The following is a 72,089-nucleotide window of genomic DNA, read 5'->3' on the forward strand; positions in this document are numbered from 1 at the left end:
ACAATTTTTAACATTTCATAGTGACCAAGTGGCAGCCATGAATATTTCCTCATCCTTGAAAAGGACATGTGCTCACATTAAATATTTTCTTCTTAATTATATAAACACTGAAGTCAGCAACCTGAGCATAGAAGGTGTGGAATATTAACTGGGAATAACTTTGCCACCTCTAGACAGTCATGGCTGACTCATGGTCATGTTAAAATTTGAATTTGAAGAACTGTAAAGAGGAAAGACATAAAAAAAAAGATTGGAAAAACCCAGTGGTATAGACATATAATGGCATATTTTTCAGCCATAAAAAGGAATGAAATTTTAATATAAGAATGAGTCTGGAATCATGCCAGAGAGATCAAAGATGATGGATTAGAAGAGAGTTGCACTTTTTAGTTGCTCCATAGCTTGGGATTCAAGAAGCAGGAGTTCTGCTCCTCAAAAAGCTCTGTGACAAAAGGAATTCACTGAAATTTGATGCTGGAAAGTCATAGAATCATAAAAATCCAGAAATTTGGTTTCTTGTAACAGAGGACAAGAAAGTGTGCATTAGAGCCAAAGCAGTGGTGGCAGCAGCACGAGTTCCCCACAGAGTGGAGGGAAAACACAAACAGAAAGACAGAAGTGAGGCACACAAATTCAGCATGAGAAAGCCTGTTGAACACAAAAGCAGTCTGAACTTAGCCAAACTCCCAGAGCTGGTGTTTAAAAGTGCTCTGTGTTTCTCAACTGGAAGAGCTGAGGCAGGCAGCCATCTTGAAGATGTCCTGTTGCATCATGGAACAGGAACCCAGGTCATAGCAAATATTGCAATACTGTGCTGGCAAGGACCTAAAGTGTGGCCTAGGGTGTGTCCATTAGAGTGGGATTGAAACAGGCCTAGAGAAGATTGTTCCCAAGGGGACTCAGGTTAGGGATATGGAGGGGAATGTGGCTCATTTTCCCTCTGAATCTGGCTGGTTTATGTAACCAGCTGAACAGAGTTGGGAAGCTAAACAGGCAGGCATGATTACAATAGGAACTGAGCCTGGGAAGGCCATGTTCATGGGTGGTGAAGTCTGTAAGAGTTGTAGAAATTTGGTTATCTCATCCTGTGAGTGGAGTTCTCAAGAGGCCTCTGAGATTGAGACACTCAGCAGAGATAGAAATCTGCTTGGTCCTAGGAGATAGCACCTGACAAAATTTCAAAGGTCTGATCAGAGCTTAACCCCAACTGTTGGAAATTCCCACTTAGAAATTTGCATCAGCTCCACCCTAGGTGTACATCAATCTAGTCTGTCTGGACTAAACCCCTGTGGACAGTACTTCACATTCTATTCTGATTTATACTGGAGAGAAGGGAAGCTAAGAACTATTTCAAATAGCTTCAGTTCCAGGCTACTCTAGTTGGCAACCTGGTTATCTGTTTCCTTGTTTTGATTAGCCAAATTAATCAAAACAAGGAAAGAGAATATCCAAATTAATAAAATGAGACAAGAAAACTGAGATATTACCACAGATATCTCTGAAATTCAGAGGATTATTAAATAGTATTTTGGAAACACATACTCCACTAAATTAGAGAATCTAGAAAATATTGATAAATTCCTAGACACAAAGGACCTACCACAATTTCTGTATCCTACTAGGAGGATATAAAAAACCTAAACAGACCAATCTCAAGCAAAACTATTGAAGTAGTAATAGAAAAGCCCAGGACCAGATGAATTCTGAGCTGAATTGTACCAGTGTTTTAAAGAACTCATGTCAATTCTTCTTGAATGATTCCATAAAATAGAAAGATAAAGAAGACCCCCAAATTCACTCTTTGAAGCCATATCACCTGATGCCAAAAACAGGTAAAGATGTTACAAGGAAAGTACAGATTAATATCCCTATTGAACATTGATACCAAAAACCTAATTTAATACAATATTAGCAACTGTTTTCAGAAACATATTCAGAAGATACTACACCATAATCAAGTGGGTTTCACCATAGGAATGCAAGTATTGTTCAACATACGAAAATCAATAAATACAATTTATCAAATAAATAGAATTAAGGACAGAAGTAATATGATAATCTCAATAAATGTATAAAAAGACTAACTAAATGTAGTTATGCATTTATGTTAAGAAATCTGAAGAAACTAGGGATAGAAATAACAGCTCAACATTATAAAACTTGTGTATGAGAAACCCAAAGCACATATTGAGATGATTATGTGATTTTGTCCTTAATTATATACATATTTAAAAATATTTTTCTTTATAAATGCTTTTTTTCTATCTATTTATTTATATGCAGTGCTGAGGATCAAACCCAGAGCCTCACATCAGCCAGGCAAGCGTTCTACCACTGAAGCACAATTCCAGCTGCTTAATTAAGTTTTTGTGATGAATTAAATTTATTGATTTGCATAAGTTAAACCATCTTTGAATCATTGAAATAAAATCAACTTTGTCTTGATGTAAAATCTTCTTAATGTGCTGTTGAATGCAACTTATATTATTTGATTAGATTTTACATCAGTTTTCCCCAAGGACATTGGTTTGTAGATTTCCTTCCTGAATATGTCCTGTGGTTTATAAATCAGGGTGATACTAGAATGAATTTGGAAGTGTTGCACCCCTTCTATTTCATGTAATAGTTTGAGGAGTATTGGCAGTAGTACTTACTTAAAATACTGGTAGAATTTTCAGAGAATTCCTGTCATCATGGCCTTCTCTGTGTTGGAAGTCTTTATGTTACTGTTTCAATTACATTACTTGCTTTTGTTCTGTCTGCATTTTTTATATCCTCTAAGTGCAGTTTTTTTGGGGGGAGGGAGGCATATATCTACAAATATATCTATTTTTTCTACATTTTCCAATTTATTGATTTAAAGATTTTCAAAATATTGCTTAATAATCTTCTGGATTTCCAAGATGTCTAAGTGATATCCCTTGTCTTTCTTTTGGTTAGTTTGATTAAGCATTTATTAGTCTGGATTATCTTTTCAGAAAATTAACCATTCATTTCATTGATTCTTTGTATCTTCTTTATTCTGTATTGTATTAATTTTGACTCTGATGTTAATTATTTTATCAATTCTACTCATTTTATAATTTGTTTATTCTTGGTTTTCTATATCTTGTGATGCATTATTAGGTTGTTTATTTGGGACATTTATGATTATTTTATGTGGACACACATGGCTATAAACTTTCCTATTAGAATTGTCTTCATAGTGTCCCAGAGATTCTGATATGATCTATTTCTTCTTGGGCTATTCACCCCTTAGAGTTGGCAAGTGCTTGGGATATTAAACCCTTCCTTCTTTTGTGTTGCTTACCAAGTGGCTGGCAGGAGTGTTGGGAACAGAAATTGACTGAAATGGCTGTCAGCTTCATTGTTTACCAGCATGAGGTAGGATACAATGGGAAGTACTCTCTATTGGAGTTCTGTCTGGACATATTAGATTGATTACAATTGTAGGGCAGGGTTGATGCAGAGTTAGACCTAAATAGGAAGTTCCAATGACTGACATCTAGGATCTGTGGAAATTGTTGGCTGTTTTCTACTGCATAGAGATTAGATCAACACATCTCTAGGGGTGGGCACAGGTTGATTTCTGATGGTTATCTGAACCTCAGGGGCTTCCCAAAATTTCAACACATACTGTGGGCTAACCAATTGCCTTGATTGAAAGAGGAAAGGCTGTTTTGAATGACCAACAATCAAAAAAAAAAGAAAGAGGAAAGGCAGGTCTTGTACATTTTACCACCCATAAATATCCAAGTCTCCCTGAATGTAGTCAAATCCACCTGTTCAGTTCCCAACACTCTCCAGATGGTCGTGCAAGCACCAGTCATAAAGGGAAAGAGAGTTTCACTCCCCTCTGAATCCCTGACCTTAATTCCCCTGTATGCAATCATCTCTGTTTTAATCACTTTCAGGCCACATAGTATGTGCTAGCTGGCACAATGAGACAATATTTGCTATGATCTCCCAGGTTTCCCACAGCATGATCCAGCATGAGCCCCACAAGACTGCTCCCTGCTTCAGCTTTCTGCTCACAAGTTGAGAATCATGGACAACATTTCACATACTGCTCACTGTGCCACCTCTAAATCATCTAAGCTCAGACTGCCTTTCTGTTCTACAGGTGTTCCCATGCCAATTGGTCCACTGTGTTTCTCTCTTGCTCCATTTGTGTTATCCTTCCCTGCTTCAGTGCCCTGGTGCTACTGTCACAATCTAAAAAGGAACAAGAATTCTTTATTTTGTTTTATTGATTTTAAAAATTTATATGCGACAGCAGAATGAATTACAATTTTTATTACACATATAGAGCACAATTTTTCACATCTCTGGTTGTATACAAATATATTCACACCAATTTGTGTCTTCATACATGTACTTTGGATAATAATTCTTTCTTAATATACTAGACATTGGAAGTATATTTACCAAAGAGCACACACACACAAAAAAAACAGAGAAATCCTTCAAATATGCATATGTGTCAATATAAATTTAAAATCACAAATATACCTTTGAGAAATAGGAATTTTAAACCAGAAAAATTTTGCCTCTCCAATTCAAACTTTATATAACTATACTTTATTTGGAGATTCCCTAACAAACTAAAAGTGGAAATACCGTATGTGCTAGCAACCTCACTAAAATGTATAAGGAAATGAAATCAGTATATTCAAAAGATCTCTGCACTCCCATTATTGCAGCACTATTCAAAATAGCCAAAATATAGTATCAACCACAGTGCATCAACTGATTCATGGAGGGTGAAAACATGATATATAAGTATAGTAAAACAAGCTCTCGATAAGTCTCAAGGTGGTCCTCAAGATATTGTTGACTCTGGTAGGGCATGGAAGGGAGAATCACCTTCTAAGCTTTGCTGAAATTATGATTTCAGGTCACATAGATCCTTTTCTTCATGACCAAGACATTCAAAACCCACATTTGTTAATAGCAATAAATATCTATCTATCTATCTATCTATCTATCTATCTATCTATCTATCTATCTTATATGCCACTTGTGTAATATAGCAGAAGGATTAGGAATAATTTTCAGATACCCTAGTAAGATGCCCTCACCTGTTATGCTATAAATCAAAGTTGGTAGGACAAGAACAGTCATCTTCTAGAGCTACATGACCTGCCATACCTAGACCTGTATTGGGCCCTAGTTAAGGGTGTAGAATTCTAACATTCATATTCATGGAACAGGTATTGTACATGAAGATTAACAAGAGCCTACTTATCCTTCCAGAAAAGGAGCTCATAATTTCCCCAGGGAACAAGCTGTCTGAGAATTTCCAATATAGAGATGGACACAGATATGATACAGTCTGCAGAGGCCTTCTGTGGATTCTGAGCCAATTGATGGGACAAAGCTGACATGAAAGTTTAGGGAGTGAAGTTTCCTAAAACACCTAAACAAGTTAATTTCTTTCAACTAATATGAAAGTAGAAGGTGCTTTGGATAGATTAATATAGAGCATTCTTCTATTTTCTCACCTGTGGGTTTGCAGTTTATCTTTAGGAATTTTGAAAAATTACTTAAAATATTTGAATTCTAAATAATGGTATAGTTATGCATAATAAGTAAATATAGGTATCTTAGCTACTAATTTAAAAAATGTACCTCCTTTATTTTCCTGTTGTGTTCCAAACCCAATATTGACTTTCACTTTTGAAATTCTTGGAAACTTTATATTGGTTTTGTAGAGTAAGAGATAAGCAACAGATCTCCTTGGTTGTAAAGCACCCCCTGCTGGACAGCCAGAGAAACAAAGCCTTTCAGCTTTCAATGATTATTGAAACATCTTTAATGAGCAAACATGCACATAGTTTCTCACCTTCCCTAAATCCTGGGCTGTCTCAGCTGTATTTGAGTGCCAATTCTACACACTTCAGAAGTCAGCTACATCATAATTCTATGACCCCTGGATTTAGTGTCAGACAATTTGAGTCAGTGTTTCATCTTTGCTCCATCCTGTCTGACTCTGATATTCATGATTCTAAGGCTTGGTGTCTTGGGATTTTGGACAGCTATTAACTCTCCTGGGTTTGATTTCTATTTTCAAGAAAATGAGCATAATATTATCTAGAGGTTTTGTGAAGCCCAGCTAAAGAAATGTATATGAAAGCATTTGAACACCTTAAAATGCAACTGGGATGTGACAGTTGCATCACTTCTCCTTTCATTACCAATGGGGAAATCAGCATATTAAAAAGACTTGGAAGGTGGCACTCACTCTCACTAAATGAAATGAATTGTGAAGGACACAGCAGCCACATGGAACAGAGAACCTGAAGTGAGGACCAGAAAGGAAAAGTGAATATTACAATACATCAGCTAAAGGACACATATGTATCCATGTGCACATATTTTCTTCTGTTATTGCAATCCTGTACCAACCCCTAATTTTCCAAAAACTAAGCCAGAACAAAACATGAGACACAGAGCATCAAACTACCAGCATGTAAACTACCAAAAGCTGCCTTTAAAACATGGTGTATTATTTCAAAATAGTTAATAGATACTATTGTATTCTTAATATTGTTGGGGAAATGGTGATACAAATATTAAAAACAAATAAATTCATATCTCTGTGTAAATTGCATGGCATGAATGAAAGAGCAAAGAAAAGAAATTAATAAAAGAATTAAAATTAAGAAATTAATAAAAATTATGTAAAAGTATAAAAAAAGAAAGAACTAAGGTGATAGAAATTTGGCTAAAGTATAAATAAAAATGATTTAAACTTTTACTGATGACAGAGTTTCCAAATATTGGTTAAAAATTTAAAAATCACCTTAGAATTTGTATAAGACCCCTCAAAGTAAAATTAAAGACAAATGGAATTTTGAGAAAATATATGAGAAGGAAATGCTTCTTAAAAGGGGTAAAGGAGTCTTATACTCGATAGGTTGACTATGGAATCTAACAAAAGTTATTTAATATGGATAAATGGTTCACACACATGATTTAATTATCATGAATTTTATATATGGAATAACAGAGCTTTAAGATATATAAAACAATACCAGATTGTATATGAAGAGCAATAGGAAAATTACATTGTAGTTGGAAACTTAACCCTACATATCTCAATCTTTGACAGAGAAAGTAGACAAAAATGACCTATACATATGAAGGGTTTGAAATGAATATGTGACATAATATATACACATCTAACTTCACACAAGATGCATGTCCCTAAATCTGAAATTGTTCCAAAATCTGAAACTCTTTGAGGGGCAGGTATAATACTACAAATGGAAATTTCCATGCAATATAATTTTGTTTTATCCATGAAATTATTAAAATGTTGTACATTGATATTGTATAAATTACATTCATGCAAAGATTATATGAACTTGGGTCACATCCCCCAAATATCACAGGATATGTATGCAAACAGACCAACATCTAAAAAAGTCCAAAGTCTGAAACACTTCTAGTCTCAGGTATTTCTAATAAGGGATATTCAGTCTCTACTATCAAAAGAGATCACTTAGTTTCTTCTTTAAGTATCTCTGGAATATTTACAAAACTTGGTACTATGCTAAGCCAAGAAGAGAAATACAGTATATCCATAAAATTAAAAATTAGCTGGACAGGTGTGCTTATAATAGGTTGTCCACTTAAGGACAGAGGCAGGGAGAGCACCTAGTGAAGACAGAGAAAGGAAGAGTTCTACATGAAGACAGAGAATTTGAGTGATACAGATCCATGCCAAAGAGACCAAGAGTTGCTAGCAATCACTGGGAGTGACATGGAGGCAAGGAAGGATCCCTACAGTTTTAGAGGGAACATAACCCTACCTTCACTTTATTTGGACTTCTAGTTCCAGAACTTCAAGACAATGAATTTCTGTTGCTCTAAATTTAAAACAAACAAAAATAAGAATGAAAGAAAAAGAAAAAAAAATGAGCATATCCCCCCAAATAGAAAACAAACCACAAATAACATAACCAAGAAGCATTTTAAAACCATAAATTCTGAAAATTAATTAACAAAAGGATAAACAAGCATAACATATAAACTTAAGCCATTAGAAATCAACTTTTTTCCCATGATTACCCATGGGCCAATAAGGAGATGAAATTGCTATAACATGTCACTATACCAGATGTAGATAGTAGAACCAAGATGTCTTTGGCTCAAGTATCAGGCCTTAATGAAGCTGCCACTTTGCACAGGAAACATAAATTCTTTGCTTGCTCTGTGCTGGAATGTATTCTAACAAGTCTATGGTGGACATAAAATAAGGACACACTGAGCTGGCCACCATGGCCCTCACCAATGATCACAACTAGCCAGGAGGCTGAGGTAGGATTGCAATTCTAGGCCAGTGTAGGCAACTTAGCAAGTTCCTATCTCAAAATAAAATTTAAAGAGGGCTGAAAATGTTGCTCAGAGCTAGACAGCTTGCCTAGGATTCTCAAAGCCCCGAGTTCGATCCTCATTGCCTCAAAGGAAAAAATAAAGAAAATAGGACAAATATTAGCAGGAATTCTGTAAAACTGAAGTTCCACACATAAATCAAAGGATTAGTAGGTTTAAACTAATAATTGGATGTGTTCCTCACCAACTTGCAGGAAAAGTTCTGTACATTAGTCAATGAGAAGTACTGGTGAAGAAGAGGGAGGTGTTCCATGTTGCCAATAGCAAGTGTCAGCCCTGCAGCGTGCATGACAGCATCCCTTCCTCCCTCCCTGTGAGGGCTTATTTCAACCAGCAGGGCTTCCTCTTCTTATCTTGGGACACTCTGCAAGAACCTGGGCTCTCAGGCCCCCTGATGCTTACTTACTGCTTCCTGGTAGCAGTACCACCCCTTCCTCTTTCGTTTTACTGTCTGGGCTTTGGGGAGCCAGCTCTTGGGAGGCAGCCGCTGGAAGCTGGATCCCGGTATGACGAAGCCTCGTCCACACCACTTCTTCCCCACCCGCAGCACTGAGCTGGGCCGCCCGCACCTTCCCAGGCGCCTCCAGTGGTGAGTGGCTGACCCCAAGACAGCAGATTCACTGGGGACCTCTGGGTCCTGTGAAGGTCTCTGTGGTGGCTGTGGGCGTAGTCCAGGATCTGCACAGACCAGGTCCCCAGAACTCTGGGGGATGGGGAGCCCGGAAACCCCCCACTGGACTTGGCTTGTGGGTAAAACCCCAAGTGAATACGTTGGGAGGCTGTCTGGGGAGTCAGAGGGAGACGTGGCTCTGACGAAGTGTTAGGCTGGTTCCTTGAAAAAAAGTAAGGGTCTTTGTGTTTATTCACTTGTACCTGTTGCTGAGAAGCATTTGACCCTCTTTTAAGGGGAGGTGGGCCAGTCTCATTTCCCCACTCAGAATTTCTATGCTCTTAATTTTAAGGGGTCAGATTTTTCATGGTGGTCCCAGACTGCAGGAAGGAGACGGCCCTGAAAGGAGCCAGGGGTATTTGGGGAAAGCTCTTCAGGAATTCAACAGCACAGCAGAAAATGATTGGCATCATATTAAGAGGAAGCTGTTTCTTTGGACCTGTTTGAAAGATCCAGCTGACTCCTCTCAATGTTTGAGTCAAGACCTGTTAACTGCCCTGCCTCTGAGCACACACAACTTGGGCAAATTTGTTTGGCAGGAAAGTTGGTTTATATTGTGATTTGTTAAAAAATAGCAAGCATGCTGCTCAAGTGAGATTATGGGAGTTTTTGTTAACCAGAGTCATAGTCCAGAGGCCTGATGAAATGGGGGTGGGGTAGGGAGGAGTTAACAATCAGTTCTGTCCCTTGTCTCAAAATCAAATGAAAGAGTAATGGTGAAAATCGGAAAGGAAGTTTAATCAGTATAGGTATACTGGGAAGTAGACCAGTGTTTCCAGACCCTGTATTTGGGGGCATTGATATGAACTTCTAGATTATTAAGACAAGGGGAACTACATAGAAGTATCCATAGTTAGGCAGCTTTTGTCAAACTATGGCATGCGTGATCATTCTCACAGTTGGTCTGGTGGGAACCTGGTGGAGATAAGAAAGCTGGTATTTCCTAGTTGTATGTGTATGTGTGTTTTGTATGCTGTGTGCAGGGGTAGTTTCCACTCATCACAAGGGTTTATTGGTCAGGTCTGTCATTTCCAGAATCCAAGGTGACTGAGAGTAAAGGAGACAGATGTAACATGGATCCAGAGATTCCAAGATTTTAATCCTTCTTTTACTTGCCAACTGGATATTCGTAGGCTCAAGTAGAGAGTCTTAAGTCATTATATGTGCAGAACCTGGCAGTTTCATTTGAAAATGACTATGAAATACAAACTGACGATTCAGAATGGATTTTCAGAAAATGATGTGGTGGAGCAGTTGATTATAGTGGGTTTTTGCAGGTTGGTTAAGGTAAAATCCTTACGTGTCTCCAAGTGTGTGAAGATAAATGGAATTGATATTGAATGGACATAAATTTACTGAGCTTAGGAGTTCCTAAAGGAGTAGGAGAATTTTGTTCACATACATATTTTAAAGGCATTGACTAATATATTGGGTCGTTTTTTAATTCACAGGAAATGAAGTTTAACTCCAAGTTTGGGTGGTTTGTTGAAGAATTATTGAATTTCCTTTTGTAATTTTTCTGTGAGTGGTTAAGTTTTAATAATTAACTTTAAAAATTAATCAGCCTTTTACAATACATATAAAAATAATGCTAAAAATGTTCAAATATATGACCAAAAAAATTAAGTTGTAAATATATCAGCGTGTGTGTGTATCTATAATAGTACCTTATTTTATTTTCTTACCTAATAATGGAAATGTAATTGCTGATTATTTTTTCAGAAATGTAGAGAGATTCATAGTAAAAAATGTACATTGGGCATCTTTATTCCAGGTCCTGGGTATTATACAGGAATTCTCTTAGGAAACACATTCTTTTTGAAACAAGGTGTATTAAATTACACAAGCGTGCAAAATCTGTTTCTGCATTTATTGTCATTAAGCATCCTTGAAGCATTTGAAGTGAGCATAAATATGATGTTTACAAAATCATATACAACCTAGAGTAGAAAGCTGCCATGAGGGAGCACATTACAATGGACATGGGCTGACTCAAGGGCCCTCTGCACTTAATAATTATGTTACACCAAGGAGGCCATAATGAATACAGAATGGTCTGTCACACAGTTTAGTGATAATAAAGGGGATAACATTGTGTCTCTTCAGAGAAGCTTTATCTGGCGTTTACTTTTGAGGGCTGTGTCTTTCGTGTGTGTATCACACAAGGATGCAGAGGAGACTGAGGATTGGCAATGGAAGAGCCCTTTCAGTGTTTCCATAATGCATGCAGCAGTGCATGTTCTAAGTGTACTTCTTGAAATGGCTTGTCGTAGTTGTAAATATCATAGTTATAATTTTGCTTGCTTTAAGTATTGTTTCTGAAGTCCTAGGCCAGAGGTCCAATGTGGTGGAGTCCCAGAAACTTAGGTCCAGCCACTAGTCTCTAAAAACTGGCAGAAAAGGTAATGTCAAAAAGCAGTAAAGGAATTTTAATCAATATAACTATACTGGAAAACAAAGGCGACCAGAGTTACCAGTTCTTTGTTTAGTGGTACTGATGTGATATTGTTTAGACAAGGGGGACCAGAAATAGGCATAGTGAAGCAGAGTAGGGAGGACAAGATCATTAGAGGAGAGAAGGTCAAGGGATGGGAATGACAAAGATCTTTCATATGGATTCTGAAGTTGCTGTTGCCTCCAACATATTAAACTTTAAAATTGTGGTTTTGCCCTTACATGCAGTCTGCCTGCTTCAACCTCCAAACTATGGCCAGTATTTTTTTAATGACTGATGCTGCTTCATTTTTTCCCTCCTCTCCCACATCTCTAGTTACATATAGATCAGGCTCTTCCTATTATGCCCTGTGTTCCTTATCCTCTTTTATGTAATTCTCTTCAATTCAGTAAACTCTACTAATTCTCTTCCATTGTCATTGTTTAAACTGTAGCTAAACTCAACTATTGAATGCTTAATGTTTTTTCCCCTGTACTGGGGTCAAACTCATGGTCTCAAACATGCACTCTACCACTATGCTACACTCCCACAGTCCCTTATTTTTTTTTTATAAGAGACAGAGTCTCACTGTACTACCAGTGCTACCTGGAATTCATGATGATCCTGCCTCAGCCTAATCATATAGCTAGGACTGTAGGTATGCACAACCACTTATGGCTTGAATTCTTAATTTTGATTTCTTTTTTCAGTTTTTGTTTTCAAGTCTTGATCTGCTTAACTATTGGTTTAATTAACTTAATCATTTTTATACTTAATTTGATATCTTCCTAGAATTTAAATGTTTTCCTAGTAATGAAATCTGTTGCATTGTAAACAATATTGTAGATTACCTTCTTACTTGACTGAAAGTACATAATAACCAGATATGTGAAGTCTGGACTCTAAATACAGAGAATTCTCCTGTCTCTGTCTGCTTGTCTAAGCCCTTTTTGGTAACAACACTATGAACACTTCCAACATTAAAAAAAGTACAGGGGATATTATGATGCTCATGTAGGCTGTCCCAGAACTGAAGCTGTATCATAATATGCTTTTTGAAGTCAGGAGCAGTCCTTACCTTTCTTTTTTTTTAAGTACTGGGAATTGAACCCAAGGGTTCTGTACCACTGAGGTACATTTATATTTCTTTTGAGACAGGGTCTTGCTAAGTTGCCCAGGTTGACCTCTGAGATTGCAATCCTCCTGCCTCAGACTTCAGATTCACTGGGCTTACAGGTGTGCATGTGCCAATGTACCTGGCTCACTTGTCTTTTTTCTCCTTTATGAGTTGTAGGTAATTTTCATACTCAACTATTTTGCTTATTGGAATTTATCTGACATCTAATTTGAGTACAAGCATTTAAAGTTTCATCTGTCTCTCGTTTTAGGTTCTAAGGTTATTCTTATCATAGTGATGCAGGCTGTTTGTTCATTGGAAAAGAATTTACTCACTGCAGCACAGTTTAAAACCATCTTGTTTTCAATGAATTGGTATCTAGAGTTTACAATTTCATTTATAAGGAATATCAACTTACTATTACTTTTCCCTCCACAGAAAGGCAAAGCCACTGAAGATGTCTTCCAGTAATGACCAGGTTGTTATCCCAATGCTACAAAGACACACCAATGACCTCCCTGAGATGATCGCTGGTGACCAGGAGACAATTACCCAAGGAGCAGTGCTGAGTTTTCATAATATCTGCTATCGAGTACAAGTGAAGAGTGGCTCTCTGCTCCAACGAAGAATGGTTGAGAAAGAAATACTATCAAATGTCAGGTATGTGCATGAATTTTTTAAAAGTTCACTTTATTGACCTATAGGCTTTGCTTACTACCAATAGACTGCTGTGAGCATTTGAGTACAAGTTTTGTAGAGACATATAGATGCATGCTTTCTTTCCTTTAGGCTAAACAAGGACTGATATGATTGAATCAGTTATCAGGTAGTTTAAACTTTGAAGAGAATTTATGAACTGCATCGTGTTGTGTTTGTTTTTATGACTGTGCAATTAATGTGTCATTTAATTATTAAAGTGGCAGTGAGTTTGGAACCTCTCGCTACTTGTATCTATATGAGCTCACAGATGCTGGCCATTTGGGTTGTTAATGTTTGTCTGATTGCTAGAGAACTGCGCTTCCCTCTAATGATTAGATAGAATTGACTAATAAAAAGCTGACAAGAGTTTTGTGAGATAATCATGAGGGGAAATGAATTTTGATTTGCCCTGGCAACACTTGTTTCTTGTTTTTTTTTGTTTTGTTTTGTTTTGTTTTTCACTAGAGGAAATAACTACTCCTAGTGTAAGCAAGCAACTTTTTCTGACTCTCCAAGGCTGGGAAAGTGGTTATAAGAGTCCTGATATGGTTGTAGCTCTATATAAAATCAGGTGTTTGACCTGTTTTCTTGACATTTTGTATGCATCTGTTGTCTTTACTGTCATTAGTGCCTAACATCTTTCAGAAGACAAGGAAGTGACAGGGTTGGGTAGACAGTATTGGGGTGTGCCTGAGAGAAAAATGGTGAGGATCTGAGGGTTCATGGGCTGAGCTCAGGGGCTCTGTGCAGGATTGTAACTCTTCCCTGGCAATACCTGCTGTCATGCCTGCTTCTTGTCTCTCTTGTGTTGGTTAAGAAATCCTGACCAGGTGAATAAGAAGAGGAATAGTGGATCTAAAGCTTTTATCCTTTGTTAATGATTAGATAGAATTGACTTATGAAAAGCTGACAAGAGTTTTGTGAGATAATCAAGACAATATTGGTACTTTCAGATTTTGTGTTGAAAGAGGTAAAAGGTAATTTGATTTGAATATGTGTAGGCTAAATACATATAAAGTGCATTCTTCATGTGAGGGTACATTTACCTGCCCTGGCCACTTTGGTTTTGGGAATCAAGCCCTTGGCCTTGTGCACAGTGAGCCATCTTGCTACCACTGAGCCACACTCCCAAACACCTCTAGATTATCTTTTCCTCCAAGTAGACTAGTGATGGGATACCCTATGTGTCACATCTTCTCAAGACTTCTTGTTGTGCTTAAAGCTCAGTGTTGTGCCTCTCAGCAAAGGACAGGGGTCATGGTTTTGTTCTCTTAGGCTAATAAAAGTGCAGTCAAATCTTGAAGTTCTTTCAATTTTAACAATTTCGGGGACTGTTGTTTCTCGTGTTTCTGGTGTAAGTATCTGTGGGAAAGGACACCCATTTTTGGTTGTTGTGTTTCAGATCTTTCTCCTGTCTGCACTTCAGGTTAGTAGGCTATTGGATGGAGGAAGAGTTACTCATATTATTTTTTATTTGTATTTGATAGCACAAGTCACCGTTCAAAACAGTAAGTATATTCCAAGAAATGTGGTGAGAATCTCGATTTTCCTTTGGATACCTTTTTGCTTTCCTTTTGTAAGAAGAAGTTAAACCAAATTTGACCTTGAGAATTGAAAAGATTTTCATACCTCATGAAAAACTTTCCCTTAAGCTTAGTTTGTCTTCATACACAGCGCTTGAACTTTTCCTTACCAATGTTTAATAACTATGGGAAAAAATTATCCATTCCTGAAGATTTATGAATATTCTATAATGGTGAGGAAAATTCATTCTTCTCTTTGGGAAATTTTCAGATTAATGATTATTTTTTAAATTATTTCAAACATAAACCTGAATGAACATAATCCTTTCACTAGACTCCTTACATGTTTACATTCCACTGTTTACTCCCATCATTGTGTCTTTTTCTTCGGGGGCGGGGTACTGGGGAATAAACTCAGGGGCACTTGACCATTGAGCCACATCCCTAGACTTGACCATTGAGCCATCTCCCAAGCCACTGGGATAACAGGCGCATGCCACTGAGCCTGGCCCTACTGTGTCTCCTTTTTCATGCATCTTTACTAGTGTATTTTGGGAATTATTTGAGAGCAGACTGTTCACATGATCATTTTCTATTCCTAGCTCTTTCAGCCTTACTTTCTAGAAAGAAGGACCCTCCTGTGTCATCACTCATTTGTTGTCTGGCAGCAGCTGAGGAGACATGTATCCTCAGAATGAAGGCAGGAGTGGTTCTGAGGGCTGTCCATCACTGTGCTCCTCACCACATCATGTTTCTTCAGGCTCATCCAGACTGGTACCTTCTAATTCCATCCCACTCCAGGTGATGTTAAAATTGATCACTTGGTCATGCATTTGTCTGTCAAATTTCACCACAGTGTCACCATTTTCCTCTTTGCACTTCATTACTATTGTGAAGGGTGGTGCTCTGACATTAATCCAGAATCTTGCTCCTTATTATATTCCAACTCACCAGCTTCAGCTCCCATTCATGACTCCTGTCTGGATCATAAAATATGATAGTTACCAGAGGGTGATTTATTTCCATTATCTCATAATTTGCATGAAACTAAGAGGAAAAAGCTTCAGTTTACCATTTCCTCTTTAATTTACTCTATTGACAATAGTCAAGGATTCCTCTTTCAATAACACTTAGTGGTAATGTATTATTATTGTTATTTATCTTGATACTTCTGTTGGTCTGAACTTAGTCAGTGGGAGACCGTTCAATTTGAGTTCCCTTCCTCCTTCACTGTTTTGACTTATTCTTTCATTCTTTGAGTATTTTCTTGTTATAGCTAGAAGTTCCATATACTTTTAATGTTGAGGCATACACCTGTAATCCTAGTTATTCAGGACACCAAAACAGGAGAATCACAATTCAAGTCCAGACTGGACAATTTAGAAAGACCCTGTATCAAAGTAAAATTTTAAAAAGGCTGAAGCTGTAGCTCAAATATAGAGTACTTGTTTATCATGTATGTGTCCCTAGGTTTAATCCTATTACAAAAAAAAATCCAAACTGTGCACTAACCCTAGGCCAGAATCAGCTGATGTTCATTCTGTGGAATTGTGGAGAATGGTATTTATAAACCATCATCTGAGTGTTTAGAATGCTCATTGCTATTCATGTGTCTTTAGAATTAAACCACCTCAGTGGACATGCCTAGAGAATATATATATGCATGAACATGCGTACACACACACACACATATATGTGTGTGTGTGTGTATGTGTGTGTGTGTGTGTGTGTGTGTGTGTGTGTGTGTATATATATATATATATATATATATATATATATATATATAAAACTTTGTTTAAAAAAATAAAACTGAATCCCTTATGCAAGTGCATGAGGTTGTGGTTCTGTCCAGGAGGGGTAAGTGGAGGATGGCAGATGGTTCCTCAGCACCCTTCCATCTATACTCTTCTATAACTATTGTGTAGATTAAAACCTATTTCTTCTAATTAATGCACCAATTCCAATCTAGCACTGTAGATTCTTCACACATTTTCCATGTTTAAAAATGTATTTTTTAAAAAGTCTATTTAAAAACAGTGAAAAAAATGCCTCTTCATAGTCTTAATATAATTACTGATTTGTTCAGTTCTTTTATTTTCTCATATAAGCTTCTTCACAGCCTACAACTTTTCCCCTCTACTCTCTCACTGCTTCCCATCCTGTATTCCCAGATTCTGGTGTCTGTTGCCCTACTCACAGGACATCCATCGTATTCCTATTAAGAAAGGAAGGGGAAGGGCAAGTCTAATATAAATGACTGACACACTATGTGAGCATAAAGTCACAGGTAGGAATGTGACTAACTTCTGTTCAGTCAGAATATACCTATTTTCAGTAAGTAATTTCCTGCTTCTTTTTTTTTAAAAAATAATTAAGAGATGTTAATGGGAATCTGATGCAATTTCATGAAATTTCTTTAAGTGTATTTGACATAGATCCTAATTTAAAAGAACTTTGTTTAAAATGGAATCATTACTCATTTTTGCTTTTGTGTTTCAGTGGAATCATGAAACCTGGTCTCAATGCCATTATGGTACCCAAAGGTCAAAACAAGTCTTTGTGAGTATAACAGAAATTATAAGTCAGCTTTATTTTTGTAGTTTCAGTGTGCTTTTAGAAATAACTTTTATCAGTCTCACTAATACAGCATCATAAAGTGGTTGAGGTACACCTGTCGAACCTACTATGAGCTAATGAGGAAGAATAAGAAGGGAATAAGATTAAATGTGGGGAGATGGAACATAGGAATAATTGAAGACACATTTAGATAAAAGAGCACATTTCCTAGGTTGGATCCACCAATGTCAGATGGACAGGAAGGTCCTTTGGGAGGTCTATGCAGGATAAGCCAAATTTGCCTTGCTTTTATATTTCTGTGCTTTCTTATGGCACAAATGAAAAGGAAGATGAGAATTTGAATGTAAACACACATACACATACACAAACACACAGAAACACACATATGTACAAAGTTTTAGTTAAGTCATATATCTCTTAATTAGTTAATTTTATAGCTTGTACAGAATTTGAACTAACAGTAGCTGAGAGAGGTGGCCTGTATTGAAGGGGAAAAAAAGCTGTACCATATTTGTCCTTTTGTAGGTTGCTAAACATTTTAGCTGCAAGGAAAGATCTAAGTGGATTATCCGGAGATGTCTTGATCAATGGAGGACCTCGACCTGCCAATTTCAAATATTATTCAGGTTTTGTGGTTCAAGTAAGTATTAGTTGGTTTACTTTTAGGTTTCATATGTTTCTATATAGGGAAGTGCCTTGGTTTGCAGTTTATTGTGCTTCTAGTTGATTTTGTGACATACTCATAGAATCAACTTTTCTTACATCTGCTTCTCATAATTTCCTATTAGAAAGCGGGTGGAGTTAAATGGAAAGGCTGAGAGGACCTGGAATATGACCTATGTAGGGCACGGATATCAATTCTACTTGTATCATTTTCAGAAGGGTCTGCTGATATCTGTTTTTGCGCTCCCTGCCTCTTTTCCTTCCTCAGAACATACTTGAATGTGTCTGCCAGTAGTCATATCATACTTCCCTGTGCTCCACTTGGATGTTCAGATGGGTGTTGAAATTCCTCCCTGGGCTCTGCAGCTGTCTGTATATGGAGTCTCTGTAGTTAGCAGAGTTGAAAACACAGCATTAACTATAGCATTTTCTTGGGTTTGTTATTTTCATCTATTGAGTTACATATACTAGAGGAATAGTCTAAGAAAAGATTCAGTATGTCTCATGAAAATTGTATTTTCCTTCAGAATAATGTCCTGATCAACACCCTGACAGTGAGAGAAAATTTGCAGTTCTCAGCAGCTCTTCGGCTTCCAACAACTATGACAAATCATGAAAAAAATGAGAGGATCAACAAGGTCATTGAGGATTTAGATCTAAGTGAAGTGGCTGATTCCAAGGTAATGTGAAAAAAACTGGTAGAATTGTAGCCAGGAAAGCGGACCTCCCTGTGTGGACAGTGTGACCTTAATCAGAAGTTTCTTATGACATGTGTGGCTGTTTTCTGTAATGATGAGAAAAATGACTACATAACTATTGTGAAGGTGGAAATGAAGCTGGAGAAACAATCTTAAAGATGGTGGAATCCCTGGAGTGGAGTGTGGTCTCATTGCTGTAGTCAGGGCTCATTTGATGTCTTTGCTCTAACTTTTCTTCTTCCTGTTTTTCTCTTCCTGACTTTCACTGCTCTTTTCTTTCTCTTCTTCCTGGGACCTTTGTTCCATGGCTTTTTTGAGGCATATTTCTGGAATTGATAAATGACAAGTTCCAGGTATTATTTCTTTGTATATATAACTTGTCTGTAATTTGACTTCCAGAATTATATTTGATCACAGTAGGACTGACTTCTAATTTGCGTTGCTACTAATTTTTTCTATAGCTTATCTTTGGCAGTTTTTTTTCTCATCCTCTCCTCATTCCCATTTTTTTCTGCCAATATTTATTTCCAGACTCATCTACCAGGCTCTTAGGTTTGAGAAGTACGTTTGTGGGCAAGAGTAATAGAGTGGACTAAGTAACTCAACCTTTTGTGGGTTTGCAGGATCATGGAGAGAATGAATGAACTTTACAGTTTACCACTCCATGTGGAGGGTTTGCTGAGCAGATATTTGGAGCTGTATGTGATGATGAGTTTTTTAGAATGTAGTGTTTTTGAATGAAGCCCCCGATCTTCCCTCCTAAAAAAATGAAGAATGTGGGTGGAGCATCCTATTGGCTGCTGCTTCCTATTATACTTGCTGATAGGCTTTATGTGAAGTGTTTTATTTAGAAAAATAGTCCTGTGATGCTACTTATTTTTTATTACTGAGTATTGATTTTATTTTCCTTGGCTCTCTTTATTTATTTGATCTTCTCATTCTAGTTTGGTACTTTTTTTTTTTTTAACTCTGTTCTTTACCATTTTATTCATTGTCCTTAGTTACTTTCTTGGATTTCTGGGGAACATATGTAAAGGCTGTTTTTGATTTCTTATAATTAACATACTCTAATAGTATCAAATAATTTTATATAGTTTTAGTTTTTATGATATTTTGAACATAACAGAAATCTAGACAAGATGGTCTGATTACTATAATGATGTGATTTAGGGTAATTAATATAATAGTTATATATTATATGTACATTGTATTATTTATATATTATACATTATGTTTAGTATGTATCTATTATTATGTTAATTATATGGAAATTAATATAATTACTAGTACTCTTCACCTTGATTTCTCAATTGTTAACATCTCTCATAATTATTATAACTCTGTCTTATGGAACTATTTTATACAAATTTGTATGATATTTCACCACAAAATACTTATATGCATTGGGAAAAAAGGACATTTGCCTACCTTCCCACAAAGCCATTACCAACTAACTTCATGTCCTCATATCACCAACTATGTCAAACCATATTCATCCACATTTCCTAAATTGTCTTCAGACGTCTTTTTAAAGCTCAGTTATTAAAAGTTCCCAATCAAGGGCTATGAGTTGCATTTGATTATTTCTTTTGGAGACTCTTCATTTGAGAATTGTTCCCTACTGCCTTTCTCCCCAGAAGTATTCTAGTCCTCTCAGCACACACAATGATATTGACTGGTTGAAAAGTTTGAACTAGGTACCTGCGGACTATCCCACCTCCTGATTTTATCTGAAATGATTAATTGGGAATTCTGTATTGAGTTAGGGTGTAGCTGGTATCAATTTAGGAAATCTGATGGGAATTAAAAAGTGCTTATGTGATATAGTAGAACGAGAGCTCTCCTGGCTTCAAGTGTACCCTTTTCATAAGTCCACTCAGGGACTTTTGTCAGTAGCAATGAAGTGTGTGTGTGTGTGTGGGGGGGGTTGTTGTTAGAAGACTAATAGAATACTTAAGGTGTTTTCCTTTTTCATCTCCTAGCTTTATCTCCTGTTTTAGACTGTGGTTTCACTGTGTCAGGTCCATATCTTTTAGTTTTGTTACTCACTGTCTTTAAACCTTTGACTTGGTGAGGAATATACAGAATGTTAAAGTGTGAGCTTCATATCAGGTCCAGCCACTTGGATCCTCTGCCCTTAGCCTCCAGGTACTTATCTCTTCAAATAGAGACCTCCTTCTTCTTTCAGATGTCCATTTATTTGTTGTTCAGAATAATGAGGGTAATAGAGAAAAAGTATCTTGTAGGAATCAAGTTAATCCACCAAATGAAGTTAATTCCCTATGGTGGTGACCATAGTGGTTCTTGTTGATAATGTAATAATCTGTGTTTTAGGTTTTATCTAGAGGAGAGAAAAAAAGGACCAGTGTAGCAATGGAGCTGATTGCTGATCCTCCCATCTTATTCTTGGATCGACCAACAACTGGTTTACATATAAGCACAGCAAATACTGTACTTTTGCTCCTGAAAAGGTAAATACTGTAGGAAGATTGTTCTTTTATTTATTTACAATTGGATCACTTCTATGTACCAGGGGTTCAGTGTGCCAGGGTTTCAGAAGTGAAGAGCAAAATTCTTTCCTTTCTTCTTAAAGAGAAATAGTCAAGGAGCAAAGAAGTGTTATTAAGAAAAATTAATGAACAACTTGGGGAAGAAAGGCCATGAAGGGAGTGAGGAATTGTTTTAAAAAACAGGATAGTCAAGGAGGACCACAAGTATGTGACGAGAGACCTGTGACAGAGTGAGTCCTGCTCTTTCTGTCAGCAGAGTTCTGGTTGGAAGGAGCAGCCGGTGGCCCTGAGGCATAGCATGCTTGATGCTTGATGCTTGATGTGTGTGGAGTATCAGAGAGGCCAGAGGGACAGAACCCAGTGCAGGTTGGCTGCTAGACTCTTATAACAAGACCACAGGCTGGGGGGCTGAATAACAGATACTACTTTTCTTCCAGCTCTGAAAGCTGGAAGTTGAAATCAAGGTGTCTACAAGTTGTATCTTCTTGGATCCTTCAATAGACATAGTCAGATGACTCACCACTTAATGACCTTCTTTAATCTTAGTGATTTCTTTAAAGACTCTCCAGAGGTAGCCACATTCTGAGGTGCTGGGTGTTAGGACTTTAACATATCAGTTTTGGAGAGGCCACAATTCAGGCAATTAGAAATTATGTAAAGTAAAGTTGGGCTTGGGTCAGAATACATAGACCTCATTGGCCCCTGTGAGACATATTTTCTGCTGCTAAGGTCCAGGGACATTTTGAGAGTATCAGCATTGACTGCACAATGAGGCCAAGGTGAATGAAGGACACCAAAAAATAGCTGCAGAAGTAGGCCCCGACCTACTAGGATGCTGGTGGTCAGGTGGTAAGAAAAGCATGGGTTCTGGGTCTTTTTTGAAGGTGGAACCAACTGGATGAGCTTAGGAAATGGACTTGGCCTGTTATGAATCCTAAGTGGGGGCCTGGAAAAGTAGAACAATGGGAAAAAAAGTCATTCATTTCTATCAAGAAAGGAGACTGGCAGGAATGTAATAGGAGAAATTTTTAAGATTAATTTTTAAACATCTTCTTTAAAATTATAAAAAATTATTTCAAACTGACAGGAAAGTTCTAAGAAAAGTTTAATGAAAAAAAAAATTCCCAGTTCCCTCACCTGGATTCCCTAACTTCTATTTTACTGCATTTGCTTCCCTCTTCCTCCATCTATGTTCCACCTGTGTAAGTTTTTTTCTGACCTCATTCTCCATCTCTGGTAAATTCTCCCCAGTGTAAATTCCAAGAGGCAAGGACATTCCAATACACCAGCCTTCAGGTAAGGAAGTTGACAGTGGTGGCTTCACAACCATCCAGTGCTTAGACTCTAGTCACATGCCACCAGCTTCCCCTGCAGTGTCTGTTTCCTGCAGTGCCTTGGGATTCTTCACTGAAACATGTCTTTTCTGGCGTTCCTGTTTTGGTTAGTTTGATAATCTGTGTGAGTACCACAGTCCTTTCCTGTCTGTCACGCCCTTGCAAGTTTTGGTGGATTTCATGGGGTGACCCTCTACTGGGTCCATCCCTATGTTCCATGAGCAGATTCCGGTCTCATAGGTGGTGTGAACTTCCCTCATTTGATCATGTTGGGGTCTGCTGGGCTTCTCTGCTGGGAAAGTACTTTTCTTCTTTAGAGTAGATTAGTATTTTTTTTTCTGGGAAGATAATTTCCTATTATACCAAGATTGTGTTCCTCCTCAAATCTCACCTACCAATTTTAGCGTAAGCTAATAACTCCTGTTCTTGTGGTAGTTGCCTAACAGGTAATTGTTGACATTTTATCTAAAGAAGAGTTTTTCCCCTGTTCATTTTCTGTGTGATGCAATGGGTTGGAATCTGCTTTTCTTCACTGTTTTAATGATTAAATTGATCCTTATTTGACTAGGGGATGGCTTTTCAATGGTCTGTGTGTTCTTTTGACCTCTCCCTGATCATTCTTCCATCATTACTTGTAGTCACTGTGATGTTCCATGTTTATGTTGCACTTTTCCTGAGTTAGCTATTTGTGGATGGATGTGGTTTGTTCTGGTTTAATTAATATTAAAAAACCAAAATATGGTTGCTATTGTGCTCACTGCTATTGGAGTGGCATTGCTTTTAGATCTTCAGTAGGCATACTTAGGCCTACTGTATGTGTTTATATAAAATATGGAAATATATTCTATTTTATTTGGAAACATTGGCCCTACATGAATTTTATATGTGTGTATACAGATGTGTGTGTGTGTGTGTGTGTGTGTGTGTGTGTGTGTGTAGTGGGATTTTTATTGTGTGTGTGGCAGGGTTCCTACCCATGGCCTCATATTTGCTGAGCACTTACTCTACACCTGAGCAATATTTTCAGTCCTTCTTTCTCTCTCTCTCTCTGTCTCTCTCTCTCTCTGTCTCTCTCTCTCTGTGTATATATGTATGTATATTATAAAAATATGTAAACATATTTCTGTAATAATTGCTGTTTAAATAAGAGTATATATTTAGATACCCATGAGTTCATATTTTTATTTTTATTTCCAGTCCAATACCTCTGTGTCATTTTTAGTTCTTTCCCTTTCAGCCTTTGCAAGTCACTTCAGACCATGAGAGATGTGACTCCTTTTATTTTAATATATTCACTTACTTGGTCTGTCTATGATTTAATTGTTTAATGCAACCAGTCTGCCACTTGCTCTGGGCTATATCTTTGTCTCCTACCTCTGGAAACCCCTCTACTTCATACTGTAAGGTGCCTGACACACCACCTTCATGGCTTCCCGTAGTACTTACTTTGCTTTCTCTGATTGCCATGCACCCATGAGAAAGTTTCTGATAGGAGAGAAAAAACAAGACGATGCAAAGATGGCTGTTTGTTTAAATATCTTATGCTCTAGATGTCAACATACATATAAATGAAGATGCCAGGTTATGGGCCTGGAGTTCGGGTACCTTTATAGAACATACCCAGGAAATTTTTTATTATCTACAGCTCTGCTGGCAGTGTTCATTAGACAATGATGAATTGATACAGAATATTGTAACTATTTCCTTTATGTTTCTTACTGAGTAGCATTCAAGCATCCTGCCTCTTGCAGAGATCAAGCCCTGCTATGCACAGTCATCACTTGGAGTCTGATTAAATTGTAGATTCTGTTTCTTTAAGTCTGAGGTGGAGCCCAGGGTTTCCCCTAGAGGACTTTAAGAGGAAATACTGATACTAATGCCACTGCCCATCCAATCACACTTTGGGTAGCAGGGCTCTCCTACAATTCTGCTTCCTGCTTCTAGTTGTCTACCAGCTCAATGATGTCTACTGAATACAGTTCCAGTTTCTGAGAGAAGGGCCAATCTTAGGCTTGTAATTCTCCTTTTGTAGTCTCTTTAGTTACCTTATTCATTTAATACCAAGTCACTGCCTCTCAGACACATATAAACACACCTCTTGCTTTGTAACACTGAGTTTCTTTGACCAGGAGTATCCTTTTCTTAGCTGAGTCCTGTTGGTCCTTTTGATGTTCCACTTGTATCATCTTTAGCCTAGGTTGTTAGCATTTACAAGGAACCCTTAGCTATATCTATTCCACATTCTATTGAAATTGTTGGTCTTCTTGCCCAAATCTCTTTGGGGCAGAGCACCCTTGGGCACTAAACTATACTAGGAACTAATCAAATTTGTAGATTGAAGTGGGTCTTCTAAAGTTTTGTTGTTGTTGTTGTTGTTGTTGCTCTCAGGATTGAACCTCAGTGTGCTCTACCACTGATCCTGTGACCTTCTTACTTCTTATTTTGGGACAGAGGTACACCAAGTGGCTTAGGCTAACTTCAGACGTGAAATCTTCCTGCCTCAACCTCCTGCCTAGCTGAGATTACAGTCACATACCACCACACCTGGCTCATAAACATTTTAAATATCTACTTTGAACATTTTTACCTTTATTTTTTGCATCCATAGTAATAACTCATGTGAAATGGCCTTTTAACACTATTTCTATCACAAATTAAACCAGAGATAGAATCATAGCCTTACTTCTTCATAATTGTGACTTAGTGGGTATTCGCTTAACTTTTAAGCTTTTCCTGTTAAAAGTTATGAAATTATAATATTGAAACTACCTTATTACAATAGTGTGAAAATTAAAATGAAGTAATTTCTAAAGCGTTTAGCAATCTCATAGTACATACTTCAGAATGTCCATTGTTTTATCAAGGTAGAAAAAAGGAAAACTAATCCTAAAGTGATAGAAGACAAATCATCAATGAGAATTATTTGTATGACTATTGTCTTTTTTTTTTAAGAGAGAGAGAAGAGAAAGAGTATTTTTTAGTATTTATTTTTCAGTTTTCGGTGAACACAACATCTTTATTTTGTTTTTATATGGTGCTGAGGATCGAACCCAGAGCCCCGCTCATGCCAGGCAAGCGTGTTACCTACTGCTTGAGCCACATCCCCAGCCCGTACTGTTGTCTTACTATTTACTCTATTACTACTTCTCAAACTTGATTATACTTGTAGGTTGCCTGGACAGCTTGTTAATAATATGGACTCCCTGTATCATCCTCAGAAATTCTAATTCAGTGTCTAGGAGGACTGTCCAGGCATCTGTATTTTTAACAAGCCCTATAGTAGATTCTAGACAGTCGATGTACCATCTTTTCAGAAGCCTAATGTTTTTATTTTTTATTTTTCTTGGTAAGAATCATCTTTTTTATTTATCTTGATTATGTATTTTAATTGCTCTTATGGTACTTATAAACACTGCAAAATTCTTCCAAGGAAAAAACTGACTCTAAATGCTGCCAAGTTAAATCCTGTTTAGAACACAAAGAATATTAATAATGTATATGAAAAATTCTTTCAAAACAAGCAAATAAAAAATTCCCTTAGTTGTTATTATTAAAGATACAAAGCCCATAATAATTACTACTTTTTCATAATAATTACTAAAGTGCACAAAAATCTTGATTTTTTTTTTTTGCATATCTGGGTATGAAACCCAGGGTCTTACATATGCTAGGAAAGCACTTTTGATGAGCTATATCTCCAGCCCATCATAATTTTTTTTTAGTTGCAATGTTGTTGAAATAATAAAGAATGATACCATGTTTAATTTTTAAATTGCATATTAAAGTGAATTTCTAACAATTTAGTACTAATAAAAACATTGAATTAGGAGTGAGGCTGTGGCTCAGCAATAGCACACTTGCCTGGCATAAATGAGACACTGGGTTAAATCATCAGCACCATGTATTAAAAAATAAAGGTCTATCAACAACTAAAAAAAAGAAACCCAAAAGATACATAAATAAAGGTATGGTGTCCAACTACAAGTAGAAAAATAGTTTTAAAAAATGTTGAATTTAGATTCCCCAGGTGTCATGTAGGTAACATAAGATTAGGTGATAAGACTATAAGAGAAAATGAAGTTGAACTTCGAACTCTTGTTTTAGTAGTAAGAATAAACTGTTTTATTAGGAAGGGCAAGGTTCCGATGTGTAATGATTCATTATCTTCCCTCTTTTGGCTTAGGATTTCTGAGCAGGGACCAACAATCATCTTTACCATTAATCACCCTCGGTATTCCATCTTCAAGCTGTTTGACAGCCTCACCTTATTGGCCTCAGGAAAACTATTGTACCAAGGTCCTGCACAGAAGGCTTTGGAATACTTTGCATCAGCAGGTTTGGTTGACTTTTTCATGCACTAGATCCTTCATTCTTGGAATTCTGGGAGAGAACAGAGGTGTTGATGGGAGTGCTGTTTGATCTTTGTATAAATTTACCTCAGGTTCTGCCACTCTAAAACATCCTTAGTCACTTTGTTGCCAAACATTATCTTCATATGGCAGCATATGTGTGTGAGAGTGTTTGTACTGGTCCTATGGCTGTTCTGCTTCCCAGTGACTGTGTGGGTTACCTCTTCATTCCTATAACACATGTCTGAGAAAAACTAATTACAAAAAGTATGATGGTTTTTGGCTTCAAGTTTCAGAAGTTTCAGTCCACAGTCTACTGGCTTCATTGCTTTGGGCCTGAGGTGAGGCAGAAAAACGGTGGAGGAGAGCTGTTCAGCTCATGGCAACCAGGAAAGAGAAAGAGAGATGAGAGAGATGAGAGAGAGAGAGAGAGAGAGAGAGAGAGAGAGAGAGAGAGAGAGAGAGAGAGAGAAGGAGGGAAGGAGGGGGGAGAGAGAGAGAAGAAAAAGAAGAAGAGGAGAAAGAGGAGGGAGAGAATGAGAAGGAAAGGTGGGGAGGGGAGAGGAAAGGCGAGGAAATGGGTTGGGGACAAAATAAATCCTTCCAGGGCATGAACCCAGTGACCTACTTTTTCAAATTAGGTCCCACTTCTAAGTAATCTATTCTCATTATTATCCCATGAAATGAATTAGTTTCCTGAGGAAGTTAGAGCCCTCATAATCAAATAATTTCTTAAAATCTCCATCTCTGTACATTGGAGACTGAGTCTTAAATTCTTTAGTATTTAAGTATTTAAAGTGTATACTTTATATCCAAACTATAATATTCTGACCCAACCCCAAAAGGCTCATGTTAATCTCATAATGTAAAATGCATTCAGTCCTATAAGTTCCTCTAGTCTTTAACAATTCCAACATTTCTCAAAACTCTAAATCCAAAGTATTCTGTGAGACTCAAGGTAACACCTTAGCTGTGTGCCCATATAGATAATAATAGGTAAGTTACATGTTTCTAATATACAATGGAACAGAGTAGACATTTCCATTCCAAAAGGGAATAAACAGTCTCCAAAAAAGCCTTGTTCTTTGCATATATCCTTCCTCAGCATACATTCCATGGTTCATGGCATCTCTTAGTCCTGGCAACTCCATTACTGATTTAGCTTCCTCTCACAGAATCTCACATCACCCTCTCAGGGATTGTCTGCAGAGACTGCAACCTTGACACAAATTCCTATCTCCCAGGCCTTCCTTTGAAATCTGGGTAAAAACTTTCATGAACCCCCTACTTCAGAATTCTGCATTATTTAAAACTGGCACAACACAGATGGCACCAAGGCCCACTGCCTGTAGGAACAGTAGCTGGGTCTGCTCAAACAATAGCTGTAGCAGCTACTGAGTGCTTGGACAATGAAATGAGTCCTGGCAGGACAAGTTTCTAGGTGGCCCTGTGCCTGCAATGTAACCCAGGTCTCTCTTCTCAAAGCAGAGTCTTTCAAACTAGTTATCATTTTTACTCCTTTAAACATCTTTCCTTTTTTCTCCATGAAACATTGGTTTCTCTTTAAAGGCTCTGATTTCTTTAGCAACCACACCTTCCTTATTTGCAGTTTTACAAGTGTTTTTCTGGCCAAACAGACAAATTTTAAATGTTTCTTCTCTGCTTCTTGTTGCCATTTCTCACTAAAAATATGACTAAAAGCTACTAGCAAAAACTATGCCACAGTCCCAATGATTTGTTGCCTTGAAATTTCCTCCAGTAGATTAGTTAGTTCATCATCTTTAAATTCAGCCTCAGAGACTGTCGAACAAAATGGAAACAACTTCCTTGATAGAATATACCAGTTATGGACTTTAGTCCAGTTCCCAAAACGGTCCTCATTACAATCTGAAATCTCATGAACACAATCTTTACTGTCCACATTCTTGTTGACATTCTGGTCTCCTGAGATCACACCATAATTGTTCATTAACCTCTGCTTACAACATTCCAAAGTTTCTTTATCTTGTATCTCCACATTTTTCCAAATTCCTCCCACAAATCATTTTCAAAGGCTTCTGAAGCACATGGTCAGGTATAGTCACAGCAATGACCACACTTCTTGTTAATCAACTCTTCATTGTTGTGATCAATAATTGATAACAGTAACTTAGAGGAGGAAAGATTTATTTTGGCTCATGGTTTTGGAGGTTTCACTCCATTACAGCTATATGCATTGCTTTTGGCCTTAGGTGAGAACTAAGCTTCATTTCTTTGGGCCTTTGGTGAGAAACATCATGGCAGAAAGGTGTAGTGGTGGAAACTGTGCAACTCTTGCCAGTGAGGAGGGAGGGAGGGAGAGATGGAGGGAGAGAGAGAGACAGAGAGACAGAGACAGAGAGAGAGAGGGAGGGAGGGAGGGAGGGAGGGGAGAGGAGATCAGGAGCATGATAAATTCTTCCAGGGCATACTTCCAGTGACTTAATTCCTCCCACCACACAGTAGTCCATTGAAGTTATTAATTTATGAGATTGCTATATTGTGTACCATGCCTTAAACACATGTGTTGTGGTTTAGATATGAGGTTTTCCCCAAGAGGTCATGTGTGAGAGGGCATAACAATGTTCAGAGGTAAATTGATCAGACTATGAGAGGTATAACCTGATCAATGGATTAATCCATTGGTATATATTAACTGGATCATAACTATAGGCAAATAGGGGGTGGCTAGAGGAAGTAGGTCACTGAGGACATATATTCTGGGCTTATATTTTGTTCCTGGTGAGTGAACCTCTCTCCCTAATTCCTAATTATTATGTCCTGAGATGCTTTGCTACTCCATGCCCTTCTCCCATGATGTTCTATCTCGCCTGGGCTCACCACTACGGAGTTGACTGATGGTGGACTGAACCTCTGAAATCATGAGCCAAAATAATCTTTTCCTCCTCTATGTTTTTATTTTCAGGTCTTTTGGTCACAGTTGATTAAAACAACATGAATATTTGGGGAAATTCATATCCAAACCATAACAGTGATCTTTCCCTGAAAGTTCAAAATTTAACTACTTGGATTTATATCCAGTTATTCTGTCAGTTAAATATTTATGGAATGGCCCAATATTATTATTTTGAGACCTATAACATATTGCTTTTTTTAGTTTTTACCGTGACATGGAATCTTGCTCTGCCTTCACGAGAGCTCATGGAGATGCTACTTAACTTTCTAGAAACAGTAGACTCAAGATTTAGGACTTAAATGGGTGTGAGTGATCTATTAGTCAATGGAATAGCTAATCCCAAATCTGATTAGACCAATATTTCAGGGATGACTGATTCTTTGATTTTTTTATTAAATTATGTGATTTTTTAACAGCTCATAAAATCTGCTTCAGAGATATTTGGGTATGATCATAGATGCTTCTCTATGACCCCAAGCAGTTGTCTTTTTAAATTTGTTTTTGTTTAATATCTCTTCTTTAAAAATAATCAAGCATGGGGGTTGGGGATGTGGCTCAAGGAGTAGCGTGCTCCACTGGTGTGCGTGCGGCCCAGGTTCTATCCTCAGTACCACATACAAACAAAGATGTTGTGTCCGCCAAAAACTAAAAAAAATAAAATAAAATAGAATATTAAAAAATTATCTCTCTCTCTCTCTCTCTCTCTCTCTCTCTCTCTCCTCATACTCTCTCTTTAAAGAAAAAAACTATCTCTCTCTCTCTCTCTCTCTCTCTCTTTAAAAAAAAATTTAAAGAGTACCCAAGCATGTATGGGTCTGGGGAGTCCAGAGGAGATAAGAATCAGACCACAGGCAAAGTTTAGATGATTTATGCCACTACAAATGAAGGAAAGAGTTCACGTGTACTGTACTGGTCAATTTCTTTCCAGAATGCTACTCTGAAGGATTTGTTCCTCTTTGGAATTATGACAGATTGACAGATGATAAATTTGAAATATGAATTTAATAGGTGGAAAAGCTATCTTGTTGTCATTAGTACTGCCATTCCAGTATTTCCTGGATCAACTCAGAATACAATGCATCAGGGCCTTCAAAACTTCCTTCCTGTACTTAGCCTTAGTCTTATGAAGGAGTATTGATAAACGCCAGGAAATTTAGATAGCTTATTGAATTTTACTACTTATTGTAGATAATAACTAATGTAATATGTTCTAAAGAGTCCAGATTTGGTTGGATATGTATGTATGTATGTATGTATGAATGTATGTATATATATATGTATGTATGAAAATGAGGGAGAAGATGATAATTCTGCCTTCCCTAGTCTCACCCGTCTCACACTGTGTGAGTCCTCTTTACTTTTGAAGACCATTGGGTTGAGTTTTTGGAGTGCTTTCTTTTGCAGGTTATCCCTGTGAGCTGTACAACAGCCCTGCAGTCTTCTTTCTGGAGATCATTAATGGAGAATTTTCTGCTATGGTATTAAACAGAGAGGAAGAAGGGCATGAAGGTACATCAGTCTCAGATTTACAGTTTTTGCCTAATCAATTTGGCTGAGGTTTTGTGATATGGAAAGATATTCTAACAGGGCTTTGTGAATTTGCATTAATGTTGTGTTCTGATACCAGTCAGCAGAAAGACTTTGCTACCTGTCAGTGCTATGGTTTTTGTTTGTTTGTTTGTTTGTTTTAAGAGTGATCGTTTATATGCTACTTTTGATTTTATGGGGGGGTTTCCATTTAAAAATAAATATGCTCATTGTTATAGTACTTATAAATGAGAAACAGTTTTTTATGCATTAACATGTAGAATTAAAGGACCAGATTTTTATATTAACATTATCACTCTGTATGAAGATATTTATTTTAATAGTTATGTTCAAAGTTGGGAGGAAAAGGTCAGTGAGTTTCCTGTATCTGTAATTACAATCATAGTAGTAGCCAGCTCATTCACCTGTGTATTCCTAATGTGAAATGTGGCAATAAAGCTAGTAATTTTTATATTCAAGCTCTAAAATCAAATTGTTATTGAAGAAAGGAGTCATAGAAAAATGGATTAAATAACTTGTTGTCTGATAGTAGTGTTTTTGTTCTTTATTCATTTTTTCTTTGAAAGTCAGCAAGACTGAAGAGCTTTCCAAGGGGAAAATACCAGTCATAGAAACATTAGCTGAGTTTTACCTCAACTCCTCCATCTACAGAGAAACGAAAGCTGAGTTAGATCAACTCTCAGGTGGTCAGAAGAAGAGGAGCTCAGCCTTCAAGGAGACCACCTATATCACCTCCTTCTATCATCAGCTCAGATGGATTGTCTGGCGTTTTTTCAAGAACTTGCTAAGTGATCCTGAAGAAAACATATTTCAGGTGACCGGAGACTCTTTTAATTATGCTGTGAAATACCCCTGTAGAATTAACATGGTTTTGATATGATCTACTTTAGGAATTGGTTTATTCTCTTCCATTCACTTATTATTCTTGCTTCATTTGGTATGTAATCATGGCCAATAGAACAACAACAAAAAAAAATCACAAGTTTTACTTATGGGAAAGTTTCTTAGTGATTCTTGGATTACCTCACCCAGAATTTTTGTTGATTTAGACAAATTATAATGGATAATATTGAGTAGAAAAAAAATTTCCTCAAAAAAAATAAAGACAATGTGTCTCAGATATGTATGGGTATTGCATAGCTATCCACTTTCATTTGCAGAGTCATTCACAGGATCATGTGTTGCATTTTGGGAACTCACAAAGCAGTACACAAAATGAGTAAAAATAAACATTTCTGGTCTCATGCAATTCATTTGTTATGAGGGTAGAGACATGATAATTAATATATCAGATTGCAGAAAGGTCTATACAGAAAATTTAATCACCAAAGGAGGGAGAAGAGGGACGGGAGACAAAAGGCAGTAGGGGCAAGAGGGTTGTTTTGCCCTTGAAATGTGGCAGTGAGCGAACATGATGTTAATGAATACAGTTGAGAGTTGTCTAGGCTGACCATTGTCTGGGCTGCCCACTGTCTGGTGGAGGATCCTGTATGCAAAGTGCTGTTCCTTATAATTCACCTTCTTATTCAGAGATTTTAAACTTTAGAAAGCACTAGATACCTCAAAGGGTTTGCATTTTATGCACAGATAGTAACCAGACTTAACAAGTCTATTCACTGTCAGGTTAACCCTCTTAACTAGGATGATATAATATAATTTTCTTCTTTGGCTAGCTCTGTGGTCATTGTTGATTATCACTTCTCAAGGTTTTTCATTGTTTTTATCCCCTGTGTCATACAAAGCTTTTCTAACTTCCAGTTCATTTTCTGTCATTTGTAAGGAAATCAGTTTAGCTGATTGTTTGCGGTTGAACACCAAGCCTGGAGACACTAGGCCTCTGTCTGCATCTTAAGGAGGCCTAGGACCAAATGCACATTATCAATCATTGATTTTCAGTTAAGTATTGAAAGATGGCCTTTGTTGGCTCTAATGAAGTACTACTGACTATTTAACGTTAACCATCATAATGTTCATATTTAATTATTGCCTGCATCTGTATTTGAGTCAGATTGTCAATTTCTGCAAATATTTGTTGTGCTTTTGATCAGTCATTTCTCTCAGACCATGGACAGTTTTATGTCCTACCAATCAAAGGTAAAGTTTTACTGTTTCAGAGCAAATTTGATGTCATTTGGAAGCATGTCAGATGACTTAGATCTATCAACCTGCATTATATATTTTTGAACAATGTGATGTAATACATTCATTCTTTCATATGATTTATGTATCATGTTTCTTACTTGCTTCTCAAAGTAGTAGTTCTGGACAGAGTATGATTAGGACATAGCTACTTGCAAATACACCAGGATTGTGCATTGGGTCCTAGGTGTCCTTAAGATGCAAACAGAAGCCCAGTGCCTCCAGGCTTGGTGTTCAGCCTTCTGGTCTCATCAGTGAACTCAGTTCTGCAAAAGGAAGTCCAGCAATATTCAGAGAATAGTAGTCTCTAGAATAAGGGGAGAACTCTTAGAGATCCCTGAGTTTAGTGGGACAAATCTCAACAGTTTTGTAAATGCTGGAATGTTTGTGTAGGAAGAGGCAAACTCTTTTGTGGAAAGCGCCAAATAGTTAATATTTTAGGCTTTTCAGGTCCATATAGTCCTTGTCTCAGGTAGTTACCTCTCACATTAGAGTGAAAGCAGCCTTAGGTCATACATAAAAAAATGAACCTGGCTATGTTCTCCTAAAACTTTGATTCATGGATCATGAATTTCATATAAATCTCCTATCAAAAGGCATAGTATTTTTATGATTTTTTTACTTTATAAAGCTGTTATTAGTTTGTGGGCAGAAGAAAAAAAACAGTAGTTGGCCCCATTTGACCTGTGGAGCATAGTTTAATGATCCTTGTGGTTTAGGATTCTTAAACTGGAGTGTTCTTTTTGCCTAAGTTTTGAAGATAGATTTGTTAAAATGTTAAGATAGATTTGTTTTATGGCTTCCTTCTTATAAGACCCTATCTGTAACCTGATAAATATGTTTTGATTTAAACTAGTTATTTATACAGTTCAGACTTGACCTCTAGCCAGCAGTTGTATTTGGAAGTTCTTAGAATAAATGAATTATCTATATAAAATTATTTAGAGTTTATTCAGTGTGCTAAAGTTTTTCTGATTAAATCAATTTTGAAGACATTGTTATCAATCTGTCTGAGAATCATTGTTTCTATTAATATATTGAACATCTATAGATTTTTTTTTTAGTGAAAGCTATAGACATCCCTCAGAACATATCCTTGAGAAATGTTGTTTCAACCTATTTGAACAAAGACTGAGTAACATTTTGGGAGAACTCCTTTTTCATCTTTGTGTTTAAAACAAACCAGATGCACAAAGTTCAGATATATGGACATTATCACTACTAATGCTTAGTTTTCTTTTTGTTTTAATGTAAGACAGAATAATATGTGTAACCTCATAATAGTGTGCATGATATTGTCATGCAATTCTTTGTTTTGTTAAATGTTTGAAAACTATAGGAAACATCCTAATACTTATTGGTAGTATAAGATGTCAAGTTGGAATGAAAAAAAAAACTAAGAATATGGAGTGTTGAAACTGAAAAAATTGAATATTCTTAAAAGTTATTCTGTATGAAAGTAAAGACTCTTGTTTACCTGTTTATATTGCACATTGGTAGAACCATCAGCATTTATTTGGAAGTCTTTCCAGATTAGGGTCCTCACAAACTATTCTTTACAGATCATGCTTCATTTTTTTAAACTTTATTTTCCTTTATGCCATAAATGTCCTTCACTGATTATTTCACATTTTAATACTGTTATAGTATTGAGTTTCATTTGTTCCCAAATGACTTCCCCAGATCCCTGCATGTCTGTTAACTTTAGTAGCATTTGTGGGTTTAGTACCTGAATTGAACTGGACCCTTAACTCACAGTGCCTGGTGGACACTGAGAGTAATTTTAGCTTGTCCAGTAGTCTACTTGTTGTCCTGCCAATTCCCTGAAGAAAAGATACCTTAATTTGCCATCTAATTTAGATAGCATTTTCATAACATATACTGCTTAGTGACTCTGGCCACACCATTAAAGTGTTCATTGAAATGGAGAGATGTGATTTTATATATATATATATATATATATATATATATATATATATATATATATATCTCATATAATAATAAATGACATGAAAAATCTTAACTCTAATTGAAATCCTTACCCTTTTTATGTTCATTTTTCTTTTTGAAAAGATAACTGTGGCAGTCATTCTGGGAGTGGTCATAGGTGCATTTTTCCTGGCACTAAAACATGATTGTACTGACATCTACCATAGGTAGGTAAATTTGGATCTTGATTTTGATAAAATTCCATTACATTATTCAAGCTTGTAGACATCCATTCAAGAATTTGGATTTATGATAAGTATGATGCAAAACTCAGGAAAGAGTCAATATTCTTTTTTACACATATATACATATGTGTGGTAAATTATATGCAAGCTGAAGTTTACCCTTTCAGCCATTTTTATATGTACAGTTCAGTGGCATCACATACATTTATACTGAGCATCCATCACTGCTATCCACCTCCAGACCTTTCTTTCATATTCTGAAATGCAATCTTCATACCATTGAATAGTAAGTCTCCATACCCACCTCTCCCAACCCTTGGCAACCATCTTTGACTTTCTCTGTTGCAGTCATATAATATTTTTTTTTGCATATGACTGGCTTATTTCCCTTAGCATAATGTTCTCAAGGTTCATCCATACTGTAGTATATGTTGGAATTTGTTTTTTAAGGCCAACTAATTGTCCACTATATTGTTTATGCATCCATTCATGAAAGTCTGTGTCATTGACCCCTTTTTGGGGTCCGTATTACTCAGTATTGTGAGTAATACTGCGATTAGTAGAATTATCTCTGTGAGTCTCTGCTTTCACCTCAATGGGGTATATTGAATGGCTGGGTGATAAGGACTTTCTGTTAAGATTTCCAAGACCTGCCATGCTGTCCTCCACTGCAGCTGCACCATTTTCCATTGTTCCAGCAGCAGGCAAGGGTCCCAGTTTCTCCACATCCCCACCAGAACTTGTTCATTTTTATTTTTGTAAATAATAGAGATCTATTGGATTTTTGGTGAATATCTTGTGAAGTCTTTTGCCTTTTCAAAAATTTAATTGTTTTATTTTTTCATTATTGTTGATTGGAGTTCTTTATATTTATGAATTTCTGATCCTTTATCAGTTACTTAATTTGTGAATAGTTTCTCCTATCTTTTGGGTTATCTATTCACTCTGTTGGTAATGTGTTTGACACATAAATGTTTCTATTTTTGATGTAATCAAGATTGTTCTTGTTGTTACTAGTGAGTCAATTTCTTTGAATTTTTGTTTGTTTGTTTGTTTGTTTGGAACATAGGAGTGTCAGATAAGAGGACAGAACACAGTTTTTCCTGTTGTGTGGAGCACTCATATTACTTGTTGTGATTGTTGCCTAGTTTCAACTGTAATGTGTCCTTTAATTTCTCCTCATGATGAGAGATTTAACTGGCTGTGTCATGTCCTGAACATAGGTGCTCAGCAACATCCCAGACCCAGGGTCCTCCTCATAGTTCATGTATGGAGAACCATATGTGGCTACCTGATGGGATGGCTGCTTGTCATCCAGAGCCTAAGGTTACCTCTAAACAGCCAAAGGGGCTGTATGGTCTTATCCCCATTTTATTATAGAGGGTGATTGTAAAAGCTTGTGTCGAGTCTGTTTTGATACATGGAGAAGGCTGGCTATTTTCTAAACTAAGAATGAGCATTGTTTAGATTTACACTATCCCCCAAACTCTCATGTGTTGAAGGGTTCCCCAATGCAGGAGTGTTCAGAGGTGAGGCTTTTGGGTAGTGATAGAATCATGAAGGCACATTTCTCCCCAGTGGATTTATCAATTGATAGTTAGAAAGACTCGTGGGTGTGGGACCTAGTTGGAAGTAGCAGGTCACTGGGGGCATGCCCTGGTGGAAGGTTGATCTTTTCCCTGGCCCCTCCTCCTCTCTCTTTCTCTCTGCTTCCTGGCTGCAATGAGCTGAGCAGCTTTCCTCCAGCATCACTTCTGCCATAATATTCTGCTTTAACCCCAACCAAAGGAGCCAGCCAAGGGTGGACTGAAACCTCTGAAACTGTATATCAGTGTAAATTTTTTTTCCCTGTAAATTGTTTATGTCAGAGCCAGGTACTGCCTATAATCCCACCTACTTGGGAAGTGGAGTCAGAACAGCCTCAGCAGCTTAGCAAGATCCTGTCTCAAGACAAAAAATAAGGACTGGGGCTGGAGCTGAGTGGTAAAGTGCCCTTGGGTTCAACCCCCGGTTCCAAAAAACATTGTTTATGCTAAGCATCTTGGTCAATTTCTTGAGATTATTTTTGAAGAATTTAGACATCAACCGTATTTTAATTTGTCCTTTTGACTTACCTTTGTTCACATTTTCTGTGGACATTTGGTTATGTAAAAGTAGCCTGTGTGTGTGGCTTACCTAATCCCTCCTAGGGTGATCAGTGATTTATTCTTTTGATTAGAAAACAGTAGTTTTGCATCATTTTGGAAACTATGTCCTTAAAGCACTCTCCAGCAGTGACTATCAGTCCTTTATCATTTGAAATTGCTAGGGAGGCCAAAGGTTTTGTTCTTCTTTGGGATCAAGTACTATCCTTGCACTTTCTCTAACCTGTATAACTAAGAACTGGCTTTGAATTCTATGTAGAGTGTGAGCACCTTTGATTTAATAGCTTTATAAGGTTATAGTTATGGCTAAGCAAATTTGAAAAATGTATTTTAAAATGATTCCACTAGTCCCAATTCTAGATATTTATGGAAATTATTTGAAATCAGTTTGTGAAAAAGGTGTCATCAGTCCTATGTTCATTGCAGCACTATTCACAATAGTCAAGTTAAGGAATCAAAGTGCCTGTCAGCAGATGAATGGGAAAAAAAATGTAGTATGTATACATAATGGAATACTGTTCAGCCCTGAAAAATGAAATTTTGTCATTTGTGACAACATGGATGGAAGTGGAGAATATTATGGAAAGTAAATTAATCCAGGCTCAGAAAGACAAATAATACATATTCTCACTTATACATACATTCGAGAACAATTAAATCATTCTTAGAAGCATAGAATAGAATAGTAAACGGTGGTTGCCAGAATCTGAGGGATGGGCAGAATGAGGAGATTATGATCAAAGGGTACAAAGTCTCAGATTGAAGAGACACATATTTTTTTTTTATTTTTTGAGATACATTGCTCATTGCTGTGAAGATGCTAAATAATAATATATCTTTCAAAATTGCTTGGATTAAATTTCAAATGTTTTCACCATGAAAAATGATAAATATTTGAGGTGGTAGAGATCACCTGAATTACCTTGACTTCATTATTTAACATATTTATGAATAGTATCATTACTTTGTACCATATATGCATAAGTATATTTTGATTTATTTGAAATTAAAAATTAAAATCAATCAGATGAATACTAGATATGACAAATGTGAGTTACTATCTTATAAAGAATTAGAATGAATTGGTTCTGTAATAATAAAAAGTAATATAAAATAAATCATATTATGTATCTGAATGAATTTCATTGTCTTTTTTCTCAGAGTTATTAACACTATAATATCATTAGCTATATTGAACTGAATCTTTGCTATATCCTATGCATCTCAAATTAGCTTATAAGTTTACATAAGGTAAATTTTTGGACTCAGAGTTATGTAGTTGATTATCTACTAGGCATGGCTGTTTCCTATTTATTTTAATTATCATATTAACATTTACATGTTTACACATTTACAGGTACTATTATTTCATCATTCTTTAGGCATTAGGAAAATATATGGAGTGTCTCTGGACTCCTGTTTTTCCTTTAATATAGCTGGAATTGTTCACTTGAATTTATATTAAAAATATTTTTTTCTCTTGTTTTTTATGTCACTTAATTGATGTACTACATTATCTTTTTTTTTTCAAAATGTTTCAATTAAAAATCATTTATATCAGTTAAGTTGGTTTGAAGAGAAGCTTGTTCTTATTTCCAGGAGGTTGGTATATAATCATAAAAATTATATATTTTTTAAAAAAAAAAAACACAATTCTTTTACTGAGAAGGTACACAGAATTTTTTTTTCTTCTTAAATTATATCTCTTTGATTTATTTTTGAAGACCTTGTAGGAAGGTGGCTGTCCTGGTCAAGGATTACTGTCGGGCCTTGCTGATGTGTGTGCTGTCTGTGTGTCTGAAGGAACGGAGTGTGGGTTCCTTCTAACATCTGGCATTTTTCTTCCACATGTCTCACCATTTTCTTGACTCAACTTTAAAATCAAACTGGCTAATTAAATTTTTAACCATCTGAGGAGTTTATTAAATTTGCTGTTTCTCTGTTTATATTTTAGGAATGGTGCCAAGCATTCATTCCTAAAATATAAACAGAGAAACACTGAATTCAAGGTGATGGTATTTCTTTGACCAGATAGCTCAGGCTGCCATAACAAAATACTAAAGACTCTATTTTAAAGAAAAATGTTATATAATTTGTGGAAGGAGATCCTATGAGTTGAAAGCTGATCTAATAGCTTTGAATTGACTGAGGATTTTGTTTGTTTGTTTGTTTTTCTGTCCTGGCAGAGCCCGGGCACTCTGTACACTGACTATCTTCCAGAGTTTGGCCGGCCTGTTAGGAGGAAAGAGTGTTGAACTGGAGAAGCTCTTTAGGTGAGTAGGTTTCTATTTCGGGTGTGGATCTATAATTGGGCCAAAGGTGTGACCCAGAGGATTACCAGTATTTTTCTTTTATTTCTTGGTTTGTTTAGTTGACAAATATAAACTGTATGTATTTATCATTGTGTAACATGAGCTTTTGAAATATGTATGCAGGTTATCACAATTAATTGAAAACAAGCAGTCAAGAGTGAAATAGAAAATCAAGAGCTTGTGGGGCCTGTCACCAAAGGAAAACAAAGTTTCAGAATTAGGTGTGGTCATTAGTTTGCAGTGCTGCAGAGAAAGCCAGCAATAAAGAGCTGAAAAGTATCTTTAGGTTTTTTGGAAATAGCAGGCCACCATAACCCTTGCAAGAAAAGTTTGAAGTTCTTGGTAGAGAGTTAAGTTGTAGGATTAGCAATTGGAGGTGGGAGTACAGTTGGCCTTAGTGGATGAAGGAATGAAAAGATCAAGAGGGCAGTCTTACACTAAAAAGCAGACTGGGTTGTTTCTTCTGCTTTCAAAGATGGAAGATATTTTACCCTATTTATATGCCAAGGACTGGAATTATCAGAAAGGGAAGGAATGAAGATACTGGTGGAAGAGTTTGGAATTTCAGGAGAAAGATATCAGGAAGAAGAAAGATGAGAGTTTGGTAGCTGATGGGTGTATTGCTTGGTGATCGTTGGAGGGAGAAGTCATTTTCTTTTTCTAACATGAGAGTAGCAGAAGTATAAAAAGTTTAGGGATCATAAGTTGCTTTGAGGCCTTGAAGAATAACAGTGTCATCTTTTACAGGGTCAGAATTGGAGTGAAGAAAATCTTCTGTTACTGCTAAGATTAGCCCTTTTGGTACTACTAAGAGGGGGTCAGCCTGAGAGGAGAAGCAGGGTATCTGAGAAGAGTGAGGAGATGCAGACTCTGTGTCCCACCTCCAGGAGGCTATACCTGCAATGGAGAAGGGATGGGGGCAGGGTGGGAGGGTCAGCCTGGAGCCCGTGGGCAGCTGGTGGCAGACCTGGTGGCAGACCTGGTGGCAGCAGGAACCTGGACAGCAGCGTCTCCACTGGGCTGTGCTTTAGACTAATCTGGGATGCGTGGTGTGTGTTTTTGTTTTGTAGACAAGAGCTTATTAGTGGATGGTATGAAGTGTCATCTTACTTCTTTGGAAAACTGGTATCTGAATTACTACCCAGGAGTTTGCTGCCAATTATATGTACTTGTGTAGCATACTTCTTGATAGGTAAGTAACAATACAAAGAGAATGTGTCTTTAGTTTTGCTTATGTGTTAAAACCAATTTCTTTTGCAAGCATGTTTATGGTTCCTACAACTAGAAGTACACACTTCCCACCACTAGGGAAGTGTGTATCCATTGTGCATGCTCAACAATAGCCATTCAGTTGAGTATTGTTGTCAAGTCTTTCCCAAGTGAAGCTTCTTGTTTTTGATTTTGGTGCCATGCTGGGTATCAATCCAATGGCTTCATGGATGATAGACAAATGCTCTATCTCTGAGATACATCCCCAGCTGTTTTAAAAATTTTTGTCTTGATCAGGGTCTTTCTAAGCTTCTCAGACTTATCTGAAAATTTAGATCATCTTGCTTCAGTCCACTGAAGAACTGGGATTGCACACATGCCTCATGCTCTACTCAACAGAACTTTCAATATTTACAAAACTTCATTTTACCAAGATGCCATGTATCATGAAGAAACAGAAATAATTTATAAAAAACTCAACACTATGCTGAGGAGCTGTGATAGTTATTGCCTATCTATCTATATTGTTTCTCTTTGTCTCTCAACATGTGACTATATACAGATAAAATTTAGATTAGTATGTATTATTGATAAGGTCTACAGAGATATATAGAAAAGTAAAGAATCTGTGTATACATGTCTTCTTTCCCTATACCCTTAATAATGAGAAAAAGATGGTTACTTTGGGGTTTGATCATTGTTGCATTGTTCTCAGACTTTACCGCAGGGTCATTGCTTCTGAATTTCTATATGTTTCTCTCTTTCTCACATACACTGGAAATATCTATTTATGATAACACACTATAGTATAAGAACCAAAAACTTCCAGTTTACAAATAAGAGGTGTATTATAAGGAATTGATCATGGTATCTAGGCCCCAGACTCCTGATCAGTGTTCTTATAGCTGTTCCAAATCTTTAAACTATATAATGAATGTTTGCTTGGTACACTTTTTAAAGTATACTTATCTTATTCCATTCTCTATCACAGAGCCATGTGATGGTTTGTCTGGGAGACTTAGGTATGGAGATTCCTTTCTTTCCCCCAGGCATTAAAACCACTGAAGTTGTGAAACCTGATCCCTGTTTCTTCAGTAATGCAGTGACAGCAAATAGTGAGCAATGTGGTGATATCTGAGTATAGGAGAAGGCAGTATAATTTGACCAGTTGTGTTGCCTGTGCCTCTCCATCTAAGTAGTTCTGAAGTTTGTCCTAATTCCACATAGGAAAACAGAGGTGCTATACGGAAAAGTGCTTTGGAAGTAAATGTACAAAAGAAATCTGTGTGGTAACTTCATGCAATTATATATAGGTGAAAATTAAAATTGCTGGCCCATGGTAGTTGGATGTGGGTAACTTTCTTCATTCAGGTATTAATTGCTCTGAATATTAGCATTATTTGCATGGTAAATGATCCTGAATACATATTGACCTAGGCAGCAGTGCTAAACCCTTCTTTTCTTTCTAAGGATTGAAACTGGAAGCAGAAGCTTTCTCAATCATGATGCTTACTGTTTTGATGGTGTACTATTCAACTGCTTCCCTGCTACTGGCTATAGGTTCACATCAACGTTTGTTCATAGCAGCAGTTTTAAGTACCTATTATCTGTTAATGCTGGTGAGTATGAACTGTACTTCTCTCAGAAGGAAATTTCCCCTTCTTTCTTCCTTGTACCTTTACCTGTCATTTAAAACCTACTTTGAGTATTCTATACATGGGACTTGGTCGCTTCCAGGAGGTCTAGATGAGGTATATTCTAGAGAATTTACCAGCTTTCCTTCTCAACTTTATCCAAGCTTATTTTGCTAGTGTTCTAATGTCGTTAGTATGAACATGTCTTTAGTGATGAGCTTTTAAAAGACATTTCTTGATAGTATTGAATAAGACCTTGAACTTTAGAAATCAGAGTAATGAGATCAGTAGACTCTCTACCTGCTTTTCATGCTGGAGTTAGAGAACTCCCAGCTGTTTAACCAGTGGAGACAGTTTCATTGGATGCATTGAAACTCCAAGGTGAATGTGAAGCTCCTTGAGAAGTGTAATAGTGTGTGGCATGGGGAGGGGTGTCTTACCTGGGTCCTGTATTTTGAAAAGGAGTGTTTTAAGAATACTGGAAAATTCCAAAGTCCATAGTACTAGGTGATTCCCTTTTTGTATTCCTAAGAATCTCTATATCAAGTATTTCTGCTTATCTTTTCTTTATAATAGTTACTTAATTCTAATCTCACATGGCCCTAAAGTTTGTAATCACATAGATGAATTAACAGATAAACAGAACAAGTTCCCCTGTTTTTTTTTTTTTTTGTGTGTGTGTGTGTGTATGTGTGGTGCTGGGGATTGAACTCAAGGCTTTGTGCACATGAGGCAAACACCCTACCCACTGAGCTATATCCCCAACATAGTTCTTACATTTTTGTTCCATGACATGGACTAAATAGGAGCGCTTAACCAATTAATGCACTTGTCATCTCTGCTACAATAGATGTCTTTCAGTGATACATAATCAGCATAAGTTCTTGTCAAAGTGTAAATCTTTCATTTCTGAATTTGTCAACTACAATGTATCTCATTCAGAAAGTGATGTCTTGTTTATATTTCATCTAATAAATAAAATATCCTTTAATAAATACAGATGAATTGTTTGATTTATGGGATGTTTTGACTAAATATTGTGTAAAGGATCTTGGTAGAACCTTAAAACCATAGTCATGAAACCACATATTACTCAGAGATGGTATGTGTTATATGAAGCACTTGGTTAGGTCAAATCTAAATGTGGGCAGACATACAACATTGTCATTATGTTGTTATCCTAGTGGTACCAAGTACCACCTAAATTGTACCATTTAGGACAAGTGTTATGTGAACCTCATAGCTGTTCCTTGTATTTTGAGAAGTTGTTCCTAGTATCTCTATTGTAATATTGATTTCTGATAGCTTTAAATGGAAGTATTGGCCATATTTTCTGCTGTACTTCATCATATTATTGTGTTTATCAGTTCTAGGCTTTGGGTAATCTGAAGCCTGCATTCTGAACCTCAAATTATTCTTAATGTCATTTTTCAGTCATTATGCCATAAAATATGTATTGTCAACTACTTATATAGCATTTATGTTATAGTATCATTAAGGAATATGGAAAGTATTTGAAATATATAGGAAGTAATATTAAAGTAAAAAAAGGAAGTACATGATTTACATGCAAATACTACACCATTTTAAAAATAAGGTATTTGAATACCTGAAGATTTTGGTATCTGTGAACTGAGGTTCTGGAAACAATCCCCCTCAGGTACCAAGGAATGACTATTTCTTAAACTTCCATTGTGTGCAGTTACAGAGAATGTTGAGGACATAGTCTTAATAATTTTAGATCATCCAAATAGTATATATTATACAGATTATAGGAAATGGTCCTTCCTTTAAAATAATAAACCACCTTAGATACACAGAGGTGTATACACATTCAAACGATGAAGATTTTTTTTAGAGTAACTGGAATGAATATGAAGAGAGTTGATCCTAGTGGAAATGTTTGGAAAGTTGTAGAGTTGAAAGTTGAAAAGGGTATTATCTAGAATTCTTCATAAAATCACAAGTTGGGTTCTGATTCATGGTCTTTGCTTTTTATAGGGTTTATTGGGTATATTGCTGACTTTCACTCCTCTTCCACCTTGGCTATCATGGCTTGAGTACTTCAGTATCCCTCACTATGGCTATTTGGTAAGTTATCTTATTCTCTTACAGTACATGTGTTTCCAAGCTATGAGAAAAGCAAAATAAAGCCTGACCAGCTCATTTCCCCAGCCATGAGCTGTGAATGTCTGTGATTTTGGAGTCTCCTTTCAAGAGCAATTAATGAAACTCTCCTATTAGCCTCAGCACAAGTTCCTGGAGTCACATGGGGTTTTCCCCAGTCACCCCATTGTTTGAGGAAGAGGAAAGTCATAGATAAATCTCATAGTAAAATGTGAAAATAAAAGTTGATGATAAACATGTAGTGTTTTAGTTAAATAAGGAAGTAAATGAGAGGATGAGAGACTAGAATTTATAGTTTATATCAAAAGGAAAACTAGAACAGAACGAAAATCATATAATACTCAAAACCATATTGTCTTTCATGAGCTATTCAACTCCAAAATAACCTGTGTCAAAATAGAATGATTACATTTTCAACTATCATAACTAAAATGGATTGGAAAAAATAAATAAGAGAAGATTGCTATTATAAATCAGCAATATTCTTTGAGCTCTATTATGTAAGGAAAATAAAAAGAGACACAGAGACAAGATACAGAGGCAGAATAGCAGAATAGCCAAGCTGTCAGCTTCATTTATTTATATCAATAAGTTTCATTAGATCATTGGCATCAGTAGTACATTATTGCTCATTGTGTCATTAGGCAGCTTACAGAGTAAGTAACATTATGCAGCTTATTCCTCACTTACATGCTATAGTTGCAATATGTAATGTTAAGAGGTTTGTGTAGCTCTCAAGTGTCCGTTGTTTAAATTTACTGTTATATTGACAGGTTCAAGTGCAATGGAGCTTGGTGAAACATTGTAGTTGTCTAACAAGAGAGTTTTGTTTATTCTCAGGAGCTGTGAGCCTGAGGTCAAGGTTGAGGCTGATAAGACTCTAGCACAGATCCTCCTTATGCAGAGCATTCCTACAGCAGATAGGCATCCCATGTCTTTGCACAGAAATTTTCCTAGCAGCCAGGCATTCTGTGTCTTTGCACAGAAACTTCCTAGCCACCAAGCATGCCACAGTTATGAAGCCATCAGAGATTCCAAACCCAATCACAGAACCATTTTACTGTTATATCATTTTAATTATAGTGTTCAAACTATAAAATTGGGAGAGAAGGAAGTAACCACAGTCTAATCTAACCAGAGTTCTCCTTTCTTATCCAATGGGAGCCAGCATCTCAACCCTAGTCTACTTTATTTCCAGGGAAAATTGGGTACTTTGCTGTGGCAAAGACTGGCAAGAAAGAGAATATTTTTTAGAAATAATCATAAACATTAAACTTGAGGGCATAATTGTGATAATCCCTTGACACTATTTACCCTGCCCCCTTGTGATAATCCCTTGAAACTATTTATCTTACCCTTCTCCCCCTTGTGTTTTAGGCTTTGCAACACAATGAATTTTTGGGACGAAACTACTGTCCAGAACTCAATACAACAGAAATCAGTAGCTGTTCCAATTATGTAATGTAAGTTTGCATTCAGTGTCACATTGGGTTTGTTTACTATCATAGTATGATATGGAAAGGTCCCTGGTCTTAGAGCTGGTAAGGATCCTTTCAAGGTCAATAAGACTTTCTAAGCCTAAGTTTTCTAACTTGTAAAGTGAGTTGTTGTGCACTAATGTATGTGAACATGTTGTGTAACTCTTGTTCTCTTAACAGTAAAATATTATCGAATGTGAAAAAATGAGTTCTTTTTCAAAACATTTGAATTTGTAATAGACTATTTTCATGGTTTACTAAGGGCTTATAGTCTGTGAACCTCTGGATTGGCTACTGGTAAGCCTTGCCCAGGTGCTTTTCTCACCTCTGACAGAGGCACTCCATTCTGCTCTCCTCCAGCTTCTACTTAAGGTTTGAGCCTGATCCTAGACCTGCTGGTATCTTCCTGTCACTGACTATCTGCAATACTCATTATAATATTGGTGTGAGAGCTGACAGAACAGAATTCTGTTCACAAGCCCTTTTCCTCCCTGGTTCTGGTTTTAGAATTCTTAGCCTATTTTTTGGATGACTATCTTGTGATGTAAGCAGAATTTAAGGAGCTTTGATCATATAAACAGGGGACAGAGTTGTCATCATAAAAACTGAGGTTTTCTCATGAGGAGAAAATGAATTTACTTGATCAGTATTTCCTTTGAAGAGAGCAGCATTATAGATTTGAAAACAGATGAATCTGAGAAGCCTAGGAAATTGGTTCATAGTGTGAATCTGTAAACTTGGCCAAGTAAGTTAAGCCTGCATCATCTCCTTTTTGAAATATGCATAATAGTTATATTCCTTTAGATTGTTTTACGAATTAACTAAGCTGTCAGGCACAGGTTGCTTAATATATCTAGCAAAATTTGAAGTACTCAGTGACTGTTAGCTATTACTTATGAAATGACAGATACTGAATATTTAGATGACCTGTAGACTTCTTTAACAAAGGAATAGCAACTATATTTAGTACAATTTGAAAGATGTTAGGAATATAGTCATATATTTTTGTGTTGAATTTCAGATGTACTGGTGAAGAATTCTTGACAAACCAAGGCATCGATCTCTCACCTTGGAGTTTATGGAAGAATCATGTGGCTTTGGCTTTTATGATGATAATTTTCCTCACAATTGCCTACCTAAAATTGTTATTTCTTAAAAGAAGTAATTAAAATCACCTTTAATATACTATGAGTTACTCTTACATTAATAAGAAGCACCTTAAATAATTTCACGTATCCAGTGAAGACTTTTTTGTTGTGTATGATTGCCAACATGCTGTTGAAGTGTTTTCAATAGAAAAAATTTTCAGAAAAATCACAACTAACAGAACTATAAATGAAAGAATCCAAGCCCCAAACTAGTATATATAAGTTCCTCTTATTATACAATAATTATGGGGAGAAATTCAGTTGAATTTATCAGTCTGAAAAAAGAGAAATGAATTCTAGAAACTCTTGACTAGTTATAATATCTCTGACTGATTAGTTTTCTCATTTTTCAACCTCAATACATAGGTTAGTAGCCCTTCTATTTTAATAGTTTATGAACTATGTCCTGCCATTACTTAATAAATAACAAATATGTTAAAATATTAATGCTATATTGGAAAAATGAAATCTAAATTAGATTGAAAAAACAGTGATATCTCTAGGGTAAAAAATTCATGATGATAACAAAATATGTCTATGATAATCTTATTAAGGTTGGTGGAACTTACTGATACTTCTAGTGGGGGTCTCAAATCTCAGTAGTCTTTACTATGGGTTTGAGATTTAGTTATACAGAAAGCCAGGCCGAGGATATGGTTCTTGTGAATTTCTGGGATATTCTGGCTCGAAATCACTTCACTCCCCAGATGTCTTGGTGGCATATATGTGGTTGCTTCAGAATCTCCTGAGAGCTCTGTTAAGACACCCATGTCTGGTCCTGCCTGTCTCAACACAGCAGCACCTACGAACCTGCCTCCATGAAGAATTTGCCAGGGCTAAATTTGGTCATTTCCAAGGTCCTTCCAAGTTTAAAAACTTTAGACTTATAGTCTAATGACTGTTGTATCTGGGCCCACACAGGATCCCCCCCACTTGTACACCTCGTTTATTTCTATACTCTGTGTTCATCCTCACCTTTACCAGAAATGGGAAAGTATTTGCCAGTAATACTGAAATATTTTTAATCCTTTCTTTGATTGAAGGGTATGTAATAAAAAGTACAGTTCAGTGAATTACCAAAAATGAAGACATGTGTGCAACCCCAGTTCAGGTCAAGAAGGTAAAACATGGCCAGCACTCAGGAGGCCCATGTGCCCTTTTCCCAACCACTACTTCCTCTTTTCTCCATGGGTTGTTTTTGAAATGACACTTGTGTATTCATCTCTGTTGCTGTTATCAGAACATCACTACAGCTCAGGTTTGTTTTTGTGTGCACCGGTACATAGTTAAGTCTCCTTCCCACATTTTTTGGTATACTTTTAATTTTCAAGTAATCTAAGATTTATAGAAAAGTTGAAAAGATAGTGTAGGAAGTTCTCATGTGCCCTTTACCCAGATTCACTTAATATTAATATTTTATATGATTCATATAAAACAAGGTATAGTGATGAGGCTAACAATTTACATCAATGCATTGCTGTTAATTCAACTGCACACTCTGTCCGGATTTCACCACTTTTCTACCATCATTGTTTCACTGTTCTGGGCTACAGTTCAGGAGGTCACAGTCCATCCAGCTACCCTTCCTAAAAGCAAAATACTTACAGGAATCAAGCAATTTGGGGGCCAGTCAACAGAGATCCCCAGTTACTGGTGATCTTGTATATCATTTTAGCCCTTCAGAGCTTCCTGCAATGTTGTTACAACATGTGTCTGGACAAAGATTTGTATTTTTATTTTTTTATTTTATTTTATTTTATTTTATTTTTTTAACATTTTTTTTATTGTTGGTTGTTCAAAACATCACATCATCACATCTTTCTTGATATATCATATTTCACAATTTGATTCAAAAGGGTTATGAACTTCCATTTTTACCCCGTATACAGATTGCTGAATCACATCAGTTACATCAGTTACATTTCCATTGATTTACACATTGCCATTCTAGTGTCTGATGAATTCTGTTCTCTATCCTGTCCTCTACTATCCCCCCTCCCCTCCCCTCCCCTCCCCTCTTCTCTCTCGACCACCTCTACTGTAAAACATTTATTCCACTTGTATTATTCTTCCCTTACCCCTCACTTCCTCTTGTATGTAATTTTGTATAACCCTGAGGATCACCTTCCCTTTCCCTGCAATTTCCCTTCTCTCTCCCTTTCCCTCCCACCTCTCATCCCTATTTAATGTTAATCTTCTTCTCCTGCTCTTCATCCCTACTCTGTCCTTAGTTACTCCCCTTATATCAAAGAAGTCATTTGGCATTTGTTTTTTAAGGATTGGCTAGCTTCACTTAGCATAATCTGCTCTAATGCCATCCATTTCCCTCCAAATTCTATGATTTTGTTGTTTCTTAATGCAGAGTAATACTCCATTGTGTATAAATGCCACATTTTGAACTTTAAGGAAAATATTTTTCTTCTTATGATTTGACTAAGGCATCATTTCAAAACTTATACAGTTTTCCTGGTTATTATGTGAATATCAGGTGAATAAATGTTTACTGTGTTTTGTACAGTTCTGGCCATTCCTACCTCACTGTGTACGTGCTTTCATATTACATACATCTATAACTTACCCTCACACTAGACTAATCAGAACAAGGCAAATTATCAAAATTATAATACCAACTTTCAAAATATGAATTTAATAAGAATATATACTAGTATGTTTATCCAACTTTTGTATTATATTTGTCTTTTTACTTATATTTTGTTTTGTTTATTTTTGGTTATACTGGAGATTGAATCAAGTGATGGTCTACCACTGAGCTCATTCTTTCAAGACAGCTTTTAGCAGGATCCTTCCATTTTCTTGGGTGACCCGAATTCCCAATGGTTATTCTGTTTGACAGATTCATAGTGAAAGCAGGCTTATAGTCAAGTTTTCCATCCTGTGGGTGAAGTAAAGATTCACTGGCTAATACTATCATTTCAATGAGATGCCATTTTCTTCATAGTGCTCTGTGTATTAAAAGTTAATTGTTTTAACTAAGTCTTGGGTTTAGCTTTTCTCCAATAGTATTAAATATTTTCTATAGTCAATACCATAATCAACACGTCATAAAATAAATATATGTATATATTTATTTTCATAAAACATCTATTTTTTTTCATAAAATACACACACACACACACATATATATACATATGGTATGAAAAACTCCAAAACCTTATGTAGAGGTTTCTCAAGATGGCAGAACACATGAGGTCATTTTCCTGACTGCTCCATGGTGTGAAATCAAGAAAGCAGATAGGCAGCTTCTCAGCAATGTGAGTGAAAAAAAAGGGGGCGGGGAGGGCTTTACTGAGATTTAATATTGGACATTCAAAACAGGTTAGGGACTCAGAAGTTTGGATATAATAAAATGAGATATAAATCCCCAGTGCCATTGCTGGGGTTGTAGTGACTGACATCGGAGGCAATAGCCAGAGATGTCCCTCCAAGAGCAACTTGGAGGGATAAGGGAATTATTTTATTTTTAGAAGGCCTGAGGCATGTTTTGATATGGAGAGATCAGAGATCAAAGGTATTGCCCAACTAAATTGAAAGGCATGCTACATAATTTCTTTCTGTGGGGAAGAAGATGAATCTCTCCTGCTGCTTGTGGAGGCCAGAGGAAGGAACCATTTTGCAGCCATTGTGCAGGGGCTGGCAGCTGAGGGAACTTGTTCCTAGCAAATTCATACTGCATGACATAGAGTGTATGTAAGTGACCAGGAGAAAGTAAAAAATGGAGAGAGGTTTGCACACAGGTATACTGATTGTGGAAATCCACCCAGCTTCTCCCTTCCCCTTCAATCCTGCCACTTGCATTACTTGCTGAGAGAGATGTGCATAGCCAGGAATTCACAAGGGTGGAAGAATTGAAGACTGAGCCTGATAGACAAGGAAACATAGGGTCCACAGGTGATGGAGGGGGCTAAAAATTGGCTCTTCCACCACATGAGTAGAACCTAGGGGAGATCTCTGGGGTGTAGTCTTCCAGTATGGACTGATATCTGCTGGGCCCTGCCAGTATGCTGATTTAAAATCTTTAGACTAATCACTATTCAATGAAGAACCTGAAGCCTACCAAAGCCTAAACCCCACCACTAAAAGCTCTACCTACAGGATATCCTCTCACACTCCAGCAATCCCAATCTGAGAGTGGAGCAGATATCACACTGCAGCCCATCCCATCTAACACTGCGGAGTAGGGAAGCTGAGAATCTTTTAAACTCCAGTGGAAAAAATTCTATAAATTTTCATTAAGATGTTTTTTTTCTTAATTTTAAATTCTTATTATTTTTTCTTTTCTGTTTAATTGTGACCTGAATGGTTCATGGACACACATATACATATTCATATTTTTTTCTCATTTCTAGCATTTTTGAAGCCAGATTTTTTCATGAATCTGTTTTTCAGGACTAGGATGAGTAATATATTTTGATTTATTTTGTATTCTTTTATTTTTATTTTTAAAATTTTATATATTATTTCTCTCACTTATCTGTTACCCTTGATTCTCTTTCTCCCTTTTCTTCTCCTAACAACCAATTTTGATTGTTCTCTCTTTCACTCTTCCTTTATTTTTTTACTTCTAGGTTCTCTCTTCCTTCCTCATAATTATCACATTCTATGTCACGTCTGCTTTCTCCCTGTCCATCATTTGAAATTATAAAATCTTTTGCAAACTTACTCTGATTACTATGGGCAATAACTGACCACATGATTTCTATTTATTGTGACAATTAATATTGTAGATGTCATAATAGGAACTATTTGATTTAATGCTATATATTGTTTGTATTGTGTGTTTTAATTTTTCTCCCACTAAACTGTGATGTACTGGAAACCTTAAAGGACACTGTAAGTCCACAATGTAGAAATTCTACTGCCTTAAAATCATAATTTTAGATGGATAGACACACAAATAACATGAAAAAGCAAGGGGAAAAAAATCACCCTCCAAAAACCAAGATACTTCAATAACAGAGTCCTCCAATACCATGGTGGAAGAAATCTCAGAGAATAGTTTAGAATGTTCATAATTAAACTGATTTGCAAGGTATAAGTTGACATAAGGAGTGAAATAACACAGAGGAAGTGAAAGAACATTTTAATAAACAGAGATTCTTAAAAATCAAGCAGAGATATCCAAAATGAAACAATAAACCAAATTGAAAATTCAATGAAAAGCATCATGAACAGACTACACCACTTGGAAGACCAAGTTTTACATAATGGAGACAAAATAATGATCTTTAAAATAGAGTAGATCATGGATAAAATATTTAAAAGACCATGAACAGAACTTCCAAGAAATATGGGATAACATGAAAAGAACAAATATAGGGTTTATCAGGATAGATTAAGGCTTGGAGATACAAACCAAAGGAATGCACAATCTATTCAATGAAATAATATCAGAAAATTTTCCAAACCTTAGTAATTAAATAGAAAATCAAATACAGGAGGCTTATAGGACCCCAAATATACAAAATTCCAGCAGACCCACACTAAGTCACAGTATTATGATAATGTCTAACATATAGAATAAGGATAGACTTTTAAATATTGCCAGATAAAAGTAACAGTTTACATGTACAGGGAAACCAATATGCACCTCCGCTGATTTCTCAATCAAAACCCTCAAAGCTAAGAAGTCTTGGAATAATATATATCAAACTCTGATAGAAAATGGATACCAGCCAAGAATACTATACCCAGAAAAATTAAGCTTCAGATTTGAAGATGAAATAAAAACCTTCCATGATAAACAAAAGTTAAAAGAATTCAAAACTAGAAAGCCTGCATTACAAAACATACCCAATAAAATATTTCATGAAGAAGAAATGAGAAATAAAAGTTAAAACCAGAAAATGGAGGGACTACACTAGAAGAATAGACAATCAAAGAAAAACAAATTCAAAGTGAAAACCAGAAAGAAATCAAAATGACTAGCAATAAAAATAATTTCTCAATAATAACATTGAATATAAGTGGCCTAAACTCATCAATCAAAAGACATAGACTGACAGATGGATTAAAAACAAGACAAAACAATATGCTGTCTTCCAGAGACTCACCTTATAGGAAAAGACATCCACAAACTGAAGCTAAAAGGATGGGAAAAAATATATCATTTATCTGGATCTCACAAATAAGCAGGAGATTCTAGCCTCATATCACATAAAATGGACTTTAAGCCAAAGTTAATGAGAAAGGACCCAGAAGGTCATTTCATACTGCTTCAGGGAATTTTACATCAACAAGACATAACACTACTGAAATATAGATGATAATCAGAAACAATTTTGAAAATTTATGGTCCAATAAAATAAAAAATTTTGAAGACTGTCAAATTTCTAGATTGTATGATCTAAACTGAATCAGGAGGACATAGAAATGAATGAATCCAAATTGAATCAGGAGGACATAGATAATATATACAGATCAATTTCAAGCAATGAAATTGAAGATGCCATCAAAAACCTAGCAAGGAAGAAAAGCCCAGGACCAGAAGGATTCTCAGCCAAGTTCTACCAGACTTTCAAAGAAGAACAAACACCTATGTTCCTCAAATTATTCCATAGAAAAGAAGGGAACCCTTCCAAACATATTTTATGAAGCCAGTATCACCCTGATTCAAAACCAGACAAAGATGCATCAAGGAAAGAAAACTTGAGAACAATATCCCTGATGAACATAGATGCAAGAGTCTTAATTAAATAATGGGAAATTGCATACAAAAACATATTTAAAAGGTAGTGCACCTTTATCTAGTTGAGTTCATCCCAGGAATGTAAGGTTGTTTCGGCATGTGGAAATCAATAATTCACCACATCAGTAGAGTTAAGGAAAATAATCTCATGATTATCTTAATAGATTAAGAAAAGGAATTTGACAAAATATAGAATTCATTCACATTCAAAACACTATAAAAACGAGGGATAGTAGAAAGATTCCTTAACATTGAAAAAGCTATATATGTTAAACCCAAGGCCAACATCATTCTAAATAGAGAAAAATTGAAAGTATATCCTCTAAAAACTGGAAAAAGACAGGAAGACCCTCTTTCACCACTTCTATCCAACATAGTCCTAGAAACTCTAGCCAAAACAATTATACAGAAGAAAGAAAGGGATATGAATAGGAATAAAAGCTCTCAAATTATTCCTATTTGCAAAAGAAATGAATCTGTATTTAGAAGGCCCAAAAGACACCACCATAAACAAATTCAGCAAAGTAGCAGGATATAAAATTAACACCTATAAATCAATCATGTGTCTATACACCAATAATGAATCAACTAAAAGAGAAATTAAGAAAACTATCCCTCACAACATCCTTAAAAAACAAACAAAAAATCTTTGATAATCAACCTAACAAAAGAAAGAAGTTAAATATCTCTACAATGAAAATTATGAAACACTAAAGAAAGAAACTAAATAAGCCCTTAGAAGATGCAAAGATCTCCCATGTTCTTGGATAGAGAGAATTAATATTGTCAAAATGACCATACTACCAAAAGTGCTGCATAAACTTAATGCAATTCCTATTAAAATTCCAATCACACTCTTCATAGAAATAGAAAAAGTGGTTATGAAATTCATTTGGAAAAATAAGAGACCCAGAATAACCAAAGCAATTCTCAGTGAAAAAAAGTGAAGCATGAGGCATCACAATATCAGAACTTAAAGAGCCATAGTTACAAGAATGGCATGGTATTTGCACCAAAACAGACATGAAGACTAATGGAACAGAATAGAAGACACAGAGATACAGGTATCTCATACTAGCCAAAAGCAGCATAAACATACATTGGAAAAACATAGCTTCTTCAAAAAAAAAAACATACAGGAAATGTGGAAATTCAAATGTAGCAGAACGAAATTTAACCACTTTCTCTCACCCCACACAAAACTCAATCAAGGACCTAGACATTAGACCAGAGACCCTGTGCCTACTAGAAGAAAATATGGGCCCAACTCTTCATCATGTCTGCTTAGGAACAGAATTCCTGAACAAGACTCTTAAAGTACCAGAAGTAAAATCAAGAATCAATAAATGGGATGGCATCAAACTAAAAGGCTTTTTCACAGCAAAGGAAGAAATTAAGAATGTGAAGAGTAGACTACAGAATGGGAAAAGTCTCAGAGAATTAACCTCCAGGATTTGTAAATAACTCAAAAAGCAACACGAAATAACAAATAACCCAGTCAATAAATGGGCAAAGGAACTGAACAGACACTTTGCAAAAGAATAAATATGACCAGTCAAGCAATATATAAAAATATATATTCAACATCTATAACAATTAGACAAATGCAAATTAAAACTACACTGAGATATGTCACTCTAGTCAGAATGGCAATTATCAAGAATATGAGTAATAAAAAATGTTGGTGAGGATGTGGGGAAAAATACACTCATATAGTGCTGGTGGGACTTCAGATTGTTTCACCTGCTCTAGAAAGCAGTATGGAGATTCCTCAGAAACTTTGGAAAGAGATCACCATTTGACCCAGTTATCTCTTTCCTCTGCATACACCTGAAGGACTTAAAATCAGTATATTACCAGCATACTACACTGATACAGCCACATCAATGTTTATAGCAACAAAAATCACAATAGTTAAGCTATGGAACCAACCTAGGTGCTGTTCAACAGATGAATGAATAAAGAAAATATAATACACACACACACACACACACACACACACACACACACACACTGGAAAATTGCTGAGCCACAAGAAGAATGACATGATGGCATTTGCTGGTAAATGGATGGAACTGGAGACTATCATGGTAAGTGAAATAAGTCAGTCCCCAAAGACCAAAGGCCAAATTTTCTCTCTTACATTCGATGCTATTATACAATAAGTAGAATGGGGAGGGAAGATTAGAAGTTCATTGTATTGGGCAAAAGGGAATGCAGGGAGGGGAAGAGGAATGGGAATAGGATAGAGAGTTGAATAAATTAGACATAATTTTCCTATGTTCATATATGAATACATGAATGGTGTAACTTCACATCATGTTCAACTATAAGAATGGATCCTAATTAGAATAAGTTATGCTTCATTACTCCATGTATGTATAATATGTCAAAATTCACTCTGCTGTCATGTATATCTAAAAATAAAAAAAAATTACAAATGGTTTGATATGGTTAAAGTACCAGATGTTTTTAGAGAGCGTCAGTTTTAAAATTTTTTTTAATATTTATTTTTAGTTGTAGTTGGACTCAATATTTATTTATTTATTTTTTATATGGTGCTGAGGATCGAACCCAGGGCCTTGCACTTGCTAGGCGAACACTACAACCCCAGCCCAAGAGTGTTAGTTTTGAGCAAGTAGGCAAAGGCTATGTAGTGAAATACTAGTCCATTATCTTAAGATTTTAAAGTTTATTTTGGAAGTGGTATGGGAGATAAATCTTAATTCATCTGGTTTCAGAATCAGGAGCACCTAGAGGTAATTCCTGGCAATCCTAAAAGTCTGGGCATAGGGAGAGAGGCTTCTATCCAATGTGGTCCACATGGAATTCAGTGGTCATCTTAACATTTAAAGTTGTGTCATTCTCCTACTTTAAAGTTCTACTTCCCTCTGTAATCACTGTAGAAAGCCCATCTGATCTAGGATCTGACCCATGACTACCTTTCCATTCTCATTGGATGGCAGTTTCCAGTAACTGATAATTCAACTTCTAGAATGTTCTGAATGTTTTCCTGCCTCAGGATGCTCATTTATGCAGTTCTCACTCATCAGAACATTTCCCTTTATTGTTTAAGGCTTCTGAGAGGTCTTCTCTATAGGGGAACCCTGTTCCCCAATTGTATTCTTTTACATCACTTACCTCACAAGTTTAGGCCCTAAATATGTTTTCAGTTAAGTTACTGAAGAGTCACATGAATAAAAACAATGCATAATTCATGGAAAAAAATGATGAGGGCTTAAATGAGAACAAGTGCTATATGAAAAAAGATAATTTTGATAGGTGCTAAAGAGGTAGAACAATGCTGTAAGAAAGGGAAGGGAAGGTGTTTCAGATGCCACTCAAGCTTTGGGTGAAATGTTCTTGCAGGTGATGGCAATATTCACCCAGATAAATACTATGACTAAAACATGTTTGGGCAGGTGGGATCATGAAGCAGTTTTAAGACAGAGATGAGATGTATGTAAAATAGCTCATCAGGAAGCTCAGTCATATATTTTAAAAAAGGAGAATATGGCAATGAAAAGATCCCCAGGGACTTTGTGAGAGCTTCGTGGGAAACCAAGGACAGAGTTCAGAATAAAGAGAAGATTTATTAAAATTCCCACAGGTTGGAGATATAACTCAATGGTGATCTCTAGCATGCATAAGTTAGTAATTATATAAATAACTAATTAAAAACATAAAAACTAATATATATTTCAGAATGGTGGCACCGCTTGGATGGGATAAGAACTAGGAAGGAGCAGGAGAGAAGTTTTGGGCAAATTGTTAAAGCTCTTTTCAAATATCTGGGTGGCAGATGTACAGGTGTATTCATGTTGTAAATTTTAAAAAGCTAATTTTATTTCTTGGACTTTTAAAAGTCTACATTATAGTTCAATGAAAAAAGTGGACTTAAAAGATTGCTATGGGTATTGAAATTCAGTGTGGTGGACTCTTACCATGTAACCTTTCTGCCTAGTATTCAGGGAACACTGTTATTACATTCTCTACTGTACTATCTGACACACTCCAGACTGATTACCAGCCCCTAATAATTTTTCCCATTGTACTCTATTTGGCAGGACTTAGCTACCTGTGAACTTAACAACCAAAGAAGGTATTTCTTAATTGGCCTCAGGTGCCCAGGCTTAGGTGCTTAAGGCTGCCTGGCAAGCTGCCTGGGTCTTCTCCTTTCCTCACCTCTCCCACATCAACGGGAGCAAGCCGCACTGGAGTGACCACTAGGAGGACTGCTGCTAAACCCTGCTTGTCCCAGCCACATTTGTACCGCTGGTGCCACCTCCTCACTGCTGGCTCCCCAGATTCTGGACAGGCGGGTGCCCGAGTTGTGTGTTTGGTCCTAGGGAAGGTCTCTGCTGTGGCTGCCAACGTGTCCTGGGTCTGCACAGACCAAATTCCAAAAGAGCAGGAGGAAAGGGGAGGCATTCTGTTCTCCACTGAGGAGGGAATGGTGGGTGGAAGGAGGAGAAGGGAAAGGAGCCTGGGGAGCTGGGAAAAGCCCTTCAGGATTTTCATGATGTCCTTATCCAAGGGAAGTTGTGGCTTCTGGGCATGTTTGCAAGCTCCAGCTGACTCTTCTCAACATTTATTCAGACTGTTAACGCGTTGCCTCTGAGAACATGTGTCCCATGGCAGGAGTCTTTTTTCACTTGAAAGGATAGGAAGCCTTGTGAGTAAATTTGTGACAGGAAAGCTTGGTATACTGGGGGCACATTTTATTAGAAAAGAGCACACTGCACCTGGGAGATGACTTTGTAACCTCTGGAAGTTTTATTTGAAAGTGAGTATGAAATACAAACTTGAATTAAGTTTTGTGCATGGTGATAGGGGTTTAATTTCATTTTGTTGCATATGGATTTCCAGTTTTCCCAGCACTGTTTGATGATGATGCTATTTTTTTCTCCAGTGCATGTTTTTGGCACCTTTGTCTAATATAAGATAATTGTGGTCTACTAATCTGTTTTAGTGCCAATACCATGCTGTTTTGTTACTATTGCTGTGTACAATAGTTTAAGGTCTGGTATAGTGATGACACCTGCTTTGCTCTTCCTGCTAAGGATTGTTTTAGCTATTCTGGGTCTCTTAATTTTCCAGATGAATTTCATGATTGCTTTTCTTATTTCTGTGAGGAATGCCATTGGGATTTTGATTGGAATTACATTAAATTTGTATAGTGCTTTTGGTAATTTGGTCATTTTGATAATAATAATTATGCCTATCCAAGAGCAAGGTAGATCTTTCCATCTTCTAAGGTCTTCTTTGATTTCTCTCCTTAGGGTTCTATATTTTTCATTGTATAGATCTTTCACCTCTTTCTGGAATTAAACCAGAGATTCTGCATCTAACAGAAGAAAAAGTAGGCCCTAATCTTCTTCATGTGGGATTAGGCTCCAACTTCCTTAATAAGACTTCTACAGTGCAAGAATTAAAACCAAGAATCAATAAATGGGATGGAAGTGAACCAAAAAGTTTCTTTTCAGCAAAAGAAATAATTTGTGAGGTGAACAGAGAGCTTACATCCTAGAAGCAAATTTTTACCTCTCACACATTAGATAGAGCACTAATCTCTAGGATATATAAAGAACTCAAAAAGATAAGCAACAAAAAAATAAATAACCCAATCAACAAATGGGCCAAGTGTAGGGCGTGGATGCTTGCTTCCTGGACTTGAGGTTTCACACGTGGCTGGGACAGCTCCTGGCTATCAGCCAGGAGGCGGTTCTGTGGGCGGTGACAGTGACCACCTCAGGATAGGTCCAGTATTCTTCCGCCCTCATGGACAGCTTGTGCCTTCCCTTACAGACTATGAGGTGGGTGTACACGTGAACATGCTCCACCCCTCTGACCTTTATTCTGATTGGCTCCTGTGCTATAAGCTGTGTGTACTTCCATATTTAACAAGATCCTGCTTTGACTGTTCTCCCTGGCACATCTGATTGTCCTCCCGGGAGGGAGGGCTGGAGTGGGCTGCCAGTCAACCTTTACCTTTCTTGGCTCGTCCTGGTCGGGGCATGCTTTTCTGGCTTCTCCCGATGATCAAGAGAAGACAGGGGCTAAAATTCCCAACAGCCATGACCTGAACAGACACTCTGAGAAGAGGATACACAATCAATCAACAAATATATGAAAAAAATGCTGGTCATCTCTAGCAATCAGAGAAACGTAAATCAAAACTAATCTAAGATATCATCTCACTCCAGTCAGAATGGCAGCTATTATAAAGACAAAGAATAATAAGTGTTGGCGAGGATGTGGGGAAAAAGGCACACTCACACATTGCTGGTGGGATTGCAGATTGGTGCAGCCACTGTGGAAAGCAGTATGGAGATTCCTTGGAAATCTGGGAATGGAATCACCATTTGATCCAGTGATCTCTCCCTTGGCATACCCAAAGGACTTAGAAACAGCATACTACAGGGACACAGCCACATCAATGTTTATAGCAGCACAATTTACAATAGCTAAACTGTAGAGTCAATCTAGATGCTCTTTAGTGGATGAAAGGATAAAAAAGTGGCATTTATACACAATGGAATATTACTCAACAATAAAAGAGAATAAAATCATGACATTTGCAGGTAAATGGATGGCACTGGAGAAGATAATACTAAGTGAAGTTAACCAATCCCCCCCAAAAAAATGCCAAATATTTTCTCTGATATAAAGAGGCTAACTCATAGTGGGGTAGGGAGGGGAAGCATGGGAGGAATAGATGAATTCTAGATAGGGCAGAGGGGTGGGAGGGGTAGGGAGGAGGCAGGGGATTAGCAAGGATGGTGGAATGTGGATGGATGTCATTATCCAAAGTACATGTATGAAGACACAAATTGGGTGTCAACCCACTTTATATAAAAACAGATATATAAAAAATTGTGGTATATATGTGTAATAAAAATTGTATTGCAAAAAAATAATAAATAAAAACAAAGTACATGATAAAGACATGAATTGGCATGAACATACTTTATATACACAGATATAAAAAAATTGTGCCCTATATGTATAATAAAATTTGTAATGCATTCTGCTATCATGTACCTAAAAAAATCAATTAAAAAATAAATTGATAAAATTCAATTTGAAAAAAAAGAAACACAAACTTGACAATGCACAATGGTTTTTCAAAAAATGAAATGATGTTTTAACTGATTCTGGGTCTTAAAATGTGCATGAACCAGTTGATTAAAGTGGAACTCCAAAAGAAAAGAAAACCAGAGTTGATATTGGATGTACAAAAACATGATGATCATGCAAGTTTCTGTGAACCTGAGGGAAATCTTGATTCACTTTATTTTAGGTTTTTGCTTTCAATTGACATTAAAAATCACTAACATAAGAAGTCACTTCGGGAGGATCCAACATGGTGGCGGGCGCGGAGAGATCAAGTCTCTGACCTCTTCAGCTGCGTGGGCATAGGGAGTCTTAAACCGTCTAAATGCTGTTTGCTCAGGATCACTAGGCAATGCAGAGTTGACGTGGATATGGGGCGAATGGTTTGCACCTCTCAGAACACACACCGAGCCCAGAGCGGCTGAACTCAGGCAGACAAACCACTGTGACTCAGCGCTAAACTCTCCTGCTGAAACAACTTGTGGGTTACTCCTGAAACTTTGGAGGTTAATACCAACTGAGCCTTCATAGGCAGTGGCTACAGGATTCAGATGGGGCTTTGGAGAGCTGGTCAGGACTCACCCATTGTATTGGACACCCAGCAAAGGGAATGAACTGTTGCCATTCACATGGGATACCACCATGGCAGAGAACTTATGTCACCAGAATGTGGCGGAGGAGATAACTTCATTGAAAGAGGCGGCGGCAGCAAGTGTGTAACCCCCTAGCCCTCCCTCTCCACAAGGCAGGGAAACCTCAAGGGTTCCTCCCAGCTCTCCCATGAGCATGATAGTTAGACCCAGGGAACCTGGAGCGGCACCACGGCGCTGGACCTCCGGCTACTGCTCCCACCAGTGCTGACAACTGAGGTCTCTTGCACCACCTATCCAGGGCATGGCTACCGGAGGTTTTCAGCCCCATGCTCCACAACCTTAGGGTCTGAGGGAATGGCAAGCAGGGAGAGTGTGCCCAGCCATTCAAGAAAATAGGGCTCCTAGGAGTAGCAAACCTGGCGTGTAGCCAGTATTGTGGTGAGCATCACCAGTGAGCAGGGCCTGGATAGAGGAAAAGTGGGGAAGTGACTAGACACAAGAAAAGGCCCTAGGCACTCAGGATTGGAGACTCGCCCAGTCAGGGAGGAGGAGCTGCTTCACAGTGATTGGTTCCTGCATATTGAGAGGAGAAGCTTGGCCTGGTGGGCACAGCTCCACCTGCTGGAAGAGAGGTTAATCAAACTCTAAGATTGCATTTTTTAATTTAAAATTTTTTTTTAATTTTTTATTATTTATTTATTTTTTTTTATTTTTATTTTTTAAATTATTTTTAATTTTCTATCTTTTTTTCTTTTATATTTTTTCTTTTGTCTTTTCATTTCTTTTCAATTTACTGATTCCCCTTTCCTTGAATTCTACCTGTTTACTCTCATTCTCTTTAGTGACTCCTTCCCTCCCCTTCTAATACCTTTCCTTCCAAGCATCATGACACTGTTTATGTGTAATTTACTAAATATGTATAGGTAAATGTTCTGAGGTGTTCTATAGTGCTACCAAGTCCCTAACTACCCCCAATTACTCCAGACCATTCTGCTGTTAATATCCCTCATCAGTAGAGCAACGTTCCAAGGTTGCCAAGAGATATCAACCTCAATACCATAACATCATTTGACCTAAATAAAAGTCCGAAGACCAAACGGCAGACCGCTATATGCCATCAGAATCCATACGCAATTTAAGAAACAAAGAATCTGCTTTAAAGTGCAACAAAACGCATTATCTCTAGACATAGTCTCCCATCACAAAAGAGAGACCCCAGAGATACACAAAACCAAATAAATTTATAGGAGGAAACAGTAACTCAGCAGTCAAACAGAACAAGAAGAAACATGAGCAGCATGAAAAAGCAAGGAAGAAAAGGAGTACAAACAATGCAGGACAGCCTAAATATTCAGGAGGACCTAGAGTCATCAGAAAAATGGTCAAATAAAGAACTCAAGGAATACCTTAGACAGATGGAATGGAACCTTTAAGAGGATATGAGACAGCAAATTCAAACAGTGAAAGAACACATTGAAAATGAATTACATAAACAGATAAAAGAAGAAGTTAAGAATCTTTATCAGGAGATAGAGATTATAAAAAAATCAAACAATAATTCTAGAAATTAAGGAAACTATAAACAAAATTAAAAACTCAAATGAGAGTATCACTAACAGAGTGGAGCAAGTAGAAGCCAGAATGTCAGATAATGAAGACAAAATATATCATCTTGAAAAGAGTCTAGCCAACTCAGAAAGGCTGGTAAAAAATCACAAGAAAAACATCCAAGAGATATGGGATAACATAAAAAAACCAAACTTACGAGTCATCAGAATACAGGAAGGTATAGAGATTCAAACCAAGGGAATGAGTTACCTGCTGGATGAAATAATTACAGAAAACTTTCCAATAATAAAAAAGGAAACGGATATACAAATTGTAGATGCATACAGGACACCAAGCATACAAAATCACAGTACACCAATACCAAGACACATTGTTATGAGGATATCCAATATACAGAACAAAGAGAAAATATTAAAAGCTACAAGAGAAAGGAGGCAGATTACATTCAGGGGTAAACCAATAAGGTTAACAATGGAGTTTTTATCACACACACTGAAAGCTAGAAGATCCTGGAATAACATATTTCAAACACTGAAAGACAATGGATGCCAACCAAGAATTCTATATCCAGCAAAATTAAGCTTCAGGTACAACAACGAAATAAAAATCTTTCATGATAAACAAAAGTTAAAAGAATTTGCAGCCAGAAAACCAGGATTGCAAAGCATCTTGAGCAAAACACTACACGAGGAAGAAATGAAAAACAATAACCAAAACCATCAGGGGGAAGTGCCTCAGTAAAGACAGAGGGCGGGGGGAAAGCTAATCATGGAGAAACAAACTAAATTTTAAAAAAAGATAAATAATCGAACATGGATGGAAGTACAAACCATATATCAATAGTAACTCTAAACGTTAATGGCATAAACTCTCCAATAAAGTGACATAGGCTGGTAACATGGATTAAAAAAGACAAATCCAACTATATGCTGCCACCAGGAGACACATCTGATTGGAAGAGAAATACACAGGCTGAAGGTGAAAGGTTGGGGAAAATATACCAAGCACACGGTCTTCTTAAGCAACCAGGGGTGGCCATCTTCATATCGAATAAAATCGACTTCAAGAATAAGTTAATCAAAAGGGATAAGGAAGGACATTATATACTGTTAAAAGGAACCATTCACCAACAACACATAACAATTATCAATATTTATGCACCAAATAATGGTGCTGCGACATTCATAAAACAAATTCTCCTCAAGTTCAAGAATCAAATAGACCACAATAGAATAATTATGGTTGACTTCAATACACCTCTCTCCCTATTGGACAGATCCTCCAAACAAAAGTTTAATAAAGAAACTATAGAACTCAATATCACAATCAATAACCCAGACTTAACTGACATATATAGAATATATCAACCACCAGCAAGTGGATATAAGTTTTTTTCAGCAGCAAATGGATCCTTCTAAAAAATAGACCATATATTATGCCATAGGGCAACCCTCAGTAAATATAAAGGGGTAGAGATAATACCATGCATTTTATCTGATCATAATGGAATGAAACTGGAAATCAATGATAAAAGAAGGAAGGAAAAACCCTACATCACATGGAAAATGAACAATATGTTACTGAGTGATCAATGAATTACAGAAGACATAAAGGAGGAAATAAAAAAAAATTCTTAGAGATAAATGAAAATACAGACACAACATATTGGAATCTATGGGATATAATGAAAGCAGTTTTAAGAGGGAAAATCATTTCCTGGAGGACATTCCTCAAAAAAAATAAATAAATAAATAAAAAATAAATGAACTCACAAGTCATCTCAAAGCCCTAGAAAAGGAAGAGCAAAACAACAGCAAATGTAGCAGAAGGCAAGAAATAATTAAAATCAGAGCATAAATCAATGAAATGGAAACAAAAGAAACTATTGAAAAAATTAACAAAACTAAAAGTTGGTTCTTCGAAAAAATAAATAAGATTGACAGACCTTAGCCATGCTAATGAAGAGAAGAGAGAGAACTCAAATTACTAACATACAGGTTGAAAAAGGCAATATCACAACAGATGCTACAGAAATACAGAAGACAATTAGAAATTATTTTGAAACCCTATATTCCAATAAATTAAAAGATAGTGAAGACATTGATAAATTTCTTAAGTCATATGATTTGCCCAGACTGAGTCAGGAGGATACACACAATTTCAACAGACCAATATCAATGGATGATATAGAAGAAGCCATCAAAAGACTACCAACCAAGAAAAGCCCAGGACCAGTTGGGTATACAGCAGAGTTTTACAAAACCTTTAAAGAAGAATTAATACCAATACTTTTCAAGTTACTTCAGGAAATAGAAAAAGAGGGAGCTCTTCCAAATTCATTCTATGAGGCCAACATCACCCTGATTCCGAAACCAGACAAAGACACCTCAAAGAAAGAAAACTACAGACCAATATCTCTAAGGAACCTAGATGTCAAAATCCTCAATGAAATTCTGGAGAATTGGATACAAAAACACATCAAAAAAATTGTGCACCATGATCAAGTAGGATTCATCCCTGGGATGAAATGATGGTCCAATATACGGAATTCAATAAATGTTATTCACCACATCAATAAACTTAAACATAAAAACCATATGATCATCTTGATAGATGCAGAAAAAGCATTCACCAAAGTACAGCATCCCTTTATGTTCAAAACACTAGAAAAACTAGGGATAACAGGAAATTACCTAAACATTGTAAAAGCTATCTATGCTAAGCCTCAGGCTAGCATCATTCTGAATGGAGAAAAATAGAAGACATTCCCTCTAAAATCTGGAACAAGACAGGGATGCCCTCTATCACCACTTCTATTCAATTTAGGCCTCAAAACACTGGCCAGAGCAATTAGACAGATGAAAGAAATTAAAGGCATAAAAATAGAAAAAAAAGAACTTAAATTATCACTATTTTCGGACGACATGATCCTATACGTAGAAGACCCAAAAGGGTCTACAAGGAAACTACTAGAACTAATAAATGAATTCAGCAAAGTGGCAGGATATAAAATCAACACGCATAAATCAAAGGCATTTCTGTATATCAGCAACAAAACTTCTGAAATGGAAATGAGGAAAAACACTCCATTCACAATATCCTCAAAAAAAAATAAAATACTTGGAAATCAACCTAAGAAAAGAGGTGAAAGATTTATACAATGAAAACTACAGAACCCTAAAGAGAGAAGTAGAAGAAGATCTTAGAAGATGGAAAAATATACCCTGTTCATGGATAGGCAGAACTAACATCATCAAAATGGCGATATTACCAAAAGTTCTCTATAGGTTTAATGCAATGCCAGTCAAAATCGCAATGGCATTTCTTGTAGAAATAGATAAAGCAATCATGAAATTCATATAGAAAAATAAAAGACCCAGAATAGCAAAAGCAATTCTAAGCAGGAAGTGTGAATCAGGCGGTATAGCAATACCAGATTTCAAACTATATTACAGAGCAATAGTAACAAAAACAGCATGGTACTGGTACCAAAACAGGTGGGTGGTCCAATGGTACAGAATAGAGGACACAGAGACTAATCCACAAAGTTACAATTATCTTATATTTGATAATTATCTTATATTTGATAAAGGGGCTAAAAGCATGCAATAGAGGAAGGATAGCATCTTCAACAAATGGTGCTGGGAAAACTGGAAATCCATATGCAACAAAATGAAACTGAATCCCCTCCTCTCGCCATGCACAAAAGTCAACACAAAATGGATCAAGGACCTTGATATCAAATCAGAGACTATGCATCTGATAGAAGAAAAAGTTGGCTCCGATCTACATATTGTGGTTTCCTATTCCAAATTCCTTAATAGGACACCCATAGCACAAGAGTTAATAACAAGTATTAACAAATGGGACTTACTTAAACTAAAAAGTTTTTTCTCAGCAAGAGAAACAATAAGAGAGGTAAATAGGGAGCCTACCTCATGGGAAAAAATTTTTACTGCTCACACTTTAGATAGAGCCCTAATATCCAGAGTATACAAAGAACTCAAAAAATTAGACAACAAGATAACAAATAACCCAATCAACAAATGGGCCATGGACATGAACAGACACTTCTCAGAGGAGGACATACAATCAATCAACAAGTACATGAAAAAATGCTCACCATCTCTAGCAGTCAGAGAAATGCAAATCAAAACCACCCTAAGATACCATCTCACTCCAGTAAGATTGGCAGCCATTCTGAAGTCAAACAACAAGTGCTGGCAAGGATGTGGGGAAAAGGGTACTCTTGTACATTGCTGGTGGGACTGGAAATTGGTGCGGCCAGTTTGGAAAGCAATATGGAGATTCCTGGGAAAGCTGGGAATGGAACCACCATTTGACCCAGCTATTGCCCTTCTCAGACTATTCCCTGAAGACCTTAAAAGAGCACACTACAGGGATACTGCCACATTGATGTTCATAGCAGCATAATTCACAATAGCTAGATGTGGAACCAACCCAGATGCCCTTCAATAGATAAATGGATAAAAAAAATGTGGCATTTATACACCATGGAGTATTACACAGCACTAAAAAATGACAAAATCATGGAATTTGCAGGAAAATGGATGGCACTAGAGCAGATTATGCTAAGTGAAGCTAGCCAATCCCTAAAAAAACAAATACCAAATGTCTTCTTTGATATAATGAGAGCAACTAAGAACAGAGCAGGGAGGAAGATCAGGAGGAAAAGATTAACATTAAACAGAGACATGAGGTGGGAGGGAAAGGGAGAGAAAAGGGAAATTCCATGGAAATGGAAGGAGATCCTCATTGTTATACAAAATTACATATAAGAGGTTGTGAGGGTAATGGGAAAATAAGCAAGGAGAGAAATGAATTACAGTAGATGGGGTAGAGAGAGAAGATGGGAAGGGTGGGGAGGGTGGATAGTAGAGGATAGGAAAGGTAGCAGAATACAACAGTTACTAATATGGCATTATGTAAAAATATGGATATGTAACCAATGTGATTCTGCAATCTGTATTTGGGGTAAAAATGGGAGTTCATAATCCACTTGAATCTAATGTATGAAATATGATGTCAAGAGCTTTGTAATGTTTTGAACAACCATTTAAAAAATAAATAAAAGAAAAAAAAGAAAGAAAAAAAGCAGGCAGTCCCAGGTTGTAACTTGTGAGGCAATTAAAAGGGAACCAAGCTTCAAAAAAAAAAAAAAAAAAGAAAGAAAAAGAAAGAAAGAAAGAAAGAAATTTGATTATATGTGGATGGACAGTCACTTTGGAGTTGATTGGCTTGCTAAAGCCAATAGAGTTAAGAGTGTACTATGGTCTTATTTTTTCTTCTTGTACTTTCCCTAATTTTTCTACAACCTTCATCTTCCACAAACAATGAGGTGATTGGGGAAAATCCCATGTGACTCCTGGAGTTTGTACTAACTGAGGCTAATAGGATATTTTTCAGTCATGAAAGGTAACTCCTGGATAGGACTCCTTCACTTTTCATGGTCAAAGCAATATGGATAGGCATTTTGTTGTTGTTGTTGCATCCAGCTTGAGAATACATTTCCTATGACAGATGAGGACAGCTTACCATATAACCATAGTGAGGGATTTTTAGTACTGAATCCATGACAGCCAAGGGGCAAAGTTTCCAAAATCCAGTGAAAAACTTATCAAAATCTAAAAAAAAAAAAAAGCAAAAAACCACGAATCACAACAAGTCCAGTGATTTTACGAGAAAATCTAGATAAGTCTCTCCAAGAACTCTAGAACTTCTATACACTTCTGCTAGGACCAACTCTTTCTTACAATTTCTTCAACTTATTCTAGGCAGTAAGCTTCATCCTTCATCCCTTGCATATCTATACCTCCACACAGCTAAGATAGTTTATGTATTAAAGGAAGGACAATAAACCTATAGTCTGTATTATACATTCATTTATTTGGGAGATTCAAGACAATACTATCTATAATATATTTTCCACTTATTTGGAAGATTTGTAATTACTAAGACAAAGTCCTCTATTTTCTCTGTAACTGCACATAAAAGAATACCAAGAAGTACAGTTATTCTTTGGTAGCCCAACAGTATTGGTTCCAGGATATCTAGTCCACAGATTCCAAAAATCTGCAGATGCTCAAGTCCCTTATTTTAAAATGGCATAATATTATCATGTAACCCACATACATTCTATATGCATAAATAAAAACATAGTGTATTTTAAAAATCATTTTAATATTTCTTGATACCCAATACAACATAAATACTATGCAAATAGTTCATATGAATAGAGCAAAATGACAAAGAAATAAGCACATACACTCGTTGTAGACATAATTTTTGCTTTGCATAGTATTGATCTGCAGTTGGTTGGATCTTTGAATGTGGATCCCATGGACATGAAGAGCTGACTTTACTGACTATTCAAATTATACTAAATCATATGTACCCAGTAAGGAACCTGACAGTCTAAGAACAATCCTAAGCATCACATGCCCCTTTACTTTCATACAACATGTAATTTGTTATTCACAAGGGTCGACACTATATATCCATTACATTAGGAATCATCTGGAGTTCAGAAAGGAGGCCTTAGAAAATCCCAACCCTAGACCTGATAAACAACACAGTGTGGTAAAATACAGCAGGAAACATAGTCAATCCCTCCATTTAAAGCTACCAGAAAGCAGTGTGGCAATGAAGATGCCAGGAAGGACTGCTGGAGACACACAAGAGACAGCTGCGAGGTTCACATAATGCTTGTCCCAACTGGCGTGAGGTACCCTGGGATATTCGGAGCAATGACAATGCTGTGGTTTTGTCTGCATGAGTTAAAACTGGACCTAACCAACTGATTAGTATATAAGTCAGCATCTCCGAGTAAAATGTGATTCTGGGACTGATTTTTAAATTTCTACATAGAAAACCTTACATAATAATTAATCATATATTTTATTTTATGACAGTGTAGAAACTATAAACAAGACATTGCTTTCTCAGTGATATACATTGTTTTTTTGCCAAATTTATACATGAAAGAATTAAACTTTGGCAAGAGCTTATGCTAATTATGTATCTTTGAAAGACAACACCTCCTACTATAGAAGAAAGGACGTGTGTATTAATAGGATAACCACTCCTATTTGATGTCATTGTGTGGCAAAGATTGGTAACTAGTTATCTGCTGATTCATAATTGTGAGTGCAAAATTTAAGGCATAAAAGATTGAAACTAAGGAATCATTAAAAGCAAAATTAAGCAGAAAAATATTGATATAAAAAGCATCAAGGACTCATTAATAGGGTGACCTTGTACTATGAGTTTTGGATTTCCAGTGATTTTAAAATACTCCTTTGCAAAATGCAAAAGTCATTCAAGTTAGACTCCCCATGTGGCACAACTCTGTTAACTTCTCATGGAACTTAACTTTGACCTTGGAGAGTAATGAACCCAACTGAACCACCTCTGCTCTTAACTAACTGGCAGTTCTCAATACCATCATGAAAGGCAGACAAATAGCTTATTTGTATGAAGGAAGTGCCTAATCATTTTTCTTCTGGTGTTTGAATTTCCAATATATCAAGGTTTTATAATGTCACCAAGATGTTCATTTAAAAGCTGTTAGTAAGCACATGTTAATTAAGTTTAACAAGTTCACATTAAGCACCAGGAAAAAAAAACAAGATAAGTGCCAGGAGGAAAGTGGTACATTCTCTAATATAAACAGGATCTTAGTCCATGGCCTCCAGAAAGCATCTTAGGTCTATGACCAGAATCCTCAAAGCAGGTTTTACAGGACAGGCTAAAGAGCAGGAAGGAACAAAGGGAAAAATTCCCTCTCAGACAATCACAGTTCACACTCACCATCATCAATAGAAAATATAGTCCCAGAAATGCTGCTGTGAAAAAAATACTGTGAACTCCAATAGCAAGGATCAGGGAACCAGTTGAATAAGCCACCATCAAAATGGTAAGCATTATTATGAAGAAAGCCTTCACCCCTGGTTTTAATACTTTGAAAGAAAAGAAAGGGTCAGTCTACCTGCCTAGGTTCCCATGTATTTGACACTTTTGTGTGTGTGTGTGTGTGTGTGTGTGTGTGTGTTGGTGTGTATATACACGTGTGCACAAATGACAGTATAATACTCTGAAAAAAAATAATATCAAGATGAAAAGTTGTCATCCAAGACTGAAATATCCAGGGACATTAATTGCATTGTTCACCACTGTATAACATTACCATTCAGATTTATTACACTTTCTACCAAAGCATTTTCCCATATAACACTGATGTTGCCCTATGTGTAATTTTTACCA

General features: G+C 36.6%; 1 protein-coding gene across 1 annotated transcript; it reads left to right on the top strand.

Moving 5' to 3' along the window:
* The first annotated feature begins 17,349 nt into the window (after nt 1-17,349).
* LOC144257180 (broad substrate specificity ATP-binding cassette transporter ABCG2-like) lies at nt 17,350-47,860 on the top strand. Its single transcript, XM_077803133.1, has 13 exons — nt 17,350-17,402; nt 17,946-18,060; nt 18,611-18,763; nt 21,116-21,252; nt 26,809-26,960; nt 31,314-31,387; nt 35,670-35,752; nt 40,101-40,187; nt 41,297-41,418; nt 42,906-43,054; nt 45,071-45,160; nt 46,574-46,659; nt 47,696-47,860. Exons 1-13 carry the CDS (start codon nt 17,350-17,352, stop codon nt 47,841-47,843), a joined length of 1,449 nt encoding a protein of 482 aa, XP_077659259.1. The 3' UTR covers nt 47,844-47,860.
* Nucleotides 47,861-72,089: the final 24,229 nt, after the last annotated feature.

This window comes from Urocitellus parryii, chromosome 10, assembly GCF_045843805.1.
Source record: "Urocitellus parryii isolate mUroPar1 chromosome 10, mUroPar1.hap1, whole genome shotgun sequence".
Classification (NCBI taxonomy): Eukaryota; Metazoa; Chordata; class Mammalia; order Rodentia; family Sciuridae; genus Urocitellus; species Urocitellus parryii.

Coding starts and splice junctions, on each gene's coding strand:
- LOC144257180 (XM_077803133.1), top strand. CDS start 17,350: ATGAAACCTGGTCTCAATGCCATTATGGTACCCAAAGGTCAAAACAAG. Junction 18,061..18,610: donor ATTCAGGTTTTGTGGTTCAA/GTAAGTATTAGT, acceptor ATTTTCCTTCAG/AATAATGTCCTGATCAACAC. Junction 26,961..31,313: donor GGAATACTTTGCATCAGCAG/GTTTGGTTGACT, acceptor TTTCTTTTGCAG/GTTATCCCTGTGAGCTGTAC.